The sequence below is a fragment of the Podarcis erhardii genome (genome assembly GCF_964252035.2).
Source record: "Podarcis erhardii genome assembly, chromosome: 8".
Taxonomy (NCBI): Eukaryota; Metazoa; Chordata; class Lepidosauria; order Squamata; family Lacertidae; genus Podarcis; species Podarcis erhardii.
Window position 1 is genome coordinate 61,547,235 of NC_138499.1, and position 72,089 is coordinate 61,619,323.

A 72,089-nucleotide genomic window follows, 5' to 3' on the forward strand; every position below is an offset into this window, starting at 1 on the left:
TGCAGAACTATCAGAGATACAGGAACCCTATACTCTTTTTCATCTGGCCAGCCTATTGAACTGTTGTGAGAACAGCTGAAACAGAGGACAGAATGTACTTTGAATACTCAGGAGTTCTATATAAATGCTACAATGATGATGAACAATAGTCTGGAATGGTCCTGAAATCAGCAAAATGGTCAGTAACAGCTAAAAGAGCTGTTATAATAGCACAGTGTCCATGTGCACTTACAGTGCATAATTACACAACTCCATCCATTTTACTGTCAAGGATCCTGGGATCCCAAGATCTGCATGAGCATCTTAGCAGATCAGGAGTTTAGTCATCTTCAGAAATGGTTACTCCATCACATGAGGCATGATAGGAGGAGCTAGCATAGTCCAGTTGTTTAGCTCAGCAGCACACGAAACTTAGTATAGCTCTACATTCAGGGGCTAGGAGGTAAAAGCCCTTTACTGAGACACCCAAGAGAGCAGGGTACAAGATGCAACATTAGCTAGCCAAGATCAAGCACAGATAATCAGCCCAAGTCCAAAACATGATCCGGAAGCAAGGCCTGGAAAACAACCCAGTTCAGCAAGGCAGGGGAACCAGAAGCATGATCAAGAAGCCAGAGACCTGTGCTTTCTACAGCAACTGTGAGTCTCGGGAGGGAGGCCTTATATGCTTTGGCCCCTTAAACCACCCTTTCAACCCACCCTTTCAACAGCTGCTGACAGTGAAGGAGCATTAGGGATTGCTCATTCACAAGTTGGCTGATGACTCTGGAAAGAAGTAAATGCACACACACACACACACACACACACACACGTACACATGTATATATGCCGTTGCTCTCTGGCCTGGACCCAAAGCTGTTGCTGCTGGTGGTCTCGAGAGCTGGGGTGGTTGTTTCACCTCTGACAGTTCTAGGGGTACTTCATCAGATAGTAACCTGGAGGTCCCCCCAAGGGATCATCAGCATTGAATTCAGGAGGCCCTGCCTGCTTCTCAAGGTCATCAACCTGTAGGGAGTGTCTGGTTCATCCTCAAAGGAATCAGTGTGGCATCAGGCCAGAGCTAGGAATGACACACACTGGGTAACTTGGACCAAGTCACACACACTCAGCATAATCTACCTTGCAGAGCTTTTTGTAAGAATAAAATGAGGGAATTGCATACACTGCCCTGAGTTCCTTGGAGGAAATTTGGGGCAGGAATATAACAAATATATTTTCTTCCTCCAACCCAACTCAGGTTTCTTTTCCTTGGATAGCCTGATTATAGTAGATGAATGATCCGGCAACTTAATGCACATTTAATTGATGGATGTAATTGTGTGCTGGATGGCAGCCAGTGGTTTTATACTAAAAAATTCAAGCTGACTAAAAGCAAGGAACATCTTTATTAGGAAGAATGTGGCAGATCAAACAGAGATTTAGCCTGTCGTATTACATCCCAGAATGTAGATACCCACCACATCCAAAGCAATTCTGTAAAGACAAGATGTATCATTTTAGAATAATGAAGTTCAAATTCATGTTTCTGAAACCTTGTGAGAGAGGCAAACTTTCCATTTTCAATATTTGTGAGATAATGCTATTCTTACACACAATCCAGTAATGTGTTCCTTGCACTCTGAGTGAATGCAATTGATATGACAGAAAATAGCTGAAAGAGAGGGGGAAATGGAAAAAGGAAGCCAGTTAGGATGATACTTTCATGTTCTCTCCAGCTGGTTGCCCATCACAGAGAAATTTAAAAAGAGCCATTTGATAAAAAGTCTGTGGCAACTGGGTGAGACTCACAGCTGGCTTTGCTGAGCTAGGAACTCTAGAGTCAGCTTTGCTGGGAATATGGGACATGTGAATAGAAATCTTTGGATGACTCTATAGTGCTCTTTCCCAACCTGGTCTCCTCCAGCTGTTTTGGAATACAACTCCCATCATTCTTGACCATTGGCCTTGTTGGTCAGGTCTGATGGATGCTGCAGTCATAGAATCATAGAATTGTAGAGCTGGAAGGGACCACGAGAGTCATCTAGTCCAACCCCCTGCAATGCAGGAATCTCAGCTAAAGCATGCATGGCAGATGGCCATCCAACCTCTGCTTAAAAATTTTCAATGAACGACAGTCCACCACCTGCCAAGGGAGAGACCGTTCCCCTGTCAAACAGCTCTTACTGTCAGAAAGTTCTTCTTGATTTTTAGTCCAGAGCACCAAGTTGGGGAAAAGCTTACCTGCTCCATGTACTTAAGACATAGCAGTGACGGAGACTTCCGGGTTAGCGCGAACGGCTAATGGCGGATTCCCTCCGAGCTCCGGAGGGAATCGGCTCTACTGAGGACGGGTCTTGCCGTGCCGGCGACACGGGGACCCTCAGAAACCGCAGGCGCGGAAGCCTGCGGACTTGGTGACTCGGTGGGCACCTTAAGCGCCCTCCCCGACCCACGAAGAGCCTTTTTAAAGGCTGCGGAGAGGGTACGGAGAGTGGCGTGGTGCTGAGAGTAGACCGCTACCTCAGTAGAGCGAAGCCGCAAGCCATGGCCGGAGAGCGCTGACTTTCTTCCCAAAATTTGGACTGGATAACAAAGGACCCGTGAGTAGTGGAATTTGGACTTTAAAAATTTTATCCTGTGAATTCGGCACGATCGGGGGATGTGTTAAAGGGAAGTCCGCACCCCCTCTACTTATAGACGTTTCAAAGCAAGGAACGGAGAATTAAGGCGGAATGAATACTGTTTTGATGATTTAAAAGTTTCTCACAAATTTGATAGAACAAGATTTTTGTGCTGGAGAGAAAGGGAATTTGGAATTTTGTGTGTATCCCCCCCAAAAAACCCGGGAGTGTCCTATTTGGGTCCCGGAGGAAGAAGTGAAAGGAGTTTGACAGCTGTCAAAGAAGCTGTCAAACGGGCGGACAAAGTAAAGAATTTTGCTATTTAATAACTCTTGGAATTAAAGCTGATACATTTGGACTGAGGCGATTGGAAACAAAGTATTGATAATAACAAAGTAACAGATTATTGGAAAAGGACTACTAAATAACTGAAAGCCCCCTAGGGGGAATTAGTGACATTACAATGGCTGCAGAGGGAAAATTACTGGCGGAGATAGAAAAAATGTTCTTTCTCGTGGGAATCCTGCAGGAGCAGAGTATGGCTCTGAGTAAAGTTTTTATGACCTTGAATCCTGAAACAAACAACTCTGCTGAATGCACAAAGGAGATGCATGATAAAAATTCTGCAGCTGAGCAGGAAGAGATGCCTTTGGAATTGACAGAGAAAAAAGAAGGAGTTCAGACACTACAAGTGGAAAATATCAACCAGGAATCTGCAGCGTTAGAGTATGAGCAAGAAGACCTCTGGATTACAGACCTGCGAAAGATGAGAAAGAAGAAGAGAGAAGCCCCTGGAGTACTTGGAATATTAAAACTAGAAAGAACAAAGCAATATGATTGGGACTTTTCTCTTGAGTATGGAAAACTAGATGGTCTTTCGCAGCAAACACTCTTCAACATTCTGAATGAAAGAAAATATGATCTGACTCTGACTGAACTCCTTCGGGGTCTTAGGACCATCAAAGAGGACTACCAATATAGTTGGCAGAGAGGGACTGACAGAGAATCAGACGCCTCGGACGTGAGGAATCCGGGCTAGAAATATTTTTTGTTTGTTTTCTGGACATTTGTCTAGGAAGGGACAGAAACCGGGGCAGGGGGGGGAGAGAATAGAATTATAAAATGTTATGTTTTGTTTTACTTGGTCAATGTGACCTATAATTAATATAATAAAGGGAAAATTTGTGAAGGGGAAGTTAGATCGACCTTAAAAAAAAAGAAATTAATGATTATAAGAGAATTGGATAGTTGAATATAGATAAACAAAAGAATTTAATTTTTAAAAGCAATGTGAATATCTTTAAGAGGTTAGGTAAGAACTTGCTGAATTAATTTTGGAATTGGGATGTAAGAGGAGGGGGTGGGGGGAAGTCAATGAAAGTGGGTAAAGAAACTTAGGGTATGTAATTGTATTTGTGTGTTTGTTTGTCTTTGTCTTTGTGTGTGTGTCTGTTGTTATAAAATGTAAAAACCCAATAAAAATTATTTAAAAAAAAAAAAAAAAAAAAAGACATAGCAGTGACTAGTGTAAGAAATATTTCCTTTCCCCAATGACTCTTGAGAACTGTAAGTCTGCACAGGGAATATGGATCTCCAATAGAGAATTTTCAAGAGAGGTGTTCAGCAGGGCTGTCCCAGGATGTTTTGCTGTCCTAGGCAAAACTAAATATGCCACATGTATGCATGCCGCCACGTGCACACTGCCTGAGGCAGCCCGGGAAGTAAAAGGGGGTGGGCATTAGTGGCGATGGTTGGGTGGTGTCATGAGGCATCGTGCAGATCCGGTGCCTGAGCCAATAGCCTCACCTTGCTTCATTGTCAGGCTGGCCCTGGTGTTCACCCTCATGTGTTGCATGGAGCAACACTGCACTTGCTGGCTTTGGTTTCCCATGGCTAGTGCGCCTGCCAGCCAAGCACCACACACACAATAATTGTGTAAAGGGACCCACCCTATTCATGCACCAGGGTGAGTATGTAGAGCTCCTCCACACAAGGGGATGTTCCTGGGCTAAAGGCCATTCCCTATTCTTCCTTTGTGGCCATGGCTCGTGTTTGCTGCTTTTTGAATTGGGAACATTTTCTGCTGCCCTGTACAGTGCCAAATTCAAGCTGAAGCTGTAAAGAATCACATGATGTCAGGTGTTGGAGGCCCTGCCCACTTGTTGAAGTGGTCCATGTCTGAACCTGGCCTTCTAGCCATAAGTGATTCCTCACCTTAATTTACATTAAGCTCCCCCAGATGGTCATTGGGTTATTTCCAATGACAACAGATTATCTTGATCCCTTCTGAATTGGCTACATGGCAATATATATTCTGAGTGATCTGGGGGCACGTACTGTAGGGAGTGGGGATGTCATGTAGAGATGGCCCAATTTCACTTACCATGTTGGCTACCAATTTGAGTCAGGGAAAGAATAAGTCTGGGATATTTTGGGGAGTTTCTGCAGAAGGATAATCAACCAAGCACTGTCTGAGACTGGCAGGCATGCACCACTGCTACCCAGAAGCAAAAGCAGCTCATCCCCTTGAGCTTTGTTGTTACAAATACCAAGTACTGGCAAGTAACTGGGAAACCCCCTGGCTACCACAACCCACCAGTTAAAGAATCGGTGAGCTGAACAACCTCCCATTTGACTGGCAAGCCTCCAGAATCCCTTCCTAAATGAATGTTACCAGAGCCAGAAGAGCCTGCTGAGAAAGTGTCTCCAATCTCTAATCAAGACGGCTGTAACTATTCAGAGTGAGAAGAGGAACAAAAATTAACTGGCAACTGCTCTTTCTTTAGGCAATGGCTTTCGTTAGAACCTGGCTTCTCTGAAAATTACACAAACATTCCCTAAAGCACACTAAGCCAATTTCTAAATGATTATTAATGGATTTTGCAGTGGAAGGAGGAAAGCTAACAGGCTGCCTTTTGTTAATGAACCATGTTGCAGCTTTTCATTTAACATCAAGTGTGTCTGATGGGGAGAAGAAAAGCTGAATAACAAAAGAATTTGGAGTCTAGAAAGTGATTTAAGGATGCAGATTTCAACCATATGAATGTGCAGCATACATACAGCCATACATACAAATCCAGGTTTTTTCAGCTGGTAGAAATGGTATTTTTCAGACACTCAAACATGGTACGGGAGAGCCATCCTTGCTCATGGTATACACACAGAGAGAGAGAGAGAGAGAGAGAGAGAGAGAGATGAGGTTGTGGGGTGCCTGGACCTTCCTCTAATTCCTGGGTGTCAGACACTAGATTTAGCAAGCTAAATTCAAGCCAGACTGGCTTCAAGAGATCGCCTAAGATGGACCATGAAGGAGAATAAAAGGCAAGTGATGAGCCATTAGGAATCTTTTCAGAGAGAGGGGCCCCTCCTCAGGAGTTAGTTAGCAGGACAAAGGCCTAAACAGTTGTTTAGGATAGCAGTTGGCTGGGATGAGAGCTGGTGGTGGTGGTGGTGATGGCAGTCTGTTAAAGTAAGCAAGCAAGAGAGAGAATCAGAGCTATGTTTGATTTCGTTTTTAATCCAAGACTGCAGCAATGGGAGAAACAGGACCCTCTTGGAGTGTTAATGCTGTGAGCCCCTCCATCACAGGTTCAGGTTGTATATAAGTGTCAATAAACCATATATCCTAAAGACACCACAGCCTCCACTGTGCCTCATTTCCAAAAGGAAACATGGAGCCTGGGTAGGCGCCTGGAACCCCTGGATTTTCACATTGCTCAGACAATGGGGTGGAGTGTAACAATATATATGCCACTATGGTCTCCGTCAAATAGGTTTTGCCTGTTTGTAGTACTTCAAATTTTGAATTATGGTGCTGGAGGGGAGACACTTGAGAGTCCCATGGACTGTAAGAAGATCAAGCCTATCCATTCTTAAGGAAATCAGCCCTGAGTGCTCACTAGAAGGACAGATTGTGAAGCTGAGGCTCCAATACTTTGGCCACTTCATGAGAAGAGAAGACTCCCTGGAAAAGACCCTGATGTTGGGAGAGATTGAGGGCACAAGGAGAAGGGGATGGCAGAGGACAAGATGGTTGGACAGTGTTCTCAAAGCTACGAACATGAGTTTGACCAAACTGCGGGAGGCAGTGGAAGACAGGAGTGCCTGGCGTGCTCTGGTCAATGGGGTCACGAAGAGTCGGACACGACTAAATGACTAAACAACAACAAGTACTTCAAATGCCAGTCAAATCAGTTTGACATGAGATGACAGTGGGACAAGGGAAGCAAGTATGTACACCTCAGCAACAATGGCTCTGTCATACTAATGTAATCTGTGGGAAATGCTGCTGTCTGTGTTGACAGGATCGAGGATCTTAGCACTAGCTCAGATGGCAGACCACATGAGGTATCAGAGGGGAATCCAGCGCCTTTACTGGGGGGGAATGGTGAGGTGGCGGGGAGGAACGAAGACTGCTAGCTCAACTCCATGGAAGCACTCAGCTGCTGGGTGGCCAGCAGTACGCAGTGTGGGCTGCAGATGTAATTATCATTATTAACTGCTCTCTCCTGTGCTTGTACCTCTGCACTGCCTCACAATGCCCTCCAGGTGCACCAAGCTCCCCTTCCCTCTTATTGGGGAGAACATGTTAAATGCCGCCATCACCCACTATATCCAAAGCCAAACTGAAGCTCTCCATAACAACACTTGCGTAAAAAAAAATTTTTTAATGCTGTGAGATCCAAGATCGCCCATTCACACATAATTTATTCCTTAAGCACAGGTGGGTGTGTTGTTTCCATGACAAACATCCTGTTGCTTCCATGACAAACATCCTGGTGGGAACAGGAGTCCAAAACATATGGAGGCCACCAGGTTGCCAAAGGCTCTTCTTAGGCATTTGTTGTTGGATGTTAGAAGACCCAGGTTCAAATCCCTGAAGGCTTGGAGCTCACTGGGTTGTCTCAAGCAATTCAATGACAGTGTGTGTAACTCAGCCCATGTATACCACAATAAGCTCATTGGGGAAAATGGTGGGATGCAGATGAGATCAATGCTACACCCATGCTGGCCATGCAAATGCTGGCAATTGTCATGTGCAGGTCAACAGGTGCAGCTTTTATTTAGTATGTATCCCACCCTTCTTCCCAAATAATATATTCCTTAATTTAAAATCCCCTAAAGTGAACCATTGCATTTCAGATGTAAAACTTTGGAACAGTTAAATATTTGTTACAATACTCCAATTATTTTCGATTGAGACTTTGTAGTTAGCCAAGGGCATGTGCTCCATCAATATAATTATACCCCCTTTGTGCCATCTGCCCCCTGAATGTCAGTGCCCCAGCAATGGGCCTGGTGAGCATACAGACAGAAGCAGGAGGGAGACATGAAGTCATGCAGGGAGAGAATGACAGCTTTAGGCAGTCTTCCTTGAATTTGAAATTCATAAGCCATAATCTAATTAGCACTCAGCTGCTTCACTAGAGTGATGATTAAAATGCTGCTTCTACATTTCTTGGATGGTTGTAAGTATGAGGCTGAAGTCACCAGCAGCTTACTAATGGAGGCTCTGCCGTGGGCAATAGCTGTCTGCCTGCTAAACAATCCCTTTGTCACCAGTTGGAGCACAGGAAAGATGTGCAGGGCTATGAACTGACGGCTCACCCAATCACTCGCTGCGCTGTCACTGTCGCTCACTAAACAATCCCTTTGTCACCAGTTGGAGCACAGGAAAGATGTGCAGGGCTATGAACTGATGGCTCACCCAATCACTCGCTGCGCTGTCACTGTCGCTCACAGAGAGTTTTCTCTACTACTGCTGCTGCATCAGCCTGATCAGGAAGTGTCAGAATGACTTTCCCCTCTGCACTCCCAAATAGGCAAAACCTTGCCAACACTGACAGATTTCAAGTTGTCAGCGTTCACTCTTGTCCCTGGTTTAAAGGCAAGATTCATAACAAAGGAAGGGAAAGCCTTTAAAAAAGAAAAAAATGTGGCTAACATAGGCCCCAAATCTCCAAGCTAGCAAAAAGAAGCATGGCTCGTTTGCCCAATAAGTTTCATTAAGTGGAGGTTGTAGTAGTGTCTTCATGCATGTGGAAATTAAATCCTATTGATTTCAGTTCAGCTCCCAAGAACTGATGATTGCTACCAAAGAACCAGAAAGTGTTTAGCAGGTGCTGATTAAAACTGGAAGGCCAGGAGCTGCAAAGGGAGTTTGAACTCTGTGTGGTTTTGTTTGTTCCAAAGCCACTATTACTGTCCCTGCTATCACCCCGATTGACTCAGTGTGGAGTTTTTGTTCTTGAGCGTTTGTCTGAAAACCTTTGCTGTGTTGGCTTTGAAGTCCACACAACTGGGACTTCATGGTTGCTTTTATCTGTAACTACCACAGTCAGGATCAATTTATAAGAACTGATATTTATTTAAAGGAATGACTTGTTTAGATGGCTCTCAAAAACACATATCCAGTTACATGCACAGAGGCAGATATTCAATCTCTGGAATCTTTAGGTAGGGTGTTATAAACTCACCAGGGAGAACCAATTTGAGTCATTCTACCAGCACTCAGAATTTCCCGGGGAGGGTTCTCTGCCAGTTGGGAAGAAGCAAGAGACTTGCAACTAAGTAAGCAAGTAAGGTGGCTAGCAAGCCAGATCTTTATTTGAAATACTGTTGCAACAGAATCCCCACTCACAACATGCAGGAAGGAGAAAGACCCCAAACCATAGGGGGTTTCATATTTTATGCAACCCTTGTTTTAAAGCCTATAGATGCTGCATGTTTAACTTGCTACAGTGGTACCTCAGGTTAAGAACTTAATACGTTCTGGAGGTCCATTCTTAACCTGAAACTGTTCTTAACCTAAGGTACCACTTTCGCTAATGGCGCTTCCCGCTGCCACTGCACTGCCGAGGTGCGATTTCTGTTCTCATCCTGAAGTAAAATTCTTAACCTGAGGTACTATTTCTGGGTTAGCGGAGTCTGTAACCTGAAGTGTCTATAACCTGAAGTGTCTGTAACCCGAGATACCACTGTATATACTTTCATTCACCTTCATTAAAAAGATGGACAGACAGCTGATTCCATCTTGAATAACAGCTAGATTAGGCATGCCCAATGTGTAGAATGTACAAGAATGCAATGGGTACAGGTTAGTTTTACTGTATCCTTAGTATAATCAGCTGTTTATTGAGCTGCAAGGGCTACACGGCTGTGCTAAAGTGGCAAGGAACATGTTTTAGGAAGTACTGCAGTGCTCGTATCTTTGAAAGCTAATTGTTCTCTTCGTTGTGACTGCAGTTTAAAACAAATCAAAGAAAGCTCCCTTAAGACTCATTAAGAGGCTTACCGCCAACACATTAGTGTATTGTGCTAAATATATTTGCTGAAACTGATGTCAACAGCAGCTAGCATTTAGGAAAAGCTTATGCAATACTAGAAAGAGTTTAGAAATATTAACATGTTTCATTTAAGAAAATCAGTTTATGCTTAGCAGCAATTAAGCATCTGCGGTGGCAAGCTATCAAAAATTAACACAGCCCAAGTCTGAACAGTATCACTAGTGTTCATATATAAATTGCTACCTAGTTGGCTGATTTTTGAAAAGAAACAATATTGTTTAAACAGATGATTGTTAAATACTTGAACGATCAATGGATTACTGTTTGCCTCTGCCTTGGCAAACTACATGTTATGCTTAATACACAGCATGCAGCTATAGCTCTTGTTTTTCTTTAATTAATTACAAACATGGGGGGCAATTATTACTGTGCCTGAGTGCACAAGAAGATGAGGATTGCCCCTTTCTTCTCCTTAACGGTGACTACCTGAAAACCAATCCCTCTGTATGGCTATGAGACTTGGGAACAAGTTTGTGTTGGCACCAATGAGAACATTTTTTTCAAAGCCACACAGCTGCACACCACAATTTTTGGCAGAGGGGTGGCTGCTGGCAGGGTAGAGAAGGGAAAACCCTCCCTCCTTAAACACTGTTATTCCAATAGCAATCGCCCTTTCACGTGTAATTAAAAGGAAAGCAAGAGCATTGAGTCTCAACATGCAATTTGGCCCCTGACTTCTTGGAACAACATGTTGTCTTGGAACAATAGCCAACGTGTAATATAGAATGGTCAGAAACCATTACTGGCTTATGCAAGTTTAAACCAAATCGATTCCATAACTGGGTGCACTGGATTGTGACCAAATGTGTCCAAAAGCCTTTTGATCAGGTCTGCAGACCTAGAGCCAATGTGTTGTAGTGGTTAAGGGTGTTGGAATGGGGTCTGAGATGCCAGGGTTCAGATCCGCACTTGGCCATGAAGCTCACTTGGGTGGCCTTGGACCAGTCCCTGTCTTTCACCCTAGCCCAACTCACAGGGTTGTGAAGATAAAGTGGATAGGTCGTGATGGCGAACCTTTTAGAGACCAAGTGCTCAAGCTGCAACCCAAAGCCCACATATTTATCACAAAGTGCCAACATGGCAATTTAACCTGAACACTGAGGTTTTAGTTTAGAAAAAACAACTCGTACATTAACATCTTTTGTCTTAAAAGAAAAACACAATGACAGAGCTTTCAATGATACAACCCACTTTTTATTGAAAGGTAAAAGTTTGCATTTGGCATGCTTTTGAACAATTAATGTGAAACCTCAACCTCGCAGCAGCAGCAGCAGCAGGAGGAAGGCGCCTGATGGGAGCTCTCGGCAGCCCACCAATGCAGCAGCGCACCTGAGCACGCACAGAGCACTGCACCCTCCTCACCGACAGTGGAGGCTCCCCAAGGGAAAATGTGTGCCTTGGGGGTTGTGGCTCCATTTTGCACCCATCCGAGGCACTTCTACTCGGACACAAGTCCCAGGATCCACACCCAGCCTCTGAAAACATGAGTGCCTGCTTGGGGATAGTGTCACGTATCCAAATGGGGCCAATACCCCACCCGGAGCTTCCCTTTACGCCTCCCTGGCCACGAGGGCGCTTTCTAGGGCTGGGCATCCCACGCTGAGCGGCTGATCAAAAGGAGCCTTGAAGGCACTGCAGCAGACAGGCCACTTTGGGGATTTCGGCTCTTTATTGCCCTGCATCCGAAACTGAGGGCCCACCATAATCATTGCCAGTGCTATTTCACAACCCGCTCGCGCAAAATACTAATTGCCACAATATGCTCCAGAAGCCTTTGCACAATTGGGCACGATGAACTCGGGCCAAAGAATAGCTGCAACCTCCGTTTTGGAGAGAGTTGGTGCCCCGATGGGCATCGCATTCTGCTCCTGCGCATATGGCACTCCGGCTGCCCAAGTTGAGCTGAGGACTCAACGTGTCGTCCTTGCCTTCTGCCAGCTCTGTGCCGGGGCGATGGAGTGTGTGCCCACAGAGAGGGCTCTGAGTGCCCCCTCTGGCACGCGAGCCATAGGTTCACCACCACTAGGACAGGTGAGAATAAGATGGGTTGGGGTGGAGAATCATGCATGCCACCTTGAGCTTCATGGAAGAAAAGTAGCATTATTATTACTACCTGTTAATTGGAATGCAAATCACCGATCATGTATTGTTGGCTGGATGTTCAACGAGCCACTCAGTTTTCACTGTCTTTTGTTTTGTTTTTGAAGTCCTGGAAAGACAGCAAAACACAGATTTAGCTAACTCCCTATAGAACTGTGGGACCTTACCATAGATGATTCAGTTTGGTCCATGAAATATACTCGGAGTCCTGCAGTGATTTTATGCTCTTTATTGCAGCTTGTAAAACAGTGATTGCATTTTCCCCAAAACCTCAGGCCTTTATATACATTATTTACACAATGAGTCCCGTCTGATTGGCTGATTCTGCTTCCTTCCTGGAGCCTGATTGGTCTTCTCCTGCAAGCCAATCAGTTGTTGCATTCTAGGATCCTACCTGCCTATTGTTCTAGGATCCAAGCTTAGTACATAACAGTCCACCTGATGAGTACTCTGATGAGGTCTGACTGGAGTTACATTAAATATTCACCTTCTGTTTTTTTAAATTTCCCAGCTGGACCACAACACAGGGGGAATAAGGTTAATCCTTCTCCTGGCTTCATTTTTTTTACAGAAGAAGAGGAGTTTGGATTTGATATCCCGCCTTTCACTCCCCTTCAGGAGTCTCAAAGCGGCTAACATTCTCCTTTCCCTTCCTCCCCCACAACAAACACTCTGTGAGGTGAGTGGGGCTGAGAGACTTCAAATAAGTGTGACTGGCCCAAGGTCACCCAGCAGCTGCATGTGGAGGAGCGGAGACGCGAACCCAGTTCCCCAGATTACGAGTCTACCGCTCTTAACCACTACACCACACTGGCTCTCCTACACACCTACCTGTCCCTCTGCCTGCCTGCCCTGGCCATTGTTATTTGCAGCAGAAACTTTCCAGGGTCTCCAATAAAGATAAGTCCCAGTCCTATTTCAACCAAGATCTTTTAAAAATAACTACTAAAAGTTGAAGGCTTGTTGCTGGACAGCACAAGTCCTGCTTGTAGACTTCCCATAGGCATCTGGTTGACCACTGTGAAAATAGGATGCTGGACTAGAAGGGCCTTTGGCTTGACCCAGCAGGGCTCTTTTTGTATGAAAAACCTGTGCTCCACCAATTGGACCCTTGGCCAAAGCTTACCTTTTGGGAGGAAGTTAGTGTCTTGTGTTGCTGCTCATAATAGCTAAGCATTTTGAAAGTTGCCAGGTGAATCTGCTTAAGCAGGTTCTGATTTTCTGTTGCATTGACCACCTGCAGTTCCCTATGATTTCCTCAATTTTGCACAATCAAGCCTCAAGTCAGTCAAGGTAGGAGGTAAGAGGCTCTCCCCCTCCTTTTCCGTTTGATTAAATGTCAACCAGCCAGGGGCGGGGGAATCATTTAAAGGGAGCACAGCTTGAGCTGCTGCTGGTTTCCCTTGCTGAGAGCTCTCTTTCTGAAGTCTGCCACTAAGGTTACACATCGGTACTATTCATTTCTGTTTCCCTGCTACAGTCAAAAATAGAAGGATGGGTTGCAAGGGACTTTAACAAGAAAAGCAAGTATGGGCAGAAGGATCATAGGGCAATGGTCTGCTAGGGTTGCCATATTTCAAAAAGTAAGATTCCTGACACCCGCAGGTGTTCAGCTTTAAAAAAAAAAAACCTACTCAAATTGTTGAGCTTTTTGGGGGGAACTTCCACCCAAAACAGACAACCAGGTTTTCCCTGACATTTTGCCCCCCGCCCCGCCCCAGCCACCATTTTGACACCCAAAAACAAGGACATGTCAAGGATTTTCCAGATGCACGGCAAGCCTATGGTCTGCTGTCTGGAAGCCAATGCTTGGTTGACTTATTAGCCAATGTGGAGTGGTGGTTAGTGTTGGACATTACCTGGCAAGATTAAGGCTCAAATCCCCACCAAACCATGAAGCTTGCTAGGAGTCGTCGGATCAGTCATAATCTCTCAGCCTTACCTACTTCACATATATATTGTGAGGATAAAATATTGGGGAGCACCATATACGCCATCATGGGTCCCAGGAGGAATGATGGGATACAAGAATTATTGTGGTTTTTTGTTTTTTTTTAAAAAATGATAGATGCACACAGAAACTGTCAGCATAAAGCCAATGATAGCATTTTTAATTTGGATTGCTTTGATCTTAATATCTGTTGGAATGAACTGTTTTTGTTTTTCGTTTGCTTGCATTTTTTAAAGGACTTTTGTTTATTACTAGCTGCCCAGGAAATATAAATTTATATTGATGGCATGAGCTACAAAGTATGTTAATAAATGAAAATAAACATTATTTGTTTTCTAACTTCCCTTCACCTTTGTTCTAACGGGGGATGGAAGGGTCTATCAACTTCTCATTTCTCCAATCTTAAATTTGATTCTCCACATTTGGGCAGCAATTTGCAAATTTTCTTTTTAAAAAATCCTCATGAAAATTCTCCAGCATTTTAATGCTAATTGCTCCTAACAAACCCAATTTTGAATACAGTTTCAAGTAATAGACATTATTTTTGCAAGCCATGTCTCCTAACATAATGCAATTTTTGTATGTCATTTCCACTAATATATTCATTTTTATGCACACTTTCCCCAATATTTGCATTTTTGCAAACATTTTTTGGGTTGGAGAACTGTATAGAAAATTTCAGGTAGGTGCACACTTCAAAGGATGGCAGTGTTTTAGGGCTTTTCCACACTTCTGCATGTTCCACCACTTTCCCTCTGAGAAAACCTGCTGCTTACCACTGAATCAGAACAAAATAAAAACCAATGCACAAAATGCATTTCATTTTAAATAAAATGAGCAGTGTCACTTAGAATGTATGGGCCTCCTACTGAGAAAAAGAATAGCATATTCTGGTCACTTAATCATTGTATAAGATTGTGCCATAGATCTCTCCGTAGAACTGGGGGAAAGCCAGTGGCTTGACTTATTTTATTTAAACACCAGAACTAGGCAAAAACACTCAGATTGTGGCAGAATACATAAATTGTCATAGCTGAAGGACTGGATATAAGGAATTCTCTACTTCCATTTTTGCTAAGTTCTATTCAATCTGTCATAATGACATCAGCACAGTTGATGGAAATACACTACACATGACCAAGAGAAAAAATATGCTACAGTTACATAGATAGATGATGATGATAGATAGATAGATAGATAGATGATAGATGATAGATGATAGATAGATACTCTGCTCTTCCACAGTGCTACAAGGAGTAGCAAAAAGCTACTCACATTCACAATGTTGTTGCCCTTCAATTTTTTCCTAGACTTCCAGCTAAGATGTGCACCATTTTCTGTACTTGAGTAGAGTGTAATTCTTTTGTACAGTGTTGTGGGAAGAACTCAGCTGGTGACATCCAATCTGACCTAAGGCACATTTCACCGCATCTCAGTTTTGTCCATCAGTCACTTATGTGGAAGTGGGATCTTTGTTATTGTAAATACACATGAGCTTCCTCCACCAATAATTTTTATTTATATTTTAAATAATGTCTTTTTACTACATACCAATTTATTTCCCTTTTCATAACAAGGACCCAGAAGGCAGATACTGAAATCAAAACAAGTTGCTTTTTCATTCCTTTTTTGTTTCTTACCGTTTGTCTTCTTTCTTTTGCCCTCCAATGCCTTTCTTCCTCCTCTTGCTTCCTCCTTCCCTTTTCTGTTTCTAATTGGCCCCTCTAGGAACAAACTTCTGAAAAACAAACTACCAAGACATTTGAACAATAAACCAGGTAGTTGAGAGACTGGCAAGTAGACTAAGGCCATCTGAAGTAGAGCTGGACCAGAATCAGATACTTTGACTCTGTTGTTTTATATGATCGGGTTCAATACCATTGGCATCTCATGTCACATGGATCCTGCTAACACAATGCTTGTTGTGCAGTTTTGAAGGGTTATCCTTTAATTTTGAAGCTACACCCTCCACCCCTACACAGAATGGTGTTTCATGTCAAGAAAAAATGGCTTAGCTCTTTTTCTTATTTACATAAAGGACAACATAAACATTCAACTAGATTAAGATTCCAGGCACCGGAGTTTTCCTTTTTGAAATCTAAAATTTGCCTGGATCTGCGCTGCATTTGGAACCATAGATGTATGGTCCGGGGAGGAGCCAAGCTTATTCCACAGCAGGAAAAACAATCTGGCTCCTGTAAGGTATGTCTGTATGCACCCAAAGGTGGATGATGCATGAGTGCAATGGAACAAATACTTTACAATTATAAGAAGCATTTAATAACGGAGGCAGAATTGTGGTTGAGGTGATGCGAGCTGAAACCAAAACTCCATCTCTGATGCTGGATCTCTGGTGGTTGTGTTACGCATCTAACTCATGGCTTCACATTGCAGTTACAGAGTGGTAAACTCAAAGAAGGCTTGCTCTGTCAAGTGTTCACTGCAATTTCAGAGTATGTCATCAGGCTGGTATTGCAGTGGCAACTATGGCAACACTATAGTGCCATAGGTGGCAAAATATTTAAGACTATGCAGTATATCAAGGATTCTGAGCATTCCCCCCTATACTCACATTCATATTATCAGACTTCTGACTTCAGTGCACAGAGAATAGTTTACTCCCTTCTCTCTATTCCGATCCCATATCACTGTATGTCTCACCTGTACAGTGTCTACGATTATGATGCTGGAGAAAGACTACTTTAGCATCTCATGATAGGAGCATCTGAACACACCTCTGCTTTCAGATTTGTTTACACAATCCAAAGGCCATCCCACGGGATGTCATGAAATTGAAAGGGCAGGGCTTTTGACTCATTCTGCTATTCAAAACTAGTTGTGCAGTTTGTAGAAAGGAATGCTGATATATATTCAAAAACAATGCTTCAGGAACTATTTGGGGCAGAATGAGAGGAGAACTATAATAACAAGGTGATGAGGTGGTCTTAAGCATGTCGTTATTTTCTCAGCTTCTGCCTGTTTCCCCAATCTGCAATATAATACTGTAATGGTGCTGGCCATAAAGAGTTGTTGTAAGGCTATGTGAAGACTTTGAGCACTTGAAATGAATTACAAATATCAAGTATTATTTCTGAGTAGACATTATAAACATTTGACATGTGTTAAAACATAAAAAGTATGTGTAATATATCAATAAAGGTAAAGGTAAAGGTACCCCTGCCCGTACTATATCAACAGAAGATCTTAAAAAAAATATACAGGTTAAACACAGACTGATAGAAACATCAGAGATGACAACAAGCACAGTACACAGTCATGTACAGAAATGATACACATTTATACCTACATTCCATCCTACATCAAGAACTCATTTATTAGGCAATAGTACAGCTTGGGCAATTTTGAATGTGAATTCCCTACAAATATATAAATTATTGTAACATGTATGCACACAAACAAATTATACAAATGTTACAGACACTATAAAACATATATTTTCTTAGATGGACTTTTTTGTATCTGATGGAGTCACAAATTAGTCACACTTTGCGGTTTACTGGTGCTGGCCATGCCACTACTCATGCCTTGTTGCAAGCACTTTAAAGTAGTAGTAACAGATCATTCTATGAAATATTAAGTTTTCAATGCTAGCCATTAGTAATGGACAAAAGTAACACTTCTTTAGATGTGCTTTGAGTGCTTTCTTTTGTAAAATACAGGGGGTTTTTTTTTGGGGGGGGGGAGAGAGTCCTAATGGGACTTGTTAATTGAATCCCACTAGTTATTTCCTGCATCAGCTATTATGCACTACTTGCCTTTTCTCCTTCCATGACATGCTGCATGTCATCCCCAAAATTATATACCTCTTATGAAGTCCTTAAAGATTTCTAAATGTTAATATCATTTGGCTTACTTAAAATAAAAAATAGGGCAAACAATTATACAGCTTAATGCATTTTCACACTTCAATACGTCATTCATCTTGGATGTAAACAAAAGTGAGTCTATGTTGCAAAACTGAAACCACAGTTTTAATTGCTATAATGAGATTTGGTTTCGATTGTATAAACCATGAGGTTTGTATGGCCTCATAAAAAGAAGTTCAAAATTATTAGGTTAAGTAGGCAAGGCTGTGATCCTCTTCCAACCTGTTTTCTAGGGAAAGCTTAGTTTAAACTAACCTAAGCACTTTATAACAACCCTCTATCTGTTTATTATTATTATTATTTTACCTTATGCATATTACAACACCACAACTGCAATCCAGGGGTCCGCAAGTGGCAGAATAAGAAATGTGCATGGTTGTGTAAGTGTGTGCACAAGCTATGGGCATACTAAACAGGTCACCACACAAGGAACAGACTCTTCAGGATGCAGCTGGATTTTTCTTGCACAAGGAAAATAGCAGTTCTTCATATTTCTGCATGCAGAAGATAGTCACAGGTAAGGCTTTGTAACGCTTTTAATCAAAAACATATTTGAGAAGAAATGTTAACAGTGAACAAAGATACATCCATGTATTGTTGTGGCGCATATGTCTCCTTTACAATTTTCTACCTATTCGGTTAGTTAAAAGCAACCATCCATTCCTCAGTCTCTTTCACTGTCTGGAAGCCTGGCAAAAAGTTCTGATGTGATGGTAGCACCTATTTTCTTTGTGCATGTTAAAGATCAGAGGCACCGATGAAATGTCCAATTACCTTGTTAGATCTCTGTTCTTGCCCCGTTTCAGTGGGACTTAATCAGTAGAGGGTCACAGCTGATTAAATCCCAGAGCAACGTTACTCACCAACGTAAATAAGAGACAGTTTAGAATATTAACAGGCATTTCTTCTGAAATGACTCCAGTAATCTTAACTGTTCTCTTATATGAATAATCTATTGAAAATAAAAATATTACTGCAGCATAGGATCAGGCACCCAGTTAGGTGGTTGTACTTGCCTCACCCTCTTTCTATTGCTTAGACTTTAAAAAAATGATATTTGTTTATTCATTGGTAAAACAGGCTAGAGCAGAAGAAACCAACCATTCAATTACCCTTTAAAATAATAAAAGGACCACAAAACTTGTCAGCACTCCTATTTTCCTTGAAGGATAAAAATAAAATATACAAACAAGAAATTTAAGTTAACAGTGCTACATCTATGGCAATTTCACATGTTTTGTTGCAATTGCTATTAAGAAGACATACAGTCCAGAAACTCATGACATATACACTGGCAAAAGCCATAAACCATGAGAATAACAAGACTCGAGGGAACAAGACTGACAAAGACTACCCCAAGGGTGACTTTCTTTGATACCAGTAAGTAGATCCCTAAAGGCAAGGAACTAAAATATAGCAAGCCTAGCAACCAAACTAGGACTCGAATTGAAGTCTGGAAGAGCAAGGATGTACAGTTCCACACCGTCCAGTGATGAGGCACAGATGCAACCGAGTCAAAGCTTGTGGGCCTGTAGAATTCCACAACAGGGGTTGAGTTCAGGGTCGGAGGGCTCTCTCTCTGAACCTCCATGATAGTTATAACCAGACAGTTGGAGGAAGTGTGAGAGGGGCTAACGAGAGAGGCCAGCCTTTTGGGAGTCAGCAGGAGTTCTGTGGGATTGTCTGGTAGGCACTTCTTCACCTTGCCTCCATAAGCCAAATTTACAAGGATATTGTTGTCATCAGGAAGACTACTGACCTCATCATCGGGCAGGCATGTTTCAAACCTACAGAATGGGCAAACAATGACTCCCTGAGGAGAATCCCCAAAATCTATGATCTTGCAAAGACATTTGGCACATACTCTGTGGCAACACTCCAGTACTTTAGGTTTTCTCTGTCTCAAGTTATAGCGGTTGTAACAGATTTTGCATTCAAGCTCATCTGAGCCCTGGGACTCCACAGTATCTTCTGGAAGTAGGCTGGTCATTTCTTTTCAATGTGCTTTAGACTTTCGGTGATGTCAGACAAAGGCTGTTGCTTTGTCTTTCTTTCTTTGTGAAAAGAAAGATGTTTAGAGTTCCTTTCAGATTACCACAGTACTCAAATCAATCAGGGATGGGAGGAGTACCAACAGTCATAATTTTTAACCTCTTACTAGGACTATCTGCTTTTTTCTTCAGTGTCTTTCATATACATAGCTTTCATATAATATGTAGTTTCTGTAAAGGGGAAGAAAAATAAATACATGAATTCAGTTAAAGATGTTCCATTTTATATTTTAGCTACTTATTTTTCAAGGTTTTGCTCTTTCAGTCTCATAACAACTTTCAGAGTAAGGTTAGGCTGAGAAGAGGTGACTAGATCAAGGTAACCAGTTAGCTGTCCCAAGGCTGAGTAGGTATTTCTACCCATGTCTCCCTAGTTGTTGTTGTTGTTATTATTTGATTTCTATTTAAAGACTGCTTAGGAAAAGGTAATGGAGCTGAGGTGGGTAAATGAAAGCAAGCAAACATAGGGTTGTATCCAGCAAACTTATACAGTGGTACCTCGGGTTACATACGCTTCAGGTTACATATGTTTCAGGTTACAGACTCTGCTAACCCAGAAATATTACCTTGGGTTAAGAACTTTGCTTCAGGATGAGAACAGAAATTGTGCTCCGGAGATATTTTTTTTAAAAAAACCCTATGGTATATGAGTTTAAAATATTCATTTAATAGTTTCATATAGAATCACATTCTATTTATATATAATATTTACATAAGCTGATGCTTATAATTCTAGGTGATAAGTAAATAACTAAGAGAATATCAATGATCAGCAGCTCAATCAATTGTGAAAAAGGAAAGGAAAGAATCTAAATCAGTTTAAATTAAGTTAACCCAAACATATGATTGACAATTATCTTGAAATTTCAAGTTCTAGTAATTTATAAACAAATTACTTACTTTGATAAATTTCTTAGCACATCATTTCTTACACCTTTTATAATATGTTAACTTACTGAAAATAACTATATTCCAGATTTTCATATACCACTACATTATACATGGTCTATTAGATTTTCAATTACCGAATATTACTAGTTTCATTGCTATTAATAATGTTGTATGAGTTCTAGGTCTACATCATTAACAGTTCCTTGTGAACAACCAAGTAACATTTGCTTTGGATTTAATGCTTTATTCCTCCCAATTATATCATTTATTATATCTAAGATCTCCAGAAGGGCTTTACTTGTGCACCATTCTAAAATATGTGCATCATATCTGTTTAGAAATCTCCAACATGTATCCTGCTGAAGATTACAACTTTTAAAAAATAAAAAAGAGTAAGTGCCTAATGCCATCAGTACTGTATTTTGCAATCTAAGTCTTACCACAGACCCTGAATGGATATGGGGCAGGGACTAAAGAACAACTTTAGAAGATTCCTCATGTGGGCAGCCACTTCTTTAGATGATATCCCAGTCTCATTGCTATCTGCAAAACAAAACAATTCATTTACAATAGGTTCTTTCATCTAGAGCTGCGTCTTGTACTATGTGTGTCTGTGGCAGACCAGCACATGGGTCAATTGGAGCTGTGGAATTGACAACCATAATAGGCACCCTGGACTACATGCTCCCCTCCCCTTTCTGACCCATTACATTTTCCACTCTCTTGATGTGACATGGATTCAGGCAGTCTGACTATATAAATTGCAATAAACAAATTCATAAATCTGGAAGCTCCCCAAGGTACAGTAAGTGCAGGACAGGAGTCATTCCCCAACTTCCATGGCTGTTTCTCTTACGCCTGGCAGAAAACCCTGTTGTTTAAGATAGCAGAACCAGTCATTTTCACTAAGTGCCAAAAAGTATATTCTTCCAGCACAGAATCACCTCATAACCAGTAACCCCTTCTTTCCCATGAGTTTGCTGAGAATGAAGTGCATTTAAGAGCTGGATTTAAATAGTAAGATGGAAATTTTGGATAATTTTTTGTAGGCTGCCTGGAGAGGCCTATCCTGAAATGCAGAGTATAAGTACTTTAAATAAACACACATACATATATCCCATACATATGTGCCATGCTGCTAAGCCATACCTTGCAAATGTCCCAGAAAAAATGGGACAACCAAATTTTTCTTGCAAGAGAATGGTGGCCATCTTGCTCAGTTTTGCACTATGATCCCCCCCCCAAAAAAGCACGGGGGGGGGGGCTGCAATCTTGCATGGCACTCCAAAATGTGTGTTTTTTTGGTGCCATGATTGAAAAAAGCCCCTTTTCAGAGAGAAATCGTGCAACAACTATTGTGTCAGTAATAATCTCTGGATACAATTATCTTGATGTTCACCTACATCTTCAACTCTGTAATCAGAAGCACCATTTACAATTGAAACAGTCATGGGACTACATTTAAGTTAGGACTATCACCCAATTAAAGAAATCTTAGTTGATGGTTTCAAATGTCTGATTAATTGACTAAATTTGTACAAATTAACCAATGGTTCTAAATAAAAAAGGGGGGAACCCTCTGTTTTTAGATGATACACACCTCCTTAGTCCAAGCCTATAAAAAGCAAAGTCTGATAGGTTTGGGGCACATGGAGATTGCTGCATTCATGTTCAAAAGTCTTATCTGATTCAGAAGAAAAAACCCCACTGTGTTGCTAACTTTTAAAGTTGCTTTATTCAACCTGATGCTTGTATATACACATTCCTAGCAGCAAGTGCTTGCTCAACCTGTTTCATGCCACATTTTCTGCTAGCTTTAGTCAGCTTTCAACAATAGGCATTTCCCTGTCAGTTTTAATCAATGTGTCACATTGCACTAAAGTTACAGGACATGGCATATTGATCTGCTTTTGGTTCATAGTCAGAAGGAAAATGGCCTTATACATTCTTCGCATGATAAACAGATTCTTACTGGCAGAAAACCGTAAAGGTTTTTTTTTAATGCCTTCAAAAGAGCACCCAAAATATAATGCACATGGAAGAATGCAACACCAGCAGTGTGTGCAGCAGAAGTGTTACATTTTATTACTGTGTCAAAAATACTTAATATTGCTAGGTTACTGAAATATTAAAACAAATCTGATGGGGCCTGAACTGGCAGAACACACCATTTTCTATGGTCTGTGGTGCATGGATAACAAGTTTGGTGATATGGTCAGCAATGCCTTTGCTTTCCCTTACCCGATGGATCAAACTTTTGCTATTAACACCACTTTGGGTAATGCTAAGTGCATTGAAACTGACATTTCATGGTACATAAAGATATTTTGGTTAATAAAAATGACTTTCTGATGGTCTTGTCAGAAACGGGCAGTTTCTCATAAGGGTAAAATTAATCTGCAGTTCACTAAACAAAAGCTACACCTTATACATCATTGATATTGCCTTTTTCATCAAATTTGGGAACCTGAAATATTATTTTATACAGTAACATAAAAATACTCAAGATGAAGGAAGAGCCATATAAAAATTATATAAAAAACAGAGTAAGGAAACCCCCTCCTCAGTCAAAGGAAGTCCTCTTCAGCTTCCAGGTTCTCAGATATAATTAGCACTTCTGAGTTCAAGAAAGCATCTTCTTACAACTTTGTCACTAGTCCCTCATTGAGGTGTGTGTTTGGGTCCCACATTATCCCAACACGAAAAGAAATAGGCATATTAGTATCACTGTACCTTTGCAAGCATTCAGTTCCATACCCTCCACCTTTCTCTGATGAAAATAGGAACGTCCTATTCCATAATGATAATGATAATTTTATTAATTATACCCTGCCCAGGGCTGCCTTCAGATATCTTCTAAAGGTTCTATAGTTACTTATCTCCTTGACTCAGGGGTCACATAACTCAATTACATCCAACTTTTCTTCAATGAAAATACGAAGGTCCTACCATACACTCCAACATTTATGTGATAAAAATAGGGATATCCTAAGGAAAAGCAAGGGACACGGGTGGCGCTGTGGGTAAAACCTCAGTGCCTAGGACTTGCTGATCATAAGGTTGGTGGTTCGAATCCCCGCGGCGGGGTGAGCTCCCGTCGTTCGGTCCCAGCTCCTGCCCACCTAGCAGTTCGAAAGCACCCCTAAGTGCAAGTAGATAAATAGGTACCGCTTTATATTGGGAAGGTAAACGGCGTTTCCATGTGCGGCGCTGGTGCAGGCTCGCCAGCTGCAGCTTCGTCACGCTGGCCACGTGACCTGGAAGTGTCTTCGGACAGCGCCGGCTCCCAGCCTCTTGAGCGAGATGAGCGCGCAACGCTACAGTCAGTCATGACTGACCCGTACAGGCAGGGGTACCTTTACCTTTAAGGAAAAGCAGGGTGGCTTCTGTAAATCCAGTACTGAGCCTGGAAAATAGGGACACTTGGAGGGTCTGCAGTTCTCAGCCAATAAAATTCATTGGCAAGATTAAAAACGTGTCATGTTTCAAATAGGAATCCAATTTATACTATATAATGATTTTCAAGGTTTGAAGGAGATATGTTGCATGAAGGTTTGAACTATTAATTCAATTTAGTTTACTTCAACCATTTCTAAATCCCCCCCCCCCCCGTGGCTATACCAGCATACCAGTTCAGGAATGACATTTGTTTAAATGAATGTGTATAATTCCAGGTTTATAACAGACATAGGGTGTAGTCTGCACTCTACTGAAGCCAATGGCAAAGCTCCCATTGATTTTATTTTCATGCTAATTCAGATACAGTTTATGAATATATGGTTTACAACTAGACTTGAATACTGAATGCTGACAAAGCTTTAGTACACAAACTGTGGCCTACAATCGTGTGCGGAAATAAGATAAAGCAGTAACTGGTTTGCATGAGGAAAACTAATTAGAAAAATGTTTTATTTGCTTGTGCAGTCATAATCTACCATTACCACAAATGTGCAGTGTAGCCTCTGGCAAAAGACATTTATATCAAATAGGGCCTACCTAGTAAATGAATACTTTCTTAAAATTGGGATCAGATGCAAGTACTTTCTGAGAACAATTAAAATTCATCACAAATTATTAGCTGATAAAGCTAAGATGGTAAAATAAAGTGCTGCATCACTAGTCCTAGGATTGCTGGAGTGTTGCCGTGCTCAAATTAATGCTGTGGTGGGATTTTTCAGGCTTCAGGAGAATTTAAACTGCATTGCTTAGACTGAACATATTCTGCAGTAGGAGAAGAAGAAGAAGAGTTTGGATTTGATATCCCGCCTTTCACTCCCTTGAAGGAGTCTCAAAGCGGCTAACATTCTCCTTTCCCTTCCTCCCCCACAACAAACACTCTGTGAGGTGAGTGGGGCTGAGAGACTTCAAAGAAGTGTGACTAGCCTAAGGTCACCCAGCAGCTGCATGTGGAGGAGCGGAGACACGAACCCGGTTCCCCAGATTACAAGACTACCGCTCTTAACCACTACACCACACTGTGATGGTCTTGTTCAGTAGGGAAGGAACACTGACTGCAATTGTAAACTCAGACTGTTCTTTTGACTCTAGCAAACATGCTTTGATATTAGACAATGGACTCCTTAGTTCAACTGAAGGCCAGGTTCCTCACAGGATTAATTTTTATATATAGTGCCAAGGAACCCGGTGATTCCACTAGCCAAGCCAAAAAGTATCTTTGACTAGAATGTGATTGTCTGAATTCCCCCAAATAGGGGTAGATGAACCAGCACCAACATAAGCACCTCACTTAAGCATCTATTGCAGATATAATACACTGTAGAAAAGGCAGAGCCGGCCTAGCCATTTGGTGAGACCACCACTGCATCAGTAGGTAGAACCCCCCCCCCCAAACACCTGCCCTGCTGCTGCTGACATAGTTACTAGTTTTGGGCAAGATCACATCAATCGGTGCCAATGATAGCAGCATGTAGCAGGGGGCAGCAGAGCAGGTGGTGGCAGGAGCAGGTAGGTGGTGGCAGGAGCTTCAGTTTCACCTCAAGTGTAGAACGGGACATGCCATCTCTGAGAAAGGGGCAACCACAATGACCAAGGGGCTGGATCTGGTGCTTTTAAGGTTTAGGATAAAGGGAAAACAAAAGAGTCAGGAAAGGGGTGTGTGAATGGATGGATAAGTTTTTTTGCTCTTTCTCATGAGTCAGAATGAAAATTCAGAACAGACAAAAGGAAGTATTTCTTCACTCAGCTCATAGTTAAACATAGTTGCCTGAGCTCTGTGAGTGCAGTTTTCTCCCGATTGAAGCACACAGTGTTTGAGGACTGAGACATTTGCAGGGAAACCAAAATGCTCATTTACAAAACTATTGTACCACCAAATTTACTGTACACTTGTGAAACATGGACCATTTATAAACGCCATCTCCAGCTCCTCGGAAGATTCCATCAATGGTGTCTCCAAATAATTTTACATATCCCTTGGGAAGACAGGCAAACTAATGTCAGTGTACTGGTAGAAGCAAAGATCACCAGTGTCAAAGCAATGATTCTTCAACATCAACTTTGTTGGACTGGCCATGTTGTTCAGATGCCTGATTATCATCTTCCAAAGCAACTACTCTATTCTCAATTTAAGAATGGGAAGCAAAATACCAGTGGACAACAAAGGAGGTTTAAAGACGCTCTCAAGGCAAATCTTAAAAAATGCAGTATAAGCACAGGTAATTGGGAAACACTGGCTTGCTAGGGCTGCAACTGGACAATAGCCTCTACCAAAGGCCTCATGGACGTTGAAGAAGTACAAACTCAGGATGAAAGGGAGAAATGTGCTAAGAGGAAGGCGCGCTTGACAAATCCTCACCATGATCAACTCCCACCCGGAAACCTATGTCCCCACTGTGGAAGGATGTGTGGATCCAGAATAGGCCTCCACAGTCACTTACAGACACAGTCACTTAAGACCATATTCATGGAAGACAATCTTACTTGGCTATGAGTGAGCAACAAAGAAGAAAGAAGTTAAACAATGTAATTCCCTTCTGCAATATATGGATGATGGCCGCTAGATTAGATGGCTTTAAACTAAAAAAAAAAATTAAAGCATAAACTCCAATTTAAAATGCTGTTAAATGTTGGTCTGCACTCTGTCACTCCATGCTTCATAATATTGTTGTGTGAGTTTGGGGAGTCAGACTGTATGATGCCTGAGTCCCTTCTAATTCCTGAGGTCCTGGATACAGCAAGTGTTAAAATCTAATGTAGGATTCCATTGCTGAATTAGCCAGGCAAGGGTCATAGTTACCACCTAAGTATGATTGTTAGTCTGACAAAGGAAATTGCTCTGTGCCAGAGGGCAAATGGGTGGGCCTCTTCCCTCATCTGGCTGGTAGTGAGAAAGATAAAAGTCAGAGTAGTGTGTGAGAGCTGAAAGCTGGGCTAGACACAGACAGAAGCCAGAGAATGAGAGCCACACTTGATTTCTGCTTGAATCTACAGTTGTGGCTATGGGAGATTGTATATATGTGTAAATAAGCCATATACCATAAAGACACCACAGTCTCTGCTGTCCCTCATACCAAGTAAACTGAACCCTGTGTAAGTGCCTGGAACCTCTGGAATATCCCACCACTAAGAGATTGGGATGGTATGCAACAATATCAGTATGAAACGGGAAGGACATCCTGCTTATTCCATCAGTGTTCTGCAGAGTTGGTTGTGCTATAGAAAATGGTGCTCACTTTCATAATTTGGAGTGAAGCAACACGACAGGCAAGAGATTGGTGAAATCATTATGAATTCTTGAATTGTGGCAGCTCTTTTGGCAAGGCTTCAAGTCTGAAGGACTCTGCAATTCAGTATCATCTAAATGAACCATTTAATACTCCTGTGTTGACATTGTATTGTGCCTGAAAAAGCCATTATTCTACACCCTCAAACACATCTATAAATTCACTATGTGAAATATACAATGATTCCATTTCTATGTGGGGTCTGAAAGGCATCCAACTGATGGCAAACTGCAGAAAGGTTATTGCTGTAATCTTTAGTGTTCACTATTTTTTAAGGCTGAATACTGCAAGTTATTTAAAAACAGCTGTACTAGAAAAACTCCAGACTGTCAGCTGTTCTTAACACATTGGATCAAATTCCAATTAGCTTTTTAAAAAGGGAACTAGCAGCTCATTTTCATAGGAGTGTTGGGCTGAACAGAAAGGCAAGTTATAAAGAAAACCCTGTTCAGGAAGCTAGTTTCACTCTTACAGGGTTATGTGGTACACAGAGTATTCTCTGGTAAAACAGGGAAATCTAATTGAGTCTCAATCATAAAGGACGGAAACCTTTTCTCTTCAAGGAATTGCATCTGCTGAGGCAATTATTTCTGTAGAGCATCCAATTTCTGTAGAGGTCTTTACCCTGAGTGGCCTAGTGGTGACTGGCCTCATAACCTCTTTTGTATAACTGTACAAGTGTAATAGGGCAAGGGTATAGGAGAGAGAATATCCCATGATTTATATTTGAGATTCAGTTACGTCTCCGTGTTTTATTGGATAATACTTCCTGCACCACAAGAGTGAAACCATTTTCTTAAGACCCCATAACAGCACATCATGTAGCTCCACACAAACCATTCTTTACAAATAGAGAAATCGATTAGACATTTCTGCAAACATCTTCTAGTCTAATCCATTTCACTCCTGTTCACACTTTAAAAAATATTGTTATTTTTATGGACAGGATTCATTTAACTGTGGAAAACATGGAGCACATACTGACCAAAGGACCAAAGAAAAACTGATTTTAGAAAGAAAATATTATTCAAATCATAGGAGCTAACTCCTGGGGGCCATGGGGTTTTTGGCATCCACAATAATATGTTTGAGGAGGCCAGGCCCCCACGAAATTGATGGGCATTCCCATGAATATGATGTGTGTGCACTGCATCAAGTTATCGATTATGTGAAGCGGGGCTTACATGGGCCCCCACAATACTTTATTCAAGTTGGAACACCTGATTAAACTGGTGGGCATTGGGGGGGGGGGTCACATGGGGACCTTTGTTGATAAGCACCTTTTGTTATATTCTAAACTCAAAAAGCTTTCAAAGCATTTTCAAAACTTTTTTGGACACTGAGGTTAGTGTTTGCGTAATATTCATCTTGTGCACAGTTTATTAACCACATGTTATATATTTTACATTTCTTGCCCTGGTAGTGGATATTTTGACTCAACCATGTGCACAGTGATAATTTATGGCTTTTGAATATAGTACTTGAATGACCAGAATGTGCTCTCTCACTCTCTCTCTTTAATGTCCCATTCCCAAAGCCTGTAATATCATCAAACTTATTTCACCACAATCCTCCCAGAACTATTTTGAATTGAAAGGATTGCAGGCTTAGAATAGGATTTCCTTCAATTTTGCTTCAGTTGATATTACTCATGTGTAAATAAAATAACACTTTCAAGGCAGGGAAACTGCCTTTCTGAATCAGCATTTTTTTACACTCTTAACCAGTGAACTCAGTCAAAATAAATGCATTAAGGATGTGAAAAAGCAGGAGATTCAGATCTTAGGGAGGCAGGGAAGACAGTGGAAAAGTATTGTTAAACAGTTTCCCAGTTGTAGATTACTATTTTATAGTTGTGTAGTGGTGTGTATTTTCTTCTGGCCTCAGGTATCTAAATATACTGTGATATCTATCACATTGTGTGAAATTACATGTCAACCTTGAAATATTATAGGCATACAAGGGTTGAAAGACATGAGATATATTGGCAGATACGTGTGCAAATTTCACTCTCAAGGCTACATCTCTGATCTTACCAGTAAACATTTATTTTGTATTAAAACTACTTGTGAAAAGCTGTGCACTTCTTCACCCTGCCCCATTCCTCCTTCCTGAACAATCCAGTGATTTGTATGTAGATGTCCACTTCTTCCCCAGAATAGACAATTTATATTATCTTCTGTTAAAAATGTACTGAAGGCATAACTTATAATTCATATAACATGAGGTGAATGATTTGAAAAAAGCCTTCTTGGCAGTCCCTTCCTAATGGCATTTTACTAACAAGACTGCAGTGACTCACAATCACTGAGAAGCAGTAGCCTCTTTCTGTGCATGACTGTGTCACAATGCAAGACTAAATTTAGAGTAAAAAATGGATATATGGCTAAATTTAGTCTGAACAGTATATATGTATAGTCAAGAACAATATCATATTAGAATGCACTAACAGAAGTGACAAATATAATCTCTGTAAACATAATATACAAATTTAATAAATATGTAAGAATTTACATTTCTGAATTGGAGGGAGCTACAATATCGTCTAAAGGAATTCCTTATGGTTAACAATCTTTTTAATGGCATTCCTATTCCATTAACAGTTGGGTAACAAACTAACTTCGCTGGAAAAGGTTTTCCTACCACATAGATGCAGTGAGGGGGAAAGCTTGGCCAGTTAAATTTCTACTGGTTACACAACTGTGAAAAGGCAAAGCAGTTCTGCCAGAAAAATGCTGGCAACTCTACCTCTGCTCAAAGGCAGGACTGTTGCCATATCTAATCATCCTATGACATTCAAATGACACTGTAACAAGCAGGTGCACCACAAGAGGTACCTAGAGAACAATACAACAGGATGGCTCATGCAAACATGTAGCCATGGTTCACAAATAGCCAGGGTCAAAGGGAGGACATTGTTTATGATGCCATAAAGCACTGCCTCCCAGAGCTTTTTGCTCACCCCAAGTATTATGTGTTGCTTGCACTTCATTAATCACACACCTACTACTTTGAAACAATTGATAGTGTGGAAGATTAGATTTCCAAGTGGTTTTGTGGCAAACACCACCTTTCTTAACCAGCAGTTAGGTAATGCAGCACATCAGTTCTTCCACTGTGCCTCTGGTGGCAATCCTATAGTCATTTACCTGGGATTAAGCACTATTGTGCTCAATGATATACTTCTAAATTGGTATGGATAGGATTGTATTGTCTTTTGCAGATATCGCCCCCAATTCCATTCACTACCTGTCACACAGTGGCCCCATGCATTTCCTTCTGAAGAGATCCCAGGGAGTTATAATGGGCTACTGCTTTTCTTCCCTGGATGTATACTTGCTCATTTTCACAGGAATTAATTTCCCTGCATTGCACTGATATGAGAACTTTGAAAACACAAAGGATGGCCAGCTCTAGTGCATAGCACTGCTGCCAAATTTAACTTAATGTGAAACTGGATAGAAATTTGGAGCTTCCAACTCAGGAAAAGCATCAAATAAATCTTGAAAGAAATGTTCACCAAAACTAGATGCATCTTTCAAGGAGGGGGTGTTTATATCACTAACATACAGAGTTATCTCAATTTTGACTCATTCCAGGCCAAAATTAATTTTGCTGCCTATGCTCCATATCATGCTTTTTATTAATGAAGGAGGACTGTGTTCCCCCTTAAGGGTTTTCCTTTTCAGCTCCTTTTCCTTGCTCTGTATGTGAATGGAGCCAACAGAATAAGCAGCAACTGGGAACACTGCAGGGTGAAACCTGCACCAGATTGTTGTTCTGAGATCCTAGGGTAATGCCATTAGTGTTCCACACTTGCGGGTTTTCCAGAGCATCCTGGAACTTCTTGAAGTCCAATTGTCCAGTCACTTATACTACCGGTACTTACTAGGTTGTCCTGCCCTTGTGAATGTAGTATATTAGTATCATATAACCTCATGTCCTGCTAAAACACCTTAAAGACAGAATAACATATTCAACAATCTCTTCTAAACATAAGCTCTATTGCAGGGGAGCTTGATGGAGGCAAATGCTCAGCCAGAATAAGTTCTATCCACTCTTTACCCTATTTGTATATTAATTTTATTTACTGTATTTATATATCCCACTTCTCTGCTGTTTAAAGTGGCTTATCACATTCAGTAGTTTCAGTCTTTTCAGACCCAAGACCCATCTCTAGCCCGAACATGCATCTTGGGGTCTTACATGGTAAAAAAAACAAAAAAACACAGATGTCTGTGTATGGTGGGAGTGCTGCTGTTGCAACCCACCTTTTTGTTAGGTAATGGCCAACAGTGAGACCAATCAAGCAAAATATCAGGTCAGTTTATCATCTTGGCTAGAGGTGGGATGTTCTCATTTGTGCGCATGAACTAGCTCAGTGGTTTCTGGGCAGGAATTACGGTATTGAGAAAAAGCAGAGCTAACAGACCAGCCTAACGATGTCTACTCAGAAGTAAATCCTACTGAATTCTATGAGGCTTACTCCCAGGTAAGTGGAGTTAGGATTGCAGCATAAATACCCAAGACTAGTCAAGCACTCTGTTGTTTTTCATTATGTTTATCAGATCAAAATGTCAAAAATGAGAGACACTGTGAGCTTGATGTTCTGTAGAGATGTAATTTTCTGAAATATGGAACTCTTCTGGAACAGTGATGTTTTTCATTAAGGGCCATTTCCTTAAAATATGAGATGCCACTAAATTTAAGACACATCTGGTGTTCAGCAAGGAACAAATGGTTTCAGACATGAAATCAGAACAGAGCAGTGTTTTAAAACAGGGACACAAGCTGATTCTGTGTCCTATTTGAAAAATACCTTATGATGCAGTGGTATATCAATAGCTTGTTGCTGCAGCATCGTTGACTTAATAAATAAATAAATAGGTAGAAGTAACTACTCTTCAGAATGTCTATAATGGCCACAGGAGATTTTCCTGAGACACCTACTGCTAGGTCCCATCAGTGTGCCATAGCAACAATGAAATCACAGTCTCTAGGGGGTCACTGGTAAGTGTCTGAATATGTGTCTGAAATTGCTTCTGGCAGGTACCCAAATCTTCAGGAGGATACTGTATTTCTAACAGCTACTTTACATCTTTCTTACTGACATTTCAAAGCCATGGCTTCTTCTCTTCACCCAAACAGATTGTCAGGTGGATGGGGTCAAGAGGGTATAGAATAGACATTTCAGAAGATCATGGATAAGATGGATATTTTGCTTGTATCCTAAAAGATATAGGTAGTGTACAATAATGTGAAACAGAAATTAGGTACATTTTGAGCACCATATTGTTCTTATAGCTTGAAAAAGTATTGGACAATCCTACATACTGTATACGGCTCGTGATATCAACTAGCAATTTTACCATATATGTAATATCTGCTTTTATTCATATAAGCATGAATTATTATACACATGCAAACAATAACATATAAGCTTATAATGATATCACTGAAGGTTTCCTTCATTTTCTGTCTGGGTTTTCATCATGCTTGCTTTTAAGACCAACAGAGTTTTCAGAGCTATTACTCTACATAGTTGTTACAGTATAGTAACAATAGTTGCAATCCTGTGTACACTTACTTTTGAGTAAGCTCCCATTGAACTCAATGAAAATTATATTTGGATGAAGAAGCACAGAACTGGGCTGCTGAGATATGAAAGGGGAGGCTGTGACTTTCTTTTGTGTTTTTAAATATGAATTTTTATTAGGTCCCTATGTTTTCCTTTATTTGTGTCATACAGATGGTGAGGGCCATGGTTTAGTGAAAAAACATACACTAAGCTGTTTTTTCACCATCCAGATATGCACATTCTGTTTAATATCTCTTTTAGGAAAAGGTCTAGCAACATCATGGCCTTTTGTGCTACAATACTAACACAGGTCATTGTTGCAATGAATTTTACAAACACAACAGGTATCACAATGTTACATAAGAACAAAGGGCACTGGAAAGGAAATAGCTTTCTCAACAAGCCAAGTGCACTATGATGGACAATTAAAGAAAATTATCATTGACATAGAACATGCTACAACACAAACCCAATCTTACCAAGTGTATTTCGTTCTCTCACTGATCAGTATTTCAGCAGTCATAATTTCATACGTATTTAAAGGAAGTATGTGACATCTTTAAACTGGGGTGTACTCATGTATAAACCCTAATAATTATTATTTCATAAGAAAACTCACTTAGGATTGGCATCTCATTGAAACAGATAAACTCTTAGGCCACAATTCTATAAATATCTATCTGGAAAAAGTCCAACTGAACACAATGCGGGGTTACTTCTAATTAGTACTTTGAAGTACAGTGGTACCTTGGGTTAAGTACCTAATTCGTTCTGGAGGTCCGTTCTTAACCTGAAACTGTTCTTAACCTGAAGCACCACTTTAGCTAATGGGGCCTCCTGCTTCCGCCGCGCCGCCGGAGCATGATTTCTGTTCTCATCCTGAAGCAAAGTTCTTAACCCAAGGTACTATTTTTGGGTTAGCGGAGTCTGTAACCTGACGCGTATGTAACCTGAAACGTATGTAACCTGAGGTACCACTGTACATATATAGGACTCCACTGCTTAGCTGATGCCCATCCTACTAACTGCTAAAGAAATATTATTTGCCAACTTTTAGGAGTGAGGATAAGGTTCTAAATTAGAGCCCTATTAGAGCCTCTAATACCCAAGTGACAAACAAAATTCAGCAGGTGAAATATTACATCATTACTACATTTCCATGCTAGAAAAAGCTTCAGTTGCTAAACTGATGCTTGTTGTCATGCAGCCTTTAAAGATAAAGGAATTCTGACAAATATATTATTATATATATTAATATATTATTATATATATGAACAAAATTACTGTACACAGAATTCTGGTTCTTGGGTTGATATTTGCTATTAGCTATCCTTTTTGCCCCATGCTGTCTTCTTCTATATTATATCTACTACATGCATCCAAATATTCAAGTATGTAATTGGTAAAATTTTATTCTGGTCCAATAAAACTCCCCTAAATCAAGAGTTGTCAACGAAGTGCTGTTCAGATATTTGTTGCACTACACTTCCCATCAGTGAAGATCATTTATCATGCTGGCTGAGGCTGATGGGATTTGGAGTCTAACAATACCTGGAGAGAAGAAAGATGGCTGCCCTTGTCCTAAATCATAGTACCACTGAACCATGTCATAAATGATCACAGTAATGTAAAACTACTTGGTATATGATCCAGTGAAGTATTAAATTATTCAGTTCCAGTTGGCTTCCAGTATTAAGCACTCTGGGATTCTCTCAGGAGTAAAACAGTAGTGATGTTTGAAGTTAATGTTAACTGTATTATCAGAACTAACATACTGCAAACTTGTAGAAAGTTGTAAATCATTCCTGGTTTTGCTCCTTTTTGTCACTGAACAAATAACCCAGCTATTTCACTTTCCAGGTGGCAAAGTTATTTCCTTCTGGTTTGACTTCATCCTTTTTAAAATAAAAATTAAATTTATGCATAACATGGTATTTCACATAAACTTCCCAAATAGGTTTAAGTGTATATTTAATCCCAATAACTCAACAGAGTAATAAGGCACATCATGTTTCAGCCTTTCATATCTCTGTGTATTTTGATTAAACAGTTCACTTCCAACCACAATACACTTTTCATAAGGTCAAAAGTCAAACCAGATACAGGAGAGAACGTCCAGGAGGAAAACATGTCCCCCTCCCCCATTTGACAGTCTATCGCTAACTTACCCCGGCAGGGATGTTTAAATATAGAAACGAACATAGCTCCCAATAGAAAGGAGAGAAGCGAGGTCCACCAGTTGCAGGCAATGAAAATGGCACAAACCCGTCAGCATCACTCCCCTAGTATCTTTAAAATCATTGCAAGGACAGCAAATCAACTTGCTATAACCCTATCAGAAAAAAGTGACCCCCGTCGTCAAGGGGCTGGAAGTGCACAATTGAAGGTGGACCACTTTCATCCTCCCCACCCTTCTGGGAGGGACAGTAAAAAAAGCAAGCAAGCAACAACGGACCTTACGCTCCCGTTCAACCACCGCTTCCAATAAACCTGGACAAGCCACCCCTGTGTAGACTTTTCGAGACACCTGAGGAAAAGCAAATTTGCAATGCAGCCCAGCTCCTGTTTTGCCACTGATTTCAGAGAGGGGCTGCGAGTAGACTCCCCCACCCCACCTCTCTTGAGCTACAGCCTTTTAACTCCCCACAAAAACAAAACTTTCCTCACTTCTATCCAACAAAGGCTTCATCTTCCCCACACCCACTCCTAGCCTCAGTCACATTTATTTCCGAGGGGAGGGCTGCCCCCCCCACCGCGACCCTACGAGTTTGACCCTCGGCGACCAACAGAAAGTGCACGAGAGGCTGTGTCAGGTTGCACGTTGAAGGAGCTTCCTCCTCAGGCAGGGCTGTTTCCTCGACCGCTCCCCCCGCCCCCAACAGCAGCAGCAGCAGCAGCAGCAGCCCCGTTTCGTGAGGAGACAAGATACTGGTGCAGTAATAAAGCTGACAGACTCTGCGAAATGGGGGGAGTAGGGGGCCTGACGGGGCGAAGGACGCCGCACCGTACCTCGCTTGAGTCCCTGCCGGCGGGCAGGCAGGCAGGCAGGCAGGCGGGCGGGCTGGCGGGCTTTCTTCTGGAGACGGCGCTCTTTCCCCCTCGCCTCTTTGCTCCGCAGCAGCACCACCACCACCACCAGCAGCGAGTGTTTGGCAGAGAGCAGAGGGCTGCCAGGCTTTGCCGTTACTACCGCGAGGAGCCCCGGATCAGCGCCGTCGCCATGGCAACCTGCCCGCTGCCGCCAGCGACGCTGACGGGAGGGGGTGGGTGGGGGTGGGGGGTAGGCGGCCTTTCGCCATTCATTGAAGAAACCTCCTCCCGCTCCCTCCGCCTCAGCCCAGCCCTCAAAACAGGGCGAGAGAGGAGGCGGAGGTAACGGTCGTCGTCCTCCCCCTCCCCCCCCCGCGCCCGTTATATATTGTCGTACACAAGCACCTCACACGACCGTTGGAAACGCTCCTCCCCCCCCCCAACGACTTTCCCTCCTGTACTTTGTCCAGCAGGTGCCGGGAAGCAGCCGCTTCATGGGGCAGAGGGTGGGGGGGGGGGAACGACCGCCCTCTTCCCCCACGCTCTCCAAGCGCCTTCCCAGTGATGGGGAAGAGAGGGGACTTGTCGTTCAACCCCAAAAGTATCGGCTTGTCGTTTCCCCGGCCCCAATGGATAGGCAAGGTCACATCTTGACAAGCAGTGTGAAAAATGAAGGTGACTGGAGGTGCCCTAAGGACCCAAACAGCCAATGCTGCGGAGTTCAGTTGTTTTCCTCGCCATGTGTTTGTGTTAGCTCTAGTTGTTGTTGTTGTTTTGGTGCTCTCTATCTGATTACAACCCACAGCCCAGTGTGGTGAGCCAGAACGTCACTATGTAGAGCCATGATATACCTTATTTTGTTTTTTTTGGAGGGGCATCCCACTTCTCACATAGGCTTCAAAGCGCCTTACAATTTCAACAATTCATCCTAATGTAAATGGCACGTTCTGCTGTAAAAGGTTCGAGGCGCCTTGTTCTGATTGCTTTCAATATATTCTTTTGGTTGGGTTCAACCTACTCTGCTGTCGATTTCATGTGCTGATAACTGAGTCTCTCCAGATACTGCAATCCCAACCGTGCCAATTTCACCAGTTTATGCTTCTACTTAGTTCCTCAAGGGTTTTCCCCCTTTTTATTATATTTATTTAATCTGCATACCGCCCTATACCGGCAAGTGTCACATACCCGCAGTTTTAACCTAGCTCAAGCAAGATCAGCTGATATTAAAATCACATATATTTTAGCAGAGTGGACGAATCAATTCTTCCTCTCCCACCCCACCCCCTTTACTCTGCGGACCATGTAAGATACTGCATGATAGGGAAGGGATAGCCTATACAGTATGCTCCGTGGCGCACAGGCACCAACTCCAAGGGGCCAGATACCTTTGGCCGCCGTAATAAAATTCAGTGTCTGTTGCGCCTCTCTTTGTGCTCTGCCCGGAGCAGCCAAGGGGTTCCTGCCGCTCGGCTCTGTAAGGGTTAACAGCAGCAGAGGAGTTGCCGTTCCTAGAGCGGAAGAGAAGGCTGCGAGAGAGGAGCTTCTCTGCTCATTCCTCCGGGGGAGATGCTTGCAGTGGCTGCGTCTGTCCTTCCTCGCAGAGGCGCTGGAAGTGGGGTGGGGGGGTAGGGACCTGCCTTAAGAAGCACCATGAGAGCTTAACTTTTTTTCCAAAGACACCATAGCACAGGCTCTTAACCACTAAATAGTTAAGCTCTGTATATGGTTTACCCTGCTAATCAATCCAGGATGTAACTCTTTTGGTTTCACACTCACAGCCACTAACTTGAATTACTGCACTCCACCCAGAAGCATTCCAGTATGCCAAGTGGTTACAGTATGTTAAAGTGCATACTACTCTATATTAAGGGACCTCTGGATATTTTAGGAGGGAAAAGTGTCTTACCTGTCAAATTCACTGGGATGCACCAGGGGGCAAATTCTTCATCATCAGTCACTTCACTGTCAACCCTGTGCTATAGTATTTATTAAGGGATTGCCCGCCTCCCCTTCACAACCACCAACATTTTCTAGCAGCAGCTACTGATGAGTAAGCACTTTTATTTACATAAGCAAACAAATGAATCAGTTCCCTCCTCCTATGCTCCCTTTCCAAGCAGGTAGGTTCATTTACACACACACACACACACACACACACACGATTTTTTGAGACTACAGGATGCCCATTCAATAACATTTTATAAAGATCTCATAATGTGCTCCACTAATTTATAAAGGTCTCACAATGTGCTTTACTAATTTGTTTGTACAGGAGATCAGAGTCATACAAGGGCAATAAAAAGCCAGACATTTTCACTCATTTGGTGCAGGTTTATGGATTTGAATCCATTTACTCTTTGAGTGAACAGAGCTAGTAATGTAAACATGGCTTTGAATTGACACGAGGCCTGGTACTGACTATAAGCTGGTGTCTGAAAATCACACATTTATTTTGTACCTATTTTATAACGAATTAGTGGATTGGACCATTACAATTACTGAAATAAATATCAATAGAATATTTACATTCATTCAACTTTACTAGCAAGTGAGACTACAACTTAAATATTCATTAAAATAATTACAAAATGTACCTTAGAGATGTCAGTTTCAATATCTAGAAGTAACAGGGAGTTTAAGCAACCCTCCCCCCCCAAAAAAAACCCCACAGAACAGACAGAAAGAAAATGAAATGGACAGAAAATAACTAAATAAAACAAATAATGAAAAATGTCTCAAATAAATAAAAAGCAGATATGCTGGCATTTAATTTAAGGGAGCTGCTACTGCCACTGTACCTTGCAAACAAAATCACAGGAATACCTGGAACTGATGTGTGAAGGCTATGGCAAACTCCTAAAGGGTTAGACTTCTGAATAGCTTAGACTTAAAGTGTAACCTAACGTGTCTCCTGAGTTATTTGTGCTTTTCCGTCAGGTATCTTCCTTTTACCTAATTTCATTGCTCTTCAGTTGTGTGTACAAATGCACACGGAGTATATTTTTTCTTCTTCGGTCTTTAGTTTTCCCCTCACCGTTGCTTAATTTTATGCTGGCAGCTACATATCAGGATCTGGTCTGTTTGATTCTCTTCCCCCTTGCTTCTTCTCTCCGAAATAGAGGTTGATAATAATCCTTTGAGGAAGATTGATACCTCTCTCTCCTGCATCCTTTGCTTATATTGATGAACTGCTCTCTCAGCATTGTACTGATCAGAGTGGGAAGAAAAGGAACACACACAAAACACAACTCTCAAGGTGCATTATAAATCTTAGCTGCTGCTGTCACTGAACTCAGTTACTGGTGGGGACTGTTAAGTAGGAGCATTTCAAGTCACTGCAGAGGAATTGATTCTTTGCCAAAAGCTGCTTGTGGACTGTAGATTATGCATTCCTTCAGTGCTTGTGGCCAAAATAAGGAATGTTCCACATGCCCTCTAGACAGCACCTGGCTTAGAACAAAACTTTTGGCATATTACAAAAGAGAAGAACAGCCTGAAAGATACCTGTAAGTGGCAGCAGCCAGGGTGAGTAGGGGAGTTGCAGCGAGGAAGGCGATCCTACTCAATAAGGATACCTTACCAGCTGTCAGAATGGGAAGAAACTTATTATTCAACTAACTAAAGGCCGATAATAATGAAGGGCGAACATATGGGCAGAGAGAGAGAATCTATGAGATTCCCTCTACTCAAAAAGGGAATTAGCAGAATGAATACCATATTGACCCAAATATAAGCCACACCTTTAAAATTGGAGGGGGGGCTCCTGGCTGCATACTTGGGGGGGGGGTGCACTGTGTTGCCAGCGGCCTTTCCCCTTCCTTGCTCTCTCCCTTTCCGCCCTTGTGGGAGAGGCCGGGGAACCACACACGGGGCTGGCACCGCTTTGCCGCACTCCTGGTACTGTTTGCCCACACTCATGGCTAGATACCATAAGGTCATGAATATAAGCCGTACTTTAACATTTCACGGTCAGAATTTGGGGGAAAAGTGAAGCTTATATTCAGGCCAATACGGTACTAGAGGGAAAAATGTAGAATGTTTATACAGTACTATGGTCACTTCCATATTTGACCCTACCCCATAATAGTGATGATGATGAAGATGGTGATGATTGTTATTATTAATTTCATTTCTATACCATTTTATATTTTTAATTAAAAAACCTCAAAGTGGTTTGCAACCTATATTAAAAGATCAAATAAAACAATCCAGAATTGAACATTACTAAAGAAAGTTAAGTATACATTCAAAGCAATAATTAAGAATCATATACTAGCAAATTCAGGTTACCTAATTTAAATTAATTTGGAGCTCTTGTGCAGCTAACTCACTTTTTATATAAGGAAAATGAAAAGCTGCAATAGCCAGGCGACCCTGGTAATGGCAAGCTAAGTATGGGTCACTAAGGTAACAAAGGGAGTGACTCTGTGCCAGAGAACAAATGGATAGGCCTCCCTCTCTCAATTCTCTGGTAGTTAGGAAGACAGAAAGGCCAGAGTGGAGAGCTCAGTTACACGAACTAGAACTCAGCTCTCCAAATTGTGTGTCATGACACATTAGCGTGTATAGGTGTGCCGCGCGAATGCTCCCCACGGGACCGGATAGTGGTTCATTTAACCTCCAGTTTCCTAGTAAAACTGAATTTCTGTGTTGCGAAATGAGGCACGTCTAAAAAGTGTGTCACCAACATGAAAAGTTTGGAAAGCTCTGAGCTAGAAGCTGGAAGCAAAGCCGCAGCCTGGAAAGGTAGAGGGAGAGCCAGGCCTGATCTCTGCTGGGATCCAAGGCTGTGGGAGAAGCAAGACCTTATTGGGGTGTTCATGCTGTGAACCCTTCCAATCGCAGGCTCATGTTGCATATCTGTGTAAATAAACCATATACTGTAAAATAAGCTGCATTTAAGTAACATGTTAACGAAGTGCATATTCATTTAAAGCAGGGGTCAGCAAAAATTTTTAGCCATGGGCCTGTCCACTGTCCCCCAGACCTTGTGGCGGGCTGGAGAAGTGGCATGGGGGGGAGAGCTGGAAGAAGAGGCGAGAGGGGGCAAGTAGTTCTCCTCTCCACCCTCCAACCCCAGCCGCTCTGCTTACCTTCCCTGGGGTTGCCACCACCACTGCTGCTTCTTGTGGGTAGGCAGAACAAGCTCGTCCGCTCTGCTCTCTGGCTCTCAGGAGCACCAGGGTGGCGGCGGTGGAGGGAAGATGAGCAGCATGAAAGGGCTGGCTCCGGAGAGGGGCTGCTTAAAATGGCACTCAGCCCAGCCCCCTTCCTCCTCTAGGCAGGGCAGGGAGAAGCCAGGAGGAGGGAGGGTGGAGGCGCCACCACGGTGTGCATGAGGGAGAAGGGGGGAAATGGAATGGTACGGGGCGGGGGGGAAATGGTGCAGCCCAAATGAACAGTATCCCCACACCGATCCATGGACAGTTCGCGGGCTGGATCCTGAAGGCAATTGGGCCTGATCCAGCCCACGGCCCTTAGTTTGCCAACCCTTGATTTTAAATAGACAGCAGTATATTCAAGTAACCACATAAGCTTGTGTAACTACATCATCTTGTAATAAATAAACATTGATTTCTTTGTCATATAAAGTAACTATATCTGCCTGGCTTATATTCCACAGTTACCAGTGATATTAAATGCTAGCTGCAGTACATTTTTAGAGAGAGAAAACAAAACACTGGAGGGTGGGAGGTTGAGTTTTGTTAATAAAGTAAGTAAGGGGGCAAAAACCCTCTCCTGCCACAAGGACTCGGCATGTTCAGTGCTCAAGGTCACAAAATGCTGACTCATTGTGTATGGTGTGTGTAAAAAAACAAGGAGGAAGAGGGAATGGATATCCTGTACAAGAGCACTCTGCACTGCAATATTTTGTAGGTGCCACGTGTGACATCTGTAAGGCAGTGAGGTTAGATACAAACTCAATAGGAAGCTCATTTGCATAAATTTCATTCCACAGAGGTCGAAATAGAGTCGAACTGTCTGCAAGCTGAGGACACTTCCGTCTGGCTAGATCTACTGAGAGGAAAGCCAATCTTGGAGTCTGCACTATGAAAAGCATTTTCTTTTCACACAGGGCCCACAGTATTTGTCGGCGTATGTGATTGTTCTTAACAGTGTTAGAAAGCTGAAGAGAAGAAATGTAGGAAGATTACAAATTGGATAGTAAAGCAAGGCCCAGCTTCTTACCCATTTGGGATGTTTTTGTCTTACATCTTTTCTTAGGGTTGCGCTCCCAGGGCTGCACATTGCCCAAACTGTGGATTATTAGCAAGCAAATAAGGGCATCAGTAGTGATTCTGATTGTCAGTGGATGTGGGTTTTAATTTGTAAATCATTTCCTAATTTATATTAGGCTACAGTAGTATCTTTTGACTATCTATTTTGCTTTCAACATAAAATGGTAAATTGTTTCCCTTCTAGCTGTTCCCTGGTCCAAAAAAAGGTTGTACAATAATTAATTGAAATCAGGTCAAATTTGTTAAAGTGGGGCAGATGGATTATAGTACGATTGGTTCTATAATAGAACGATAGGTGGGTTCTTTTGTATGTGTCTAGAAGACATCTAGAATAAATGTGTTGGGGAAATTACTGTGGAATTCTCCTAGAAATTGGCTGTACCACAATGAATTATCCCAATTCAGCTGTTAGCAGCTAGTCAGACATAACCAGTGGTGGCCCGTGATGCATATATCATCCCCATTCACCTCAAAAGACTCATCCTACCACTTCAAGAAGGGCCCTAATGGCACTGCAATGTATTTTCAGATCCACACTGGCAGCACAAAGTGAAGACTTCTAATGCATGCAGACTTCTCTTCCTGCACCTGGGCAAATGTGTTTATTTCTGGATGCTCTGTTCCTTTAAAGATAATACTTAAACAAAAGCAATCAAGAGGCAGGAAGAAAAGGTACTTGGGGGGGGGAGTATTTTATCTGACCTCCAAAATTACTAAACAATCAATTTCTCCTAATTTGACACTTGCCTTAACTATCCTTAGATCTGAGTCCAGATTCTGCCCTTAAATCTTGCCCACATTTACTGGCACTGTGCATTTAACTAACACCCCCCCCCAAAAAAAATCAAAATTCAGTGGGTAGTAACTAAGAAGCTGGACTATTTCAGTTTTCTTTTCCTTCCTTCCTTTATTATTATTTTGATATCATGACTTCTGGAAAATACTGTGGTAAACTTTGGAGGCAGCACCGATGTTAAATAATATTTTATGCATACACTTTGGGATCAAGAGACAGGCTGCATAATAATATAACTAGATTACCGGTGCCATGAGACATGCAGACAGGTTGAAATAATGTCACACCATTTTGATTATTTATGTAAATTGAATATTGAGCTATCTGTGCCATTCCCCAGAAGAATGGAAAGCTTTCACAGCCTATTACAACCTGCAGCTTAACTTCTCAGGAAGCTAAAGTCCTTGTCTAGGGTTGACACATATTTTCTCTTTATTTGTGATTGAGATTTGAAATATGATTACACTGGTTCTGCTTGCTGTATGAGAAATGCAAAACATTCCTTCTTTTTCTATGCTCTTACAAAAAACAAATTAATTTTTCAGCAGTGGTGGGAGTAAAATTGGTTTGGAATATTCATAGCAAATCTTTCCTGATAAATATTGCCCTCAATACTGATTTTATCTGTGTATTATTGATAATTGTTTTATATTGTTCTATGTATACTGCTTATATATTTTCAATTACACAGTTTACATTTTTTAAACAAGTAACATAAATGCCAAATGATCATCAACAAGTAGCTAAAACAAGTGAACTCCTGATGTTTAGCCCATTACGTTGTATTCATGTTTAAAACTCTACCTGCTGTCATTAGTTCTTTTCTTCAGCTGACCATAAGAACAATCTTACTGGCTCAGATCAAAGACCCATCAGGACCTGAGTGTGACAGCATTCTCCCCATCTGTGGTTCTCAGCAATTGGTATACAATAGAGGTAAACCATAGCCATTATAGCTAGTAATTTCTTTTCTTGATAAGCCAAATATGATTCAGTCCTTTCCTAATAATCCCTTACATGGAACTTGCCTTTTCCACGGCTGAAACACTGGGTTGATGCTATTCACTACCAACACAAGGTCTCATTCCTGGTCAGGCACCAATTTATCAGTTTTCATTTTGTCTTTGCAACTCATAGGTTTGTAAAGAGTTATACACATCCTAAAAGCAACAACTAAGGGACGCGGGTGGCACTGTGGGTTAAAACACAGAGTGTAGGACTTGCCGATCCGAAGGTCGGCGGTTCGAATCCCCGCGACGGGGTGAGCTCCCGTTGCTCGGTCCCTGCTCCTGCCAACCTAGCAGTTCAAAAGCACGTCAAAGTACAAGTAGATGAATAGGTACTGCTCCAGCGGGAAGGTAAACGGCGTTTTGGTTTGCCTGAAGCGGCTTTGTCATGCTGGCTACATGACCCGGAAGCTGTACGCCGGCTCCCGCAGCCAATAAAGTGAGATGAGCGCCGCAACCCCAGAGTTGGTCACGACTGGACCTTATGGTCAGGGGTCCCTTTACCTTTACCTTTAAAAGCAGCAACCAGTTTTGTCTACATCAATATCAAGTTCTCTTTCTCATACAGTCTCCTTTCAGTTAACCAGCGCTGGCTTTGAATTCCTGAAGATCTAAAGAGTTTATTTAAAATCAGGTCAGCCTGTTAAGGAACAAGTTGGTTTACAACAAAGCAATCCTTATACAAACAAAGCATATTTAAGTTTCTCTGTCTAGACCAGCCTTTGATATCCTGGTGCCCTTCAGACAGCTCTGCTGGAGCTGATAGAAGTTATAGTCTGAAACATACTGAGGCTATAATACTATACCCTGCTGCTGTAATCCTATATATACTTGGGAGTAAACCCTGTATATCTAAATGGGACTTCTTAGGAGACGCACATTGGATTGCACTGTAACTGTGTTAAAATAAGGTAAAACCATGTGAAAATTACCACCCTTATTCACAGCCCTATATGCACTCAAATATACACAGTCATCTATTCCATGCATGGGCAAAGGCATATACATACACACATGTGTGCTTCCTCCATTGAACTGAATCGAACTCAAAGAACTGCAGATCCAAATTTACTGTTTGTTTGAGTTCTTAGCATAATCACACATGTTAATCCTGCAGTACTTCTCATTTATATGCTAAATGTGGGGGAACTGCAGAGAAATATTAAACATGGTTCGATTTTTACTGCCTTTGCAAACTATCAGAATCTACTGATATTTACCAGAAGCTTCTGGCATTGTTGCTAAAGATCCCCTGGATTTGAAAATGGGGTTTTCCTGAAAAGTTCGGTTAGCTCCAGCTTTTAAGACAGCTCTGTTGTATTATGGCAAAAGTATACAGTGTGCTGTTGCCATCTAGAGTTGGTTTAGGGTATTTTTAAAAAAGAATATTGACTCTAACTCCCCTATTTTTAAATAATCTCAGCTAACATAGAATCATAGAGTTGGAAGGGACCCTGAGGGTAATCTTTCCTATTAATTCAGACTATTATTATTAATTGGCATTTTATAATGGGGAAATGCTTTTGACTTTTGCCCAATGCAGATTACAAAGTTGTTGTTTTTTAAATAACAATACTACCAACACAAGGTATGAAGGCAGACACGAAGTACAATACGATTGCATCTTATGCACATTTAACTTGCATGATTTCAACCATATGCAGTTGAAGGTATGCTGGCTGAAATTGGGCAAGTTAAATCCAATCAAGGTGGAGAACTTAAGAGTTATTCATGCACTGGGTCCACTTGGGTTCTTGTGAGCATCCCAGAGCTGGCGAGCTGAGCAGCCCTTGCCCCCCCCCCCCGTAAGGCAGAGAACCCCCCATAAGACAGGCCACTTGGGTTACCTGCCATGAAAAGAGATTTTAAACTCTTCTTTGCATGCTGAGTGAAACTTGCTTGGCACATGGGCTTCTGGGAGTACGGTGGACTCTCTCTTCCCTCCTCTATGCTATTTTTGTGTATATGTTGAACCCTAGGAGCAGAACCCTTGCATAAGATGCAGTTGTGCTGTATTCAAATGATTACACCAGCAAGTCAAACCTCCTTGCCCAATTGTAGTTTGGATTAAGGTCTCTAACTGCTTTACTCCAGTCCTGATCATATGCTTGGTTGGTTTTTTGTTTTTATTACAAAATGTGTTTATAGTACTCACTTCTTTATAAATTAAATGTTAATCCACCCACACACAGTCTCTGTTTCCAAAACCACCTACGTAGTCAGCAGTCAGTGCTTCTCCTTTAAAACTCTCACATCACCCACTCACTTAAGCAGAATTTCGCTAACAGTGTCATTGGTTATAAATTGTAACTGTTATTATTCACTGCTGTGGTTCAGTTATTCTGTCCAATGGGTGGGTAACTCTGTCACCATACTTACCAGTAGGTACATAGGCCAAACTCAGTCACTGAAATATCCTGCACATTTTTACCATAACTTCCAACATTCTGGGAAGGCAAATCGGGACATGACCTCCCCACCCCCACACACCATCCCGCCGCCACTGCCGCCCTGCACCATCCCTCTGCCACCCCCCCACACACTATCCCATCACTGGCTGCCCTTATTCACCACCATCGCTGCCTCCCCACACACCATCCTGTTGCCAGCTGCCCTTACATGCTGTTGCTGCCTCCCACTATACCAAAATAGTCCAAAATACATGGAAGGCATGTATTGGCTACCCCTGTCCCAGATCTTTTAAGTATGTCATATGGTCAGGTCCTTTGAGGGTTTGCTTTTTAAAAAAGCGTTTAAACTGTGTTTTGAGTTTTTAATAGTTTCTGTAGTTTTCTATTGTATTTTAATTATTGTTCAGTGGTACCTCGGGTTACATATGCTTCAGGTTACATACGCTTCAGGTTACAGACTCCGCTAACCCAGAAATATTACCTTGGGTTAAGAACTTTGCTTCAGGATGAGAACAGAAATTGTGTTCCAGCAGCGCGGCGGCAGCAGGAGGCCCCATTAGCTAAAGTGGTGCTTCAGGTTAAGAACAGTTTCAGTTTAAGAACGGACCTCCGGAACGAATTAAGTACTTAACCCGAGGTACCACTGTATTTGGTTTTTATTAAGTTGCCCAGAGACCTTATGTTACAGAGTATCTATATAAATGCAGAAGAAAGAAGGAAAGAAAGAGAAAACTGACATTTAAGGAACATTTATAAAGCAACTCTTTCCACACCTAAAAGTCAGCTCTCTTGAGTTGATTGGGCTTATTCCCAAGTAGGTATAAGATTGCAGCTCTAGTATTCAACCACATATGCATGCTATTAACTCAGTATACTTATAAGTCTCTAGCTACCCATTCCCCTTCTTATTTAAACTACTATCTGCCCTTAAAGGTGAGATTGTAGCAAATAGTAAGCTGGAGGATGTTGGGAAGAAAACAGCATGAGCAAAGAGCTTGAACTGAATGCCACCCCAGCAGCTATTTCTAAATGAAAAACAAACTTAGTCTAGTCCTAGTCTTTGTAATTACTAACTCGATTAGGGATCAAAGCTGGCCTTGTTCTTGAAATAAGTGATTTTGGGCTATGGGAATCAGTAATCAATCATGCGTGTATGTACTTCTATCTGGAAAGTACAGTCTAAACATTACCCAGAGGGAAAAACCCACTTGTGGAAATTTTTCAGAGTTAGATGACCTCATCACATCAGCCAAATGACTTTCATTTCCCTTTTCTTGCATTGTTTGTTGCCCTGATGATATTTCATGCAAGAAGTGCTCCATTCATTCAAAGAGAATATATAGTGATTATACTTGCAATTGGTTTTGAGGAAAAACAGAAAGGCATCCGAAGAAGGTTTTGAAATGTAAATGCATTGGTGGATAGGGTTTTGCTATAATGACATCATGTAGCGACAGTCCAGGCTACAAAGACGTTTCTACACAAGCAGTTTGAGTGTTTACAAAAAAAGGATTGAATCGTGACATGAAATAACAGAATAATAAAGACACACACAAAAAAATCTGTGTAAATTTTCTAACAATATAAGAGCGCAGATGATGAAACATCTCAAGGTCAAGCTAGATATTTGTGTGGTGAATTGCAGCATGTGGAGTGGGGTTGTCAGGAGTGCAGGTGGCGAGGGGAGCTTTAAATCTCCCCTCCTCAAGCCGAGCCAGATTTAGGGGCAGCGTGGCTGGTTTCCCCGCACTGGGTGCCGAGCCAAGAGGGCACTGCAGGGCGCCATGACTATGACGTAGTGCATGCACAAAATGGAAGGTGGGGGGAGGAGGCGCTGAATTTTGGCCTCGCACAGGGTGCCGCTGAAATTTGAAATACCAGATCAAGCACTGTGGTTCCAATTACCCCAGTGGCTGAAACTAAGGGGAAAGCACATGGGACTTCCCCCTACAGCCAGAGACCTTCAAGACTTCCTTAGCTGGAGTGTAGGAAGGGGGGGGGGATCCCCAACCATCTGTTTCCTGAGTTAACTGCACAGTTTTAGGCATAATCTCTTTCACTTCTTTTCACTTACCATCTCCTGAAAAGAGTAGATAGATCTCAGCTACTGTGTGCCCATGGCATCCATATATTGCTATCAGCTTGTCTTCCTAAGTCAAGGTAAATATATATATTATTTTTTCTAATTTTTGTTACCCCATGACTTCAAGGTCTGTTTTTCCTTCATGATTCTGCTACAGCTGATCATCTGAGTGGCCTCCCCAGAAATAGCCTGTCTTTGTGTTTCCTTTCCTGTAGTCTGGCATGTGGTTCGTGGGGTTGCTGATGCTGCGGAACAGGTTGTGGCAACGTGCGGTGAAGATGTTTCGCTCCCTTGTAAATATTTTCAGGATATACAAGCCTCAAAAGGGGCAGTCTCCTGGTATAAGGTAATTTACCTGTTACTTTCATTCCCCTTTGATTTCTCATCTGTATCTGCATTTTATTTAATCCGTGTGGTTAAAAAACATTGGTGGAGACATTTGTATGGATGTTGTGATATGTGAATCAGGTCTATCATGAACATTATTCAGCTGTTTCTTTGAATTCGTGTGGGCTGAAAAGGAAGTGTGAGGAGTGGGCATGCAATCACTGCCCCAACATCTCTGTTTAAGCTGGCTTGATTTCAAACTACTGCATTGAGAGGGAAGGTCTGAAGGGAAATTTTCAGTATGTTTGGCTGAGCGTGCTTAGAATGCTTTTTCAGGGTTACCAGTTATGAGAATTCTTGGCATGTCAACCCAAACACACTCAGAATCTCACTTCAGATCTTCCTCCTCAATGCGGGTAGGTTCAAGTTGTGTTGGTGTGCATGGGGACATTTGGAACAACAACAACAACAACAACAACAACAACAATATTTATACCCCGCCCATCTGGCTGGGTTTCCCCAGCCACTCTGGGCAGCTTCCAACAAAAGATAAAAAATATGTTAAAACATCAGTCATTTAAAAACTTCCCTAAACAGGGCTGCCTTCAGCTGTCTTCTAAACATCAGATCGTTATTTGTTTGACATCTGATGGGAGGGCGTTCCACTGGGCGGGTGCCACTACCGAGAAAGACCTCTGCCTGGTTCCCTGTAACTTTGCTTCTCACAGTGAGGGAACTGCCAGAAGGCCCTTGGAGCTACATCTTAGTGTCTGTGCTGAACAATGGGGGAGGAGACACTCCTTCAGGTATACAGTCATACCTCGGGTTGAAGTTCCTTCAGGTTGAGCGCTTTCAGGTTGCGCTCTGCGACCTGCGCATGTGCAGATGCACAGACAACGGTTGCGTTCACTTCAGGATGTGAACGGGGCTCCGGAACGGATCCCGTTCATATCCAGAGGTACCACGTACTGGGCCAAGGCCATTTAGGGCTTTAAAGGTCAGCACCAACACTTTGAATTGTGCTCGGAAACGTACTGGGGTTGCATGTGTGCTCCTACACCCTCCCCAATTTTAGCACAAATGTGTTTGCTCCAAGTGCCTGAAGAAGGTCATGAATAACAGCAAAAATTATTGTGGAGGTTGGAAAATGTCTTGTTGCTATCACAGGAATTGTTGCTAACTATAGCAATGATTTCCCAGTTCACATGTGGTCAGGGGCAGCCCATCTCATTTCACCACTTGAGGTAAAATGGGAAGGTGCCACCTGCCATCCCCTCCCCTGAATCCTGGCTTACCAGGGTTGGTTGACGGGGGCTGGTAGTGCGATCTTACTGGAAGCTGCTGCCGCCACCACTTCCTGGGTGCAGTGGGTGTGGCACCCATGAGGGTACCGCCCAATGGGATTCTGTTACTGAGACAGCTCCCTCCGTCCACCTCGTGTTCTCGTTTGAGAACATATGAGTACAGAGTGCTGTAAAAGAAAACATTTAATGTAAATTGCTCTTGAGATTCTAACATTCTGGGCAGAGAAGGCCAAGTTCAAACATGTTAAACCATAGTTTAGCATGAAAAAGCAGGAATGACTCTTGGGAAGCCTTGGGCTCATGCCCTCCCTCCACCCCTTCTCCTGTATGGCCAAAAGAATGAGACTGGAAATTTTTGCTTCCGCTTTTGCTTAACTCTGGGTAGTAGTGCCTTCCAGACCACAGTTACCACAGCACCTTCAAACCACAGTTACCAAAGCTGGTTCCCTTTAAGTTCCCTTTAAGTTCAACCACAGTTATGGGCCTGGATGTAATGGTGAACTGTGCTTAAGTGAAATGGAAGCTGAAGCTTTCGAATTTCTGGCTGTGCCAGAGAGGAAAGGAATGGGCAGGGCAGGGCAGGGCATGAGCCCTAGATTCACTGTGGCTTATTTCTGCTCATTTGTATACAACTTAACTACAGCGCTTAACTATAGTTTAGCATGACATGCAAAACCAGCCCACATGTCATTTCTGCATTTTGTAGTGTGCTGTAATACAGTAGCCACCAATTAAATCTTAAACAATTAATAGCAGTTGTAGAAGTTCAGAATCATTCAAGTTTCAGTGCTCTGCAATGCCTCTTCCTTTCTTTTGCATAACTGACATTTATTATTATCACTGACAACATTTCGGACGAGCAGTGTGAAGATGACAGAGCACAGCTAGGCAACCGAATTGTAGAATTAATCACTTAAAAAAAATCTATTGAGGGCCTAATCAATAAACAGTATATAAAGCCCTCATGGGGCCAATTAAACAGTAATTCCAACAAATGGTATGACATTTTGGAATGTAAAGTTCAAACAGCTCTCAGGTTAGATCTTTAGCACAGGGTCATGTTGAACTGTGTAGTAAATGCAAACAATTAACCTCTGACTTCTGCTGCCCCAAAAATTATGATGAGGATAAGGATGTGACTGTGCAGTGTGCATTGCTGTTTTTGTGAAGAATTAATGATCAGATTATACAGCCAACAGGGGGGGATAAGCATCTTCAGGTCATCTTCCCACCCCCACCAGCTACTGAAATCAGGATTTCAATTCTTGTCTTGAAACTAAATTGAAAAATAATAACGAGATGCAAAGGAACGTAAATTCTACCATGTCTCTCTCATGTATAGTAAATCAGAATTGTGCATGCAACTATATCTATGAAGGGCTTAGAAAAAGACAGTATATAACTATTTGTTTCACTTCACATTCTCATGCAACTCATCCAGGGTACATTCATACTTACAGTTCATTATTAGCATAAAAAACCCCTAAAACCCCACATTCTGCAGCCAAATGATCTGAAATTCTGCACTGAAATCCTGTTATGTAAATAAAAACATTGCAAAAGCACAAGTCTAGGCAATTTTTATGTTGGCTTTGAAGAAAGGCAGTGTTTCGTTGTCATGCAATAAGGCTATTTGAAATTCAGTGTATATATACATTGAATTTGCTATCAAATGGCTTGGCTTTTTTTTTTTTAACTTTCCAGCCCATTTCCCCAACTATAACAAAGTAAAGTGTGCACTCATCCATTACATTGTGTTAGAATGGAGACTAGTATGTAGAAATTCATTCACTGCATGCCATTTCTTGTCAGCAGCATTTTTATTCTGTGTCACTATTGCCATGCATTTACTCTCAGTGCGGTTGTTTCAGCTGATGCCTAGAGGCTCATTCCACTTGGAAGTTGAGCTATGTTTTCAGCCTTTGCTGGGCTATAACTCAAAGCAGCATTTTGAAACTGCTTCCCCTATTTTTTTCCCCTTAAATGATCCATTTAGGATACAACCCCCAGAGATCCTGCCTCTAACTTTTGCAGCATACAAAATTTACTGGGGGAGGTTTTGTAAAAAAATTGTATGTTCTTCATTATTGATTTGTGGGTGCCATTCCTATTTTATATAGGCAAAGGGTTATCTGGGATTTCTTCCCCGACCACTAGAAATCTTTCTGGACTGATCTATGCCTACAACTGAGGGAGGGGTAGTTGGCTCTTTAGTCAGTAATGTTGTGTAACGTACAGTGACTGAGTATGAAACGAGAGTGTCTGATAGGGAGATGTGTTGCCATGGCCCTAATTTCCAGGCAGTGGCATCAGTGTCATGGGCCAGGACAGTGTAAAGGCAGGGCATGGTGAGGTCAGGTTGGTGTGGTCAATTTAGTGCTGCCGCTGATGTGCGGAAGCATCCCACCTGAACTGCCACACCTTTCCTGCACCTTTCTAGTCTGTGGCAGTGACATCGCTGCCAGGAAGCCAGGTCTGCAGCACTGCCCCTCCCTGCCAGCTGCTCCTGGCATGGAGACACTGCATTTCATGCAAAGTTTAGCTTTTAATTATTATTTTTAAAACCCATGGTTGACTACAGTTTGCATAGTTCAAAAAGTAATAAAAACAACAACCTTAACACCTCTCGATCCAGAAGCAGCTTGGTTTAATTCTCCTAAGAAATTTTAGGGTTTTAGTGTTGCAGTTCATTTACAAGCAATTAATTAAAGAATTTTCCTGCTAAACCCAAGTGAAGATGAATCTTTCTATCAAATCAGCAATTTGCCACTAGATGTCTCCACAGGCAAAACGTTATTTCTCACGTGCTCACGAAGGAATTAGTGATGGGGCAAACTAATTCCATTAGAAATTGTCATTAGCCAAGTTATGAATCTCATGTTGCAAACTTAGATGAAAGCTATCCTTTATTTTGAGATTTTGAAATATCCATCATGTTGGTATTTTTGTGTGTGCACATTACTATATATATATAGTAATATATATATAATTTTATATATAATTATAATATATATTATAATATATATTTATAATATATATAATTTTATATATATATAAAAGCTCATGCATCACAACATTATGTGTCACTATGCATCCTTGCATGGTGGCTGTTTTCATATGTGCTTTGTTTACTACAGTGGTACCTTGGTTCTCAAACCTAATCTGTTCCAGGAGTCCGTTCGGCTCCCGAAATTGTTCGAAAACCAAGATGCAGATTCCGATTGGCTTCTGAAAAACGTTCACAAACCAGAACACTTACTTTTGGGTTTGCAGCGTTCAGGAGCCAAAACGTATGAGTACCAAGGCATTTGAGAACCAAGGTACGACTGTGTAGTCAAACACCATGAAGGCAGAGAGAAGTTGAGATGCAAGCTGAACAAGCATCAGAATGAGCAGAAGCATCAACAGACGCAATGCCTATTTGTTACAGCAGGACTCCTGTTTGTTGGCATCAATCTGTCTCAAGAGACACTGGAGTGCACCTCCAGGGGTGAAGTCAATCTGCTGTGTTTGCAGCACCAAAGTCACTTCGCCAGGGCGCAAGCCTGGGCAGTGTGAATGGAGGTCCTGGGCTGCCCAGAATACAAGACCCCCTCTCAGCCTCGCTGATGTGCTCCAAAGGAAAGCAGAGCAATGTTTGGCACCAGCTTGGCTGCAGAAATTGTGGGAAGGAGGTGTAAAAGGCACTATCCAACCATCTTAGGGACTCTGCTCCTGATTTGTGTAATGTTTACTCCTTCGCCATTTCTTCTCCCGAAGACATTCCGCAAGGCAGTGGAAGTTTAGGACCAGAGTTTTCCTTCCCTTAGATGGGATACCTTCCCAGATTGATGAGCCCCATCTGCCCCGGAAGGGGTAGTACCTGTGGTGGGGGGCACGCTGTGCTCCTTCTGGGGTAGTTGTCCACCTGGGGTCTGTACCCTACACTAAGCTCTTACCTGTGACTTCCTAGAAGTTGCCAGCATGCAACAATGAGCACACCCTGGGAACGGAAGACTCCTGCTGCTGTTCCTATAAACCAGAGGTTGCTGGACTACAAGTCCCATCATACCTTACCATTAGCCATGCAGGCTGGGGGCTGATGGGAGTCAATCAACCTTCTGGAGGGCACCATTTTGGCTTCCCTGCTTTCTACATGCTTTAAGCAGAAACATTCCATGTGCAATGGGACTTTTTCAATTCTTTGGAAAGGAAAGGGTTACAGTAGCCAACGTCTGAGAATGCACAGAAACTGGCAGGCAAATAAAACATAAATTTAACTTGAAATCAATCTTGGTTTGAATTATAAAGATACTAGATTTCACTGAAACAAAGCCAGGGCTTTTTATACAGTTGGGAAGTATGACTCTTGCAGGTTTGAATTATGAACTAACTAATTTTGAGTTTTGGCATTCACGAGAAGTTGTGTGTATAGCAAAGAAGAACATTGTGATTGAAATGTATCGTCATTCAAAAGGGCAGTAAGAGAGCTTATCCAAACTGTAAAACATTTGCAATAAATCAGAATGAGAACATTTAGACAGACATTTCAGCATTTAAATGTATAATGCATTTCTTCAATAAATTAGAGTGTATTGGGGATGAGTTTCCTGCCCCCTTTAGTCTAGATGTATCATCTACTTGAACAGTTCATATTGATAAGTGGAAATAAATGATCACTTCCCATCTTCTCTCCTCAATAAAATTAATATGAGCAGTTCTCTTAGACTGCTGTACACCCAGTCATCTCATGGGAGCTAAGCAGTAGGCATCTTCATCATGGACAAGTAAACTTGCCCACTGGGCAAATGAGTTTTGTCTCAGCACCACTATGCTCAGAAATTTGATCACCAGTGTTTCTTAGCTTTCTGCTATTTCCAGTTGCGTGCTCCCATTCTACAGGAGTATTAGGTTGCTAGGCAACTGTAGGAGAAATTCCCTAACACCTAGAAGGAGGAGAGCAGGAATTCTCATATGCTCCTAGTAAGTCCCAAGGGAGTCACTACTCCATGGCCTCCAAGTCTCTTTCCCAATGCCAAATGGGCACTTGCCCTAGAGATTCCTTGCATGACCCTTTCCTGCAAGCTCTTGTTTTCTGATGGGAGGAGCAGGCGGAGGAAGGGATGGGGTGCAATTCTTTTGCTCTCCTATTAGTACCATAGTTGTCAGTGGAAATAAAAGAAGCACCAGTTTGTCACTGCTCTGCTCCTTCCAGGAAATACAATGGACCTCTCCCTTTAAAAAAGTGATTCTGTCCTTCAGCTGCTCATGTTCTTCAACAGAACTGACCCTATAAAGCAGAACCATAAAAGTGTGACATACTGCTACAGTACCCTGTATTTGCTTAGGACTGGTGTATATGTACATTCCGGTTGGTTGGCAGCATACTACCCACTCATATGTTGTTGTTTTGCAGACTGATGAAATTGGTGAAGAATGGACAGATCTGCAATATAATACAGAACATGAATATTCAAGAGATCTTAACGACTCCTCAGAGGTCTCTAATAGCACCTGGCATTATCTGAAGATTAAAAATACTACAAGTCTTAGCAGTGGGACATATGCATGCATCATAAGATCACCAGTCAAAAAAGTTAACCAAACTAGTACAGTTACATTAAAAGTAACAGGTACAATATGATGGACTGTTTTTTTTAACTTCTATTGCACACAAATCACTCAAGGTTCCATAAATTAACTATCTATTTTGCCTTCCAGACTGTCCTGAAGATGCAAAATTTCAAAAATACAGAACAGAACTTGTGATGTTGTGCTCTCTTGGGTTTTTCTACTTGCTGCTCATCTTCTTTGCTTGTGTAAGTACTTTCAGATTGTTTCCAACATCCCCATTGGGCCCCATTTCAGATGCAGTCATCAGCGTTGTCACGAGGGGAAGTGTGAGTGGGACTGTGTCATAAGAGCTTTGTGGTTTGCATGCTGCAGTTTAGGGCTGCCCTGCAACATGCTCTCCCACACACCCAACTCATAACAGTTTTATTCTTACTTGATGGGAAAATACAAGTACAAATATTATCATTGTGAATGCTGTGTGGATTATGGCTGTAATAGTGTCACAGGCACCTGCTGGATGGGGGCCAGTGTGTCACTGTGGCAACTAACACAGGTTCATCCTCTAACATCAAGTCAGGACAGATGTGCAGCTAGAGAGTAAAGAGAAGGTACAAGGCTGATGACTTGGAGCTAGACGAACAGTCAGTTAGTCCAGTAGGGAGAGGCTGTCTGAGCTGCATCCTTTACTCTGACAGAGAGGAACTAGACCAATCAGCAGCTCTGTAGCGCCAACCAGGATACGATTGGTTCCCTGTATCACCTGATGCCCTGGTTCCATACCCCTTGTTGCATTATATTCTGTTTATATTGGTAGATAATATTACACAAAAGAGAAATGACGAAGATAGTATCTTACTATCTTGGAACTACAGCTTTTCAGAACTCCACTTATAACCTATTATTCATTTATAAACTGATGATTTGTTACCTCTGAGCTGGGGCTCTCTACTAGTCAAAAATAATCTTGCTGTAAGGTTCATTAGAAAACAGTAATTTATACTGTATACAATACTTTTTCATTATCATGACCCCATTTTGAAGCCCTGGAGGGCTAATGCCAGTCACTTTAGACAATACTGAGTTAAATGGACCAATGGTTTGACTCAGAATAAGGTGGCTTCCTATGTTCACTGACATAAATGTTTTCTGGTGACTGTGGTGAGAAGATAATATAGTTTGGCTAAAAGATGCCTTTCATACACATTTGGAGGAACAGCTGAAGTTGTTTTTGCTTTGTTTTGGATACTCACAAGACTTTGGCAGTAATTTGTGCTGAGGTTGACTTGATAAATCTTGAAGGAAGTTGCTAAATTGAAAACAGAGGAAGAAGCAGAAGATTGATCTCTTTGGCTCTCTATTGTGAAAATTGCTAAAATCAATAACAAGGCCTTGTTGTTTCTCCACATATAAAAATTATAAATTCGATTTGCTGTTGAAGCTTTGTGGGTATTTTGGTGTGTTGTTTTTTAAGCAGAACCTTATGCTGCAGATGACCATCTCAATGAAGAAATTAATGTGACATATTCCCTGCATGGGAATAGAGGCTCACACACACTAAATCAGTTTTCATTAATGTTTAATATTGCCTAAATCTCAAAAAGGAAATGTTTTACTGTTTAATATACCCATTGCTATTTCTGTCTGTTGACCTTCCTATGAATTTAAAGGTACACGTGTTTATGGCGTAAGTTGGAACTAGATATTGATACTGTTTCATAACCGAAGCAAGACTTTGAATCTCATAATGGTATATCTGCAGTCACATTTCAGACACCCCTGTTGAAGGGGTTGCAATATATTTCAAATAAAGAAGAGGTAAGTGTTTGGGACAACTGGAAAAATAAAGGAATGAGAATCAAAAAGCAAGACTCTGATAAGGTTTATCAGTTTATGAATAGTGTGAAGGGCAAAGAAGAATCGCTTTATCCAACTCAGATCACTCATTACAACTGACTGACAGGACAAAGAAGAGGAAGTATGTGTTTATACAACACATAATTCACTTTTGGAATTCGCTACCATAACAGATCACACTTCCACTCTTGAAGACTACTGTTCAGTGAAAATGAAATGAAACTGTTTTTAAAAAAATGCAAGTTTCAATGGGGGAAAATGAATGAAAAGGTATTCTGGGATTTTATTGCTAGATTCTTAACACTGTAAGACTATAGTTAAATATGCATTTTCCCTACAATTCTTATAAATGCTCATTTCAGCAATTCTTTCTTTCCTAGATATGCCTAAAGAAGGATGGATCTTCAGGTTATCAAAAGGCCAGAGAAAAACACATAAACAGTTGTTACCTCGTCAGTACCTGTTGAAAGGATGGCTTCCAGTGCCCAATATAGAACAGCCCCTGCAAAGATAAACTTCTTCAAGGTTCTGTCCTGGCTGATTTTGTTGAGCGCACTGGGGGTTCGTCAACAGTCATTACTGCAAGACTATTGGGTGGTATGGACATTTAATGCACTGTTTCACCAGAGTATTCTGAATGTTTTTAAATTGCTCACTCCAGCTGGGGAAGTTTTCAGAGAACATAGTTTCATTCACTACAATATGAACTTTTAGCATCAGCCATACCATTGTCACGGAAGATTATAAGCCTAATATTGGCATCCTGTCTTGTTTATGTATCTTAATCTCTTTTGAGTCTTTGTTCTTAATATGCAAAAATGTGCTATGGACTAGGCTTGGCCCCTTAACCTGGCACATAAATTATTGATTGAACCAGCTCTTTCAATAGCCACAGCTATTGCAATATATATTTTAAGAGAATAATGCGTCTTCAAGTGATCGAACAGCCAAATGAGAGGAAACATCACTGGAACCTCTGTCTCAAATGTAGAGCTGATAGTCTGCGTTTACATGTGTATCTACTGAAAATTATAGAGTGCACAGAAATGATTTCTTAGACTGATCTTCATTTAAAGAGAAGGTATCTGAGTATTACTATTTTTATTTTATTTATTACATTTGCATACTGCCCTTCATCTGAAGACCACAGGGTGGTTCAGAACATTAAAAAAAAAACCAAAATACACAATAAAACAAAAGCAAACCAATAACCCCCCTACCACAAACACATTTAAAAGGCAACAGAACATTAATCAGGCAGAGGCCTGGTTATAGAGGAATGTTTTCACCTAAAGATTGTCAGCATCGCCCTGAGCCAGTGTCACCAACTGGACTCATGCACTTCAACCCCGACTGGGCTAGGCGAGCTGGGTAGCACTTCCAGAGTCCACCTTTTAAAAAGGAACAGGTCAAAGTGCTGTGGACTCACAGCTTATTCCACAATGCAGTCGTCACACAGCAGAGTATGGCAGAGTCTGGCAGTGTATAAACAACTCGGAGAGTAGCTCTGTAGAATATCTTCTTTTATTCTATAACTACAACTATAATACAAAACTATATACAGAGCTAAATAGGTCTAAGCATTAATGAATGCTGCACTGAGTGTCTGCAGCTGCTCTTAGCAGCAACCTTATCTCTACACACGATCTCTAACACTCAGTCTCTCTCTGTCTCCGACACACTGACTGACTGACTGACTTGGTGCTGGAGCTTAATAAGTAGAAAGCAGAACACTGCTCCTCCTCTCTGGAGAATCAGCAGACTCGTCAGGAGATTCTTGGATATGGGTGTTGTGACGTGGGGTTTGTGATTTCAGCTCTCTTGACATAATATGCTGGAGACAGTTCTCTAGTAACACTTCTTTATTAAAAGCAACAAGACTCAAACCTGAGGAGGGGAGAGCTACATTTATAGGGACAGGGAACTAGCTAGAAAGGATACATTTTGGAGGGAACAATATCAGGCAATCACAGTCCTGCCTTTTGGAGGCAACCAATAAGACAGAGGATCCAAATACAGCAGCTTAAATGAACCAATAGTAGCTGTACCCTCTGGAACCAAAAGGCAGTTACTTTACCCTAATGCAATTACAGACAATAATAATACAGATATAAAATCCTTTGACTCAATACACAACAATGGGAGGGGTGAAATCTCCTCAAAGATATGTAATGAAGGCGCCAGGAGAGCCTCCCTGGGGAGAGCATTCCACAAACAGGGAGCCACTACAGAAAAGGCCTTTTCTTGTGTTGCCACCCTCCAGACCTCTTGTGGAGGAGGAATATGAAGAAGGGTCTCGGATGATGATTGTAGGGTCCATGTCGGTTCATATGGGGAGAGGCAGTCCTTGAGACATTGTGGTCCTGAGCCGTTTAAGGCTTTATAGGTCCAAACCAGCACTTTGAACCGGGCCTGGAAACTAACTGGCAGGCGGTATAGTCAGGCCAGGATCAGTGTAATATACTCAAATTGTCTTGCCCTGGTGAGTAACCTGGCCACTAAATTCTGCAGCAGCTGAAACTTCCGAACCATCTTCAAAGGCAACTGCACATAGAGTTGCAGTAAACTGACCTAGAAGTTAGCAAAGCATAGGCAACAGAAATTAGACTACCCTGTCCAAATAGGGGTACAGCTGGGCCACCAGCCGAAGCTGATGGAAGGCAGTCCACGCCACCGAGGCCACCTGAGCCTCAAGCAACTGCAAAGGATTCAGGAGTACCGCTAAACTATTCACCCCACTGGGGACACCTCTACATAATGAAGAGAGTGTAGCTTTCAAATAGCCACGCACCACTTGCAATTTTTAAAAAAATATATATATTCTGGATCTCTCATTCATGCATCCACACATTTACTGTTGTGAGCATGACAGAACGGAAAGCATTAAAATGTTGTGCCTATTTGATTGAAGGTTTACATCTTCACCAACTGGGAGCAGTATTAGAATTTTGTAAAAATCCCCTGGTACTTAAACAATTCCCTCCAGAAATCCTGTCTTTTTAGAAACTCTGAAAATATCTGCTTATTCAATCCATCACTGTAAACAGCAGATGATTTTCTTCTTTCCATTTCCAAAGATCATATGGAAGCAATTGCAAGAATGTAAATGTGAACAACAAGGGACAAAGCAGAATTTCAAATATGCCCTATTGATTATTTGGAGAGACCATGTTTCAGAAATGCAACTCATAATAGATGTTGCTAGGGAAAAAATGTGTAAGCTGCAATGGGAACTTGTTGAAGGGTGGGGTATAAATCTCTGAACTTAACAAAAATAATCATATGGTGGCTCCAGTCCTTCTTGGAGGATCAATCCAAGAAGGTGGTGATGGGGAAGTTCTGTTATGCTCCATGGTTACTGGCTTATGGGGGAATAATTCTTTTTAACATCTGTAAAACTGCAGAGGGAGATCATCTGGAAGACTGGGCTATGATAACACTAATATGGGGATCACATTTGGTTCTACCTCTCTTTTCCATCTGCAAAAGGCAGGAGGCTGTGGGACTTTTGAACTGGTTTTAGGGTGGATAAGGGTGAGCAAGCTGAAATCAATCAGATAAAGCCATGGACTGGGAAATCAGCCCAAGTGGATAGAGGTGTGCACTTGATCATGGATGAGGCTGTACTGTTTCTATTCCAAGCTCACAGCTTTGTGGTTCTCCAGGAGAGCACAGTCTATGGAAGTGCAGGTGGCATTGAAGGCTAGCAGTGCCGTCTATCAACTTAGGCGGCTACTCCACCCGTCAGACCTAGCCATGTGCTTGTTACATCTAGGCTAGACTACTGTGATGCTCTCTGTGTGCAGCTGCCTTTGAAGATGGTTTGGAAACTTAAGTGGGTATAAAGAAATTTAGTTGGTGGGGTGGCAGCCAATCAGTTATGGAATTCACTCCTCACTGAACTACACCTGGCCTCTTCTGTGCAAGGCTCTAATGGAACTTTAAAAAGCTCAAGTATCCTAGCTAGGTTTCCCATACCTGGGCCCAACTTTCTTGCCACTGTGCCACCTGTTCTCCACTGAAAAAGTGTTTCCTCCAAAAGGTCACCAGAGTTCTGTTACAACTAAACATTCCATGTGATGTGTGTGTGTGTATGTTCCAACTAACTACCGCGTTCCCGTCATTCATTGGAGCTGCGATAAGCATTATCCGCATGTGTAATTCTGCATTATGAAAAAAGCTTCTAAAATATGAGACAATCCTTAAAACATGCAACATCTGGCAAACTGTGCGCTAGCTAGGAATTGAGGAATTTGACCTTTAATATGTTTTTCATGTATGAGTATCCCTAAGGTTTATACTGAACTATATAGATTATATATTAAAGATTTGAAACCTCTTAACCTGTAAGTCGCTTGGAACACCCAATTTATTTTTACCAGGCTCCTTCCCAAATGAGAATAAAGAATTCAGCTTTTCAGATTTTAAAGGCTCTCCTCTCAAATTGGAACACATCAAAACTGCTTCCTGAAAATGTTGGGGAATAGTTGCACTGTGTTCCCATGTACTCTTTGGAGACTGTCACAATGCATCATTATTAGGTCACTTGTAAGACAAATGCCTGGAGGGAAGTATGAAATGAATTGAGTTTTGTAGATTTAAATTATTGTGTGGGATCATTCTGGTTTTAATATATACCCAGGGGAGGTCTCCTAGAGGAACATGGGGACTTTATAATAAGAATCATTCCTTGGCTAGAGATCTTTATCTCATTATAGAAATAATTCACTAGGGTGGGTGTGTGCGTGCACCCTGAGAAAAAGTGGAGTTACAATGAAAGGAAAACTTTCAAGGCTGCCAGATGAAATATCTTCATGGAGCCGTGTACAGAGATGGTCAGCCAAGATAAATAGGCTAGGGAGGTTAACTGGTTTAGCATCAGACAGGCCTAGCAGGCAACACCCAGGAGGTCGTTAAGATCAGAATCTGGGTATATAAATATATACACATTGGGCAATGCGTAGATATTGGTCACAATACAGAAATGGAGGCATGGGAACAATTGTAGAATATGGATATACAATTATTTTACAGCATGCTATGGAATAAGAGAAAATTATATGAAAAAGTTATAAAGGTGGTACCTAACACCTTGTAGGTTGGCAAAAATGTATGAATCAAAATTAAATAAATGTTGGAAATGTAAAGAGAAAGATGTGGTGGTCTTGCAATAAGGTTAAAGCTTAGTGGGAAATGATATATAAAGAACTGGGGGGAAAACCCAGAAGCTTTTCTTTTGGGGATAATGGGATCAGAGCTGACTGCGTTCTGGGAGACAAAAGACAAACAAGTAAAATCTTCAATGATACATTGGGCAATAGATATTGGTCACAATATAGAAATGGAGGCATGGGAACGATTGTAGAATATGGATACAAAATTTGCCGCAAGCTATAGTATAAGGTATAGGGCGGGCTGGTGTGGAGGACTCCCTGGTCCTGAATAGGGTAACTGTGCCCCTGAAGGACCAGGTGCGTAGCCTGGGAGTCATTTTGGACTCACAGCTGTCCATGGAGGCACAGGTCAATTCTGTATCCAGGGCAGCTGTCTACCAACTCCACCTGGTACGCAGGCTGAGACCCTACCTGCCCGTGGACTGTCTCGCCAGAGTGGTGCATGCTCTAGTTATCTCCCGCTTGGACTACTGCAATGCGCTCTACCTGGGGCTACCTTTGAAGGTGACTCGGAAACTACAGCTAATCCAGAATGCGGCAGCTAGACTGGTGACTGGGGGCGGCCGCCGAGACCACATAACACTGGTCTTGAAAGACCTACATTGGCTCCCAGTACGTTTCTGAGCACAATTCAAAGTGCAGGTGTTGACCTTTAAAGCCCTAAACGGCCTCGGCCCAGTATACCTGAAGGAGCGTCTCCACCCCCATCGTTCTGCCCGGACGCTGAGGTCCAGCGCCGAGGGCCTTCTGGCGGTTCCCTCATTGCGAGAAGCAAAGTTACAGGGAACCAGGCAGAGGGCCTTCTCGGTAGTGGCGCCCGCCCTGTGGAATGCCCTCCCATCAGATGTCAAAGCGATAAACAACTACCTGACATTCAGAAGACATCTTAAGGCAGCCCTGCTCAGGGAAGTTTTTAATCTGTGATATTTTACTGTATTTTTGGTTTCTATGGAAGCCGCCCAGAGTGGCTGGGGAAACCCAGCCAGATGGGCGGGGTACAAATAATAAATTATTATTATTATTATTATTATTATTAGAGAAAATTGTATGAAAATGTTATATAGATGGGCATGCATACTTATGGTATGACAAAGTTAAGATCAATAAGGCCTTTAAGAACCATATTGTCAGGAAAGCAGTGTTTAATGTCTGGACAAAATATAAAGACTTATTGGAAAATAAAACCCCAAGGTGGCTTTCACCTCTGGAGGCTAAGGCCCGAAAAAGACCCAATATGGAGGCCAAATGGCCAAAATATTGGGAAATATTAGAAAAAGATGGAGACAATTGGAAATTGCAGAGTTTGGAGAAAATGAAGGATAAGGTGCGAGACTGGTTACATTATGCTCAGATTAAAGAAGTTTTTAAAAATGACAAAAAGTTAGGGTTCCAGGTGGAGAAATCGAAGTTAGAAACAGAATTGTTAGAACCAAAGACCAAGGTACTATCTAGAATGTATAACTTGCTGCTAAAATGGAATACACAAGACGAAATGGTTAAATCGGCTATGATAAAATGGGCACAGGACATTGGGCATAACATTATGTTTGAGGACTGGGAAAGGTTGTGGACCACTGGGCTGAACTTCACCGCATGTAATGCTCTGAAGGAAAATGTAATGAAAATGATATATAGATGGTACATGACCCCAGTTAAACTTGCCAAAATATACCATTCGTCTGATAATAAATGTTGGAAATGTAAAGAAAATGAAGGAACATTCTTTCACCTCTGGTGGACATGCCCTAAGGTGAAGGTCTTCTGGGAAATGATATATAATGAGCTGAAAAAGGTATTTAAGTATACCTTCACAAAGAAACCAGAGGCCTTCCTTCTGGGTATTGTCGGCCAGAAGGTGTTAAAGAAGGATCGAACATTTTTTATGTATGCAACAACGGCAGCAAGGATTCTCATCGCAAAAAACTGGAAAACTCAAGATCTACCCACACTGGAAGAGTGGCAGATGCAGCTGATGGACTATATGCAACTGGCCGAGATGACTGGCAGAATCCGTGATCTGGGAGAAGAGAAGATGGAGGAAGACTGGGAGAAATTCAAGATGTATCTACAAAAACATTGTAATTTGGTTGAATGTTAAGAAGGATGCTAGATTATAAAAAATTGGCCACCACTAAACTAGATTTAAATTTGATGATAAGTGAGACTAAAGAAAATATAAAATTTTTTGGAAGAAGTGCTAGATTATATTTGAATGAGTGGACATGAGATTGTAAACAAGTTGATAATTTGTTTGGAAAAAAATTTTAACGATGTAAATGGGAGCGGGAGACGTGAGGGGGTCCAAAGAAGTGATGAAATTGTTGTGATAGAAGTAAGATCGTTTATTATTTGTGCATTTATATTTAAAAACTTTAATAAATATTTATATATAAAAAAAAGAAAATGTTATATAGATGATACCTAACACCTAGTAGATTGGCAAAAATGAATAAATCAAAATGAAATATGTGTTGGAAATGTAAAGAGAAAGAAGGTACCTTCTTCCATATGTGGTGGTCTTGCAATAAGGTTAAAGCCTAGTGGGAAATGATATATAAAGAACTGAAAAAGATGTTTAAGATAACATTTGTAAAAAACAACAACCAGAAGCTTTTCTTTTGGAGATAATGGGATCAGAGCTGCCTGCATCCTGCCCGTCAAGCTAACTGATGTGTGTCTATGCCTAAATAATGGAAATCATAATGTTTATCTGAAGTCTAGGACTTTGCAGTAACCCTCATTCTAGAAGAAAGGAAAGCCTCCCATGACTGCATTCTGGGATGTTATTCAAGAACTGAAAGATGTACAGTTTGTGCATAACTGTCATAATGTTACTTTATGCTATACATGTCAAAAGCTTCACTACGACTGAATCTATGACATCAGTGGAATTCGGTGGGAGAGATTTTCCAGTTTTTGCCAGAAAGTTCATGTGGCGACTGGAATAGAGCTTCAGATGTTCATTTTCATTTGAGTGTTCATTAGGTTAGCAAAGCATCCCTTTCTATCAGGGATTTCTGAGCTACTCCGACACACTCCAGAGACATGTCCTGCCCAAGTCTCATGAAGAGTGCAATGTGATGAGTGTGGTGCAGACCTTGCTTGCTTCTTACAGTTTTTGAAATAATGTCACAGGAAATGAATTTCAATTCCTTTAAATGCAATTAGATTTGACAAGATTTCTCATGGTGAAAGACTAGGTTACAACACATGGTAAAGTTCTCATTCAGTTCATGAAGCCGTAGGTAGCTCTTCATAGTACAAATTAAATTAATCAAAATGGGTAAAAAGCTAATGATCCACTTGGGAGCAAAATTAGCTCCTTAATGAAAGAAATGGAGTTAAGAAAATTATAATAGAATGTTAGCAGATGTGCCCTTTGGAAATTATAAATTTGCAAAAACAGATCCCCTTATGTAGATTAGTTGAATTATCACTAAATTTCACCCTGGAGATGTGACGTGAACATATGCATTAGGATCTGTTCAGAGATGTGACCATTTCCACTGTTGATAGGCCCAAATTTCTGAACAGAAATTATTCTGAGTTAAAGGCTGCCTATGAAGAAAGAGTAATTGTTTGTTTTCATTTTTCCAGGGTGGTTTGTGTATGGTACACATCATTAGGGATTAGCACTCAGGTAGTCACAGTTTTACACAGGTGACTGTATTTGGTAATAGATGTAGCATTTAAAATTATAACACAGGTGCTGTTAACACCCCTCCAATAGGTTTTATATGAGCAAGGAACATATATGGCACAAGGGGAAACATATTATGGAACTGTATATGTGAATAATGAAAATGTACGACTGGTGTGATTCCCTGATCCATCCACATCATATAACTGGTGGTAGAAAATTAATTTGTAAAGCAAGGGAAAGCAGTGATATTCTGCCCTACAATTCTGAGGAAGGGAAAATTGGTGGGTACTCTGCCAGGTGAAAAGTTGCAGGCTGTACAAATAGTTCATTGCCGTTAAAAGGCTGAGGGGGACCACAAGGTATTTGTCTCAGCCATGCCAGTAAAGTGGCTCAAGAAAAGGAGCCAGGCTGGCAGGGAGCCAGGCTTGCAGCAGGGATGCCTATCCATGAGGGCAGCAGATCCCAAGGTAGATCTTTGCCCACCCCCTTGTTCCTGATGTACATCTTCATTCACCACTTCTTCCCTGGTGGTGGCCCGGGGTGTGTGTGGACAGATGCCATTTTGTTGTTCATCTCAGGCGCCACAATGTTTGGGCTGGCCTTGACTTATGTAGGACAATATTATATCATATTTTTGAAAGCATTTTTACTCAGAAGTAAGTCCCACTGAGTTCAATAGGGCTTACTCTCTGGAATGTGCCTGATCATTAACACAGTTTCCATTATTATTATTATTATTATTATTATTATTATTATTATTATTATTATTACAGTCATAATACTTCATAGAATTTCTCAAATGACCTATTACTCTCTGAGGAGATATACTTAATGTTGAATGAAAGCCAGATACACACAGAGAGAATTTTACTACTTGGAGAGACTAACTCTTTTCCAGCCTTTTTCAAACTCCTTTTTATGCCCTTAAAGAACAAATGTGTTGAGGTGTGTGTGTGTGTGTGTGAGAGAGAGAGAGAGAGTGTTTGTACGCAAACACACATGCGTGGGGTGTGGGGGGGGGTCTTTGCCCAGGACGACAGAAAACCTAGTTTCGGCCCTGAACAGGGCCCATCCACTCCTTCACACACACCCAACATGCTCCAGAAGGTCTCCCAACCCTCCCAAGCAGATTTTGGAAGATGTGCAGGAGACTAGAAGTGTGGCGGTGGCCAGGAGGGGGGGGCGGATCAGAGAAACTAGAAGTCCTATTGTGCAACTGACTTTCCATTGTTAAAGTGGACAAACAGTATTGGATGCTGCCCTGAGCAAAGCCTAGATAAATAACTATCTTTCTGACATGCATAGAATTGCAGTTCCATGGTGCAACACTATCCATGCAGTGATATTTGAGCTTATCAAGGGGACCATATTTTCCAATAAAAATAAACATTTTGAGAAAGTGGAAGTTCTGAAGTTGAACGTCTCTGAAATTTCCTAAATCCAGGCAATATTGCCCTTGTTTCCTACAGTCACACTGAAAGGATAAACACACAATGCAATGCTTGTTACTTGTCTGGTATTTCCCCCTTTTACTGCCACTCAGTAAACGTCTGTAAAGAACTGTGTTTTATTTTGGGATGTTTCTTCATCTTAGAGTCTCTTTTTATTGTTTATTGGAAGTTTCGTCTGCTGTTTGGATTTTAAAACCAATAAATGATTATACAGATTCAGAAGTCTATTAAATGTTTTAAGTAGTTTAAGTAGTGGAGTAGAAGGAACGTATTTTATTCAAATCAACACTGTTTCCTAGAAATCAATGGACCACAGAGACAAAGCCTTTTGGATTCAGTCTGAACAAATAAATTACCATGTTGGCAAACCATTCCTGGTTTCTGTTTGTTTGCTGCTTTATCTTTTGTGGTTTTTATTAGTGCATTTATTTAATATGCCATTTATTATGTTTGTTATATGAATTGGTTTTTAACAGCCTGGATGGTGGGAGATGCATTTCCAAAACATCTGGAGGGTAACAGGGTTGAGCAAGGCCTTCTTTGTAACATCCACACAAGCACTCCCTGCACAAAAGGGATTGTGAAGTACATCAAGTCCACTAAATATAGAAAAGATTGTTGGAGCATGAGCGGAAAGTAAAGAGTTACTAGCGCTCCTCTGGCAATGCTTGCAGAAGTGCTAGAGGAGCCTGTGCAGTACTCTTAACAGGCCAGTTCTATAGCAGTTCTCAAGATGTTGCTTATGCAAGAAGAATAAGGTTTTTGGATTGAGGGCAGGATTCCTAATTCAATCTGCAGTTCAGTCCATGGCTTCAGAAACCAAACAGTCCACTGGATGTTACTCCTTTAAGTCCGAAGTGACCCAACCCAGTTTGTGTGAGCATTGGAGCTCCAACCATCACAAGGTTTACAGTGGCCCCACAAGCAAACCTCCCCCTTCCCTTGAAAGCAATGCCGTGCTCCCCTCTCCAGCAATATTCTTACGTGGGTACCTTCTCCAGTCTTCACTTGCAACCTCCAGGGTCCCATCAGCAGCTACACTTGGGAAAGGCAAGGCTCGCTGAGCTATAAGCAGTGGTCCAAGTTTAAGGTGTCCAGAATGAGCTTAGTGAGGTCACAACTGCACAGAAGCAACAGAGTTGTTCCAATGGGGCAGCATGCCCACCCACCAAGGTTTTATGGATGTAGCAAGGTGTGCTTGTATGCAACACTCTCATGCCCTGCAAGACGGCTGAGAATGCAGATACTCACTGTATTAGGGAGGAGGCATCTATTCCCAGGGATGGGAGTGCTGCCAGGGCAACCAGGCTGTGTGCTCCTATTCTGACTCCAGTTCCTCCATTCCTAGTGGTGGGCTGATGCCCTTCCTGGATTTCACTGCTGTTCTTTTTTCCCTAGGAAGGAAAACAGGAGATGAGGGTCCTGCTTCCCCAGCTGGGCACCCAAATCAGGGGAGGAAAAGTACTAGCCTCCTCCATCCCCTGTTCCCCAGTGATCCTCCTGTTTCCTCTCCTTGTCCTTCTTTCTCTACCACTCCATTCTTGACCCCAGGACCCAAGACAATACCACAGGAAAAGTAATAGGCCTTAGAGCAGTTGGGAGAGAGACACAGGAGAGGGGATTCCACCTAGTCAATGGGATATAGCATCTGGGTGCTGAAGGTTCTGTAGTTTGTTTCTGGAAGAGTGCATTAAAAGCAATCCATAGACGGTAGTTCTACCTCAGTGATATTAACATACCTGTTGGGTACAATATTCCCAGGCTGTTGGGGGCATCGTAGTCAATGGGGCACATATGTTCATTTCTGTGGTAGAAATGTCTGCAGGTAGTTAGGTTTTTAGGATGAGGTACACTAGGATGGGGACGCAGGTGGTTGCTTGGTCCCTGCTCCTGCCAACCTAGCAGTTCAAAAGCACGTCAAAGTGCAAGTAGATAAATAGGTACCACTCTGGCGGGAAGGTAAATGGCATTTCCGGGCGCTGCTCCGTTTCACCAGAAGTGGCTTAGTCATGCTGGCCACATGACCCGGAAGCTGTACGCCGGCTCCCTCGGCCAATGAAGCGAGATGAGCGCCGCAACCCCAGAGTCAGTCGCAACTAGACTTAATGGTCAGGGGTTCTTTTACCTTTACCTTTACACTAGGATGAGAGGGAGTGTTGTAGGACTTGATTAGTTACATGGTAGTTCCTCCCAGACATGTCATTATACAACTGTGGCAGAACAACAGGACTTTTATTATAGACCTCTCATACAATGAACGCTGGAAAATTCTTATTGCAGAGAAGCATAAGCATCAAGTCCCTGCCACCAGACACCAAGCTAAGCAGGATACCATTATTATTATTATTTTCCTTTTTCAGAATGGAGCTTTACTTTTCATATTAGTAAGACATAGTATATTTCCAGCTCAATATATGGCAATTTGGAAAAATAATTAATGATTCAAGTGTTTGGAGAATCAGAATGAACTAATGTTGTGATGGCTTATGTCTACCTGTCTGACAAATATGATCATAGTCTTCTATATTTGACCAGAAGGATAAATATTATTTTAGCTCAGCTGTTGTGCCACTGCAGTTGCTAGGCCCCTGAAAGGGAATAGCTTTTTTAAAAAAAATTATTGGCATTTCTGTTTGATACATGCATCAAATAAATTAAGGGGCGGAAATCTCCCTAGAATTTTCGTAAAAGTACTTCCCACTTCACAGGCAAATTATGGCTGATGTTGCTTGTGGTGACCTTGGAAAGTAAAAAAAACAACGCATCCAGATTTATGATGTAATGTTTGCATTACATTTTTTCTTCTCCAACCGAGGTTCTTCTTAAGATTGCCATCATTCTGAAACCACTTAGGTTGTTTCTCATTATTCTCTCTCTCTTGAATTCTGGTGCCTTCTGACAACTTTGATATCTTTGATCTGACATTCTCTTGTAAACTATTTACATATTGACTGCTGACAATCAAATGCTTTTAAAAGATAGGAATTAGGTTTGATTGTCAGCAACCAATGTGTAAATAGTTTGCAAGAAACTGTCAGATCTAGGATATAAAAGTTGTCTGAAGGTACCAGAATTCAAGAGAGAGAGAACAATGAGAAACAACCTAAGTGGTTTCAGAATGATGTCAATCTTAACAAGAACCTGGGATGGTAAAGAGAAAATGTAATGCAAATGTTACATAATAAATCTGGATGCAATGAACCAAGAGAAGGAGTACATTTTAAGTGGAACAGTAATTCACAGCAAGCGGACCAGAAAAAGAAATTTGCTCCTGGGGTTATTTTAGTAAAACCCTTGCAACCATTAGGACAATGTATGACTCTTGTATAAAAGCCAAATAGGATAGTGGAGTGAATAAGGGAATAGAATATAAATCAGAAGAAATTATAATGTTACTGCACAAGGCACTTCACATCTTCATTGGGAATGCTGCACTCAAGTCTTTCTCCCCTCTCCTGCAAAGGACATGAATACCCTGGAGTGAGGTCAACTGAGGACAGACTAAAACATTTTAGATTTAAGGAAGGTTTCCTGCTAGTGAAACGATGCTTTTCTCACCAGAGAAGACAGGATTTTTGTGGTGACTAAATAAAAGTATCCAGGAAGTAAAAAGGTCAGGCTGGCCCAGTCTCTCTGAGATTAGTCCCTGTCCCACTTTTTCCTGATGAATGGTTTTGATAAATTACTAGTCTTGTACTGTGTCAAAGCAAATGCCTACATCTCTCAAGGCTGAATCTTAGCTATCTGTCCCCTGCCTGCCAATCCAGCTGTGGATATATAACCGAGTCAACAAGTCATTTGCTTTAGTCTTCATGCAAACTTGATGCCTGCATAGCACTTAAAGAATCTCTTTTGAATGTTTTCTTCCTCATATACTCCATCTTAAGACTTTCACCAGATGCAGCCATGGGTGGCTTGAGCACCAGCCAGTATTTTCTCACTCTCTGTCCTCCTTCCCTTGTGTTTTTGTTACCATCCAGTCTGAGTAAGAGTTCTGAAGAACTCAAAAGCTAGCATACTATTTCGTGACATTTTGGTTGGCCTAATAAAGGTATTGACTCATGCATTTT

At 41.7% G+C, this 72,089-nt stretch overlaps 2 protein-coding genes and 1 long non-coding RNA gene across 8 annotated transcripts; 1 reads left to right on the forward strand and 2 right to left on the reverse strand.

The window, feature by feature from the left end:
- Nucleotides 1-17,695: 17,695 nt before the first annotated feature.
- Nucleotides 17,696-36,486, reverse strand: RNF182 (ring finger protein 182). Of its 4 annotated transcripts, none has more exons than XM_081873477.1 (3): nt 36,157-36,486; nt 21,267-21,365; nt 17,696-20,106 (listed from the first exon to the last, which is right to left on the reverse strand). In XM_081873477.1, exon 3 carries the CDS (start codon nt 19,872-19,874, stop codon nt 19,137-19,139), a length of 738 nt encoding a protein of 245 aa, XP_081729603.1. In that variant the 5' UTR covers nt 19,875-20,106; nt 21,267-21,365; nt 36,157-36,486; the 3' UTR covers nt 17,696-19,136. The 4 variants fall into 4 exon arrangements, with proteins under 4 accessions (XP_081729603.1, XP_081729604.1, XP_081729601.1 ...); XM_081873478.1 differs by having other exon boundaries at nt 21,274-21,369; XM_081873475.1 differs by having other exon boundaries at nt 21,267-21,369.
- Nucleotides 36,062-58,843, forward strand: CD83 (CD83 molecule). Of its 3 annotated transcripts, none has more exons than XM_081873473.1 (7): nt 36,062-36,078; nt 42,946-43,088; nt 44,030-44,148; nt 48,929-49,059; nt 55,740-55,956; nt 56,045-56,142; nt 58,132-58,843. In XM_081873473.1, the coding sequence occupies exons 2-7, from the start codon at nt 42,979-42,981 to the stop codon at nt 58,216-58,218; spliced, it is 762 nt and encodes a 253-aa protein (XP_081729599.1). In that variant the 5' UTR covers nt 36,062-36,078; nt 42,946-42,978; the 3' UTR covers nt 58,219-58,843. The 3 variants fall into 3 exon arrangements, with proteins under 3 accessions (XP_081729599.1, XP_081729598.1, XP_081729600.1); XM_081873472.1 differs by lacking the exon at nt 36,062-36,078 and adding an exon at nt 36,646-36,852; XM_081873474.1 differs by lacking the exons at nt 36,062-36,078; nt 42,946-43,088; nt 44,030-44,148 and adding an exon at nt 48,675-48,790.
- LOC309348382 lies at nt 48,054-50,903 on the reverse strand. The gene is made up of 3 exons (XR_014159375.1): nt 50,336-50,903; nt 48,705-48,780; nt 48,054-48,107 (listed from the first exon to the last, which is right to left on the reverse strand). It is a non-coding gene; the product is annotated as an uncharacterized lncRNA (long non-coding RNA).
- Nucleotides 58,844-72,089: the final 13,246 nt, after the last annotated feature.

Excerpts from the sequence above, each read along its gene's own strand:
- RNF182 (XM_081873477.1), bottom strand. The coding sequence starts at position 19,874 with ATGACCAGCCTACTTCCAGAAGATACTGTGGAGTCCCAGGGCTCAGAT.
- CD83 (XM_081873473.1), top strand. The coding sequence starts at position 42,979 with ATGCATGCAGACTTCTCTTCCTGCACCTGGGCAAATGTGTTTATTTCT. Across the intron at positions 43,089-44,029 it reads TCAAGAGGCAGGAAGAAAAG|TTCTTTTCTTCAGCTGACCA; the intron begins GTACTTGGGGGG and ends TGCTGTCATTAG. Across the intron at positions 44,149-48,928 it reads GCAATTGGTATACAATAGAG|TCTGGCATGTGGTTCGTGGG; the intron begins GTAAACCATAGC and ends CCTTTCCTGTAG.